The 53,171-nt window shown below is 38.6% G+C and overlaps 2 protein-coding genes across 2 annotated transcripts; both read left to right on the top strand.

Annotated features, from left to right (window-relative positions):
* The first annotated feature begins 1,284 nt into the window (after positions 1-1,284).
* On the top strand, positions 1,285-2,565 carry LOC123311675. Its single transcript, XM_044895743.1, has 2 exons — positions 1,285-1,396; positions 1,487-2,565. The coding sequence occupies exons 1-2, from the start codon at positions 1,285-1,287 to the stop codon at positions 2,563-2,565; spliced, it is 1,191 nt and encodes a 396-aa protein (XP_044751678.1).
* Positions 2,566-24,853: 22,288 nt separating this feature from the next.
* LOC123312379 lies at positions 24,854-27,694 on the top strand. Its single transcript, XM_044896771.1, has 4 exons — positions 24,854-25,084; positions 25,222-25,319; positions 25,369-25,802; positions 27,433-27,694. Exons 1-3 carry the CDS (start codon positions 24,962-24,964, stop codon positions 25,532-25,534), a joined length of 387 nt encoding a protein of 128 aa, XP_044752706.1. The 5' UTR covers positions 24,854-24,961; the 3' UTR covers positions 25,535-25,802; positions 27,433-27,694.
* The last annotated feature ends 25,477 nt before the right edge of the window (positions 27,695-53,171 follow it).

The following is a 53,171-nucleotide window of genomic DNA, read 5'->3' as shown; positions in this document are numbered from 1 at the left end:
TCGTACACTCCCGCACACTCGGACTCCCAAGAGAGATGCAGGCCGTTTGAAGCTAATGCATCACCTCTAGGAACTCAGGCGGTACGGTAAGGGTGGGCTGAGCTAGAGACGGCGGAACGTACCTGACAAGAGTGTAGGATGGGCCGTTTGAAGCTAACATCGTACACCCCTGTACTTTTAGGATACCAGGAGACATGCAGGCCGTTTCAAGCTAATGCATGGCCTCCGGGACCCGGGCGGTACGGTGGAAGGATGACACGGAAGCATGTACGCGCCATTTGAAGCTAGCGTACACACCTACGCATACTGGGAAAGTCCATGGGGTAGTGTAGGCCATTTGAAGCTACTACACAACTCCACGGCGGAAAGAAGGGTATGTGGGAAAATAAATAAACCGGCAAATTAACCAAAAGAGTAATTAAAATAATCATACCTGAGACCTTGCCCATGTGTAACCCTTGAATGTACTTACTATCTGGTATACTTCTCGGACGGTTGATGGAACACTCTGGCTTCATTGACTGACTTTAAGAAATCGCTCGAATTTATACCCGGCACGGCCCTTTTTTATACAATTGTCAAATGCGCAATTAAACAAATTCGGCATACGATATCCCCCCTTGACCTCACGTTGAAGACATCGCGATCCGGGAACACATGGGTCCGCGCGGCCTGAAACCGGTCGACTTAATCAATTCACGTTACGGAAATATGAAAATGAATAATTCGGAAACAAAACTAATTGAAAATTTGCTTTGTTACAAAATTCACAACTCACAAAATTCTGGAACATCGAAGAAGCAGAAAATTCCGAGGAAACAACAAACGACGATACTTTCGTCGAAGAATTTTACTCCAACACCTTTCGACGGGACGAGCACGGTTACACTGTGAAACTTCCATTCAAGAAAAGTAAAACTCAGCTAGGAGAATCGAAGCAGAGGGCACTGGCACGACTATTTCAATTGGAAAACAAGCTGGATAAAGACGAAAAGTTCAGAACTATGTATAAAGAATTCATGCAGGAATACATTGCGCTAGGTCATATGAAAATTGCTAGCTCAAATAATTCAGCGAAGAGGTATTATATTCCACATCAACCTGTATTGAAAGAAGAACGTGATACGACAAAGCTAAGAGTCGTATTCGATGCAAGCGCAAAGACAAGTACCGGACTCAGCCTAAACGACATACTTCACACAGGACCTAAACTACAGCAAGATCTCATAGATATTCTGATAATGGCGAAAACACAAAATAGCCATAACAGCTGACATCGAGAAAATGTATAGGCAGGTGAAATTGGACAGAGAAAACCAGCCATTACACTCTATACTCTGGAGAAACACCAAAGATGAGCCAATTCAAACCTACGAATCAACCACTGTAACCTACGGTACAGCACCAGCAGCTTACCTGGCCATAAGAACAATGAGACAACTAGCTACAGATTAAAAGAAAAACCACCCCCTTGCGGCTGAAATAGTGCTACGGGATTTCTACGTGGACGATCTTCTGAGTGGCGCTGACACCATTGAAGAAGCACGACATATACAAAAGGAAGTAACTGACCTACTCAAAAAGGGAGGATTCAATATAAGAAAGTGGAAATATAACGTACTGACCGAAAGCAAATCCACCGTCACGCTGGACGACAAAAATGGACCAACCAAGACGCTCGGTATAACATGGACTCCCAGAGAAGATAATATTCAGTATCTAATAAAACGAAACTCCGAACATCGGTTAACAAAAAGAAAAATCTTATCAGAAATCGCCACAATCTTCGATCCTCTTGGATTATTATCTCCAGTCATTATACAGGCGAAACTGTTAATGCAAGAAATATGGAAAACCAACACATCTTGGGATGAACCACCACCAGAGCACATCAGGAACACCTGGAAAAACTTCAGAAACGAGCTTCCAAAATTAGAAGAAATTCAAGTTCAACGCTGGATTCACCTACGGCGTGGTCAACCCTTGGAAATACATGGATTCTCAGATGCATCCCTGAAAGCATATGGCGCTGCAGTATACATAAAAACAACAGACACAAATGGGAACACCCACGTAGGACTCCTGGCTTCCAAATCAAAAGTATCACCACTAAAAAATACAAAGACAATCCCGCAGTTAGAACTCTGCGCAGCCCTTCTTCTAGCCAAACTCATCAAACGCTGCGTTACGGCCCTGAATCACAACAATTCAAAAATATTCACATGGTCCGACTCTCAAGTAGTAATATCATGGATAAACGCTGACGCTGGAAAGTGGAAAATGTTCGTCGCAAACAGAGTTCGAGAAATTCCTAACCTGCTAGGTCAAGGTCACTGGTACTACTACCGTTGGAAACAATATCACTTGCATTCAACGATAAACTCCAGCACGATCATCGTAATAATCATTGTCATTGTTTTACTTATTGTTTACTTTTTAAAACATAGGAAACAACAACAAGCACCGGCTGATGCACACGAGAGCAATAGACCAGTTCATCCTGAGGAGATCGAGCTGCAGCCAATATACAATGACTCCAGACTAGGCGGCCAGCTCCAGGGATGACAACCACCAACAAAGACATCAAGACCCCAACCACATCACCATGGCCGCCGGGAATATGTACGAAACGTACAATAAATATCCAAAATCAGATATATCAAAAATTCATAAACTCAATTCAACCAAATATTTCCATTCGAAATTATTTAGATCATCCGCTCTTTCATAATTGTTATTTCCTGTGTAAGTAGGCCAGGTGAGACAAAGGACTGCAGTAGTTTGTTTTAATATCTAACATTCCTTAATCCAACTGCAGCAATTTAGCAAGTAAAGAAAAATGTACTGAATATGCAAAATGTAAGTCGATTTCGATTATGTGGTCTTGACGTCATTGTACAATTTGACTATATATAGTTTGTTAGATTAGGAAATAAACGTTCATTATCAAGTGATCCGCATTATCAATCTCAATCCTCGAGTCCCTAAGTTTTCACCAACCCAGAACTCTTAGAACTTGAGGTACAATTGAGATACCACCCCAACACTTCTAATACTTAAATGCAGAAAGCAACGGCGGACGGTAATTAACGGCAAGCGAGCGTACTTATTCGGCGAATAATTAGAAGTCAATCGTAAGTAGTAACAGTTGGTGAATTAATCGTAAGTGAAGTGGCCTGCGGGGGAACATCTGATTTTATACCCACAGGGGGGTGCGGAAATCAGATGTGCCTGAAAAATCCGCCGTTATATCAGTGAAACAAACAGAAACTTAGGTAAGACGACACGCCGTTATTTTTTTGTTATATAATATTGGAACTTCAGCCTCCCTTTATCCCTTCCTACCCCTAGTTTAAGCTCCACTCCTACTGTTAAAGCATCCCGCTGGCGTGGATACTCAGGGGGTGCGGAGGCACTTTGGAGTAGCAGAAAACCTTCCTTTATCCCTTCCTACTCCGGGATAAGTTCCACCCCTACTGCTAAAGCACCCCGCTGGTGTGGATACTCAGGGGGTGCGGAGGCACTTTGGAGTGGCTAACCCTCTTTCCTTCCCCGTTGTTTCGACGCTCACTTCAGTTGTTATCGAAGAACCCCGCTGGCGTGGATACTCAGGGGGCGAAGAGCGCAACTAGGGGTGAGCTGTTGTAAATCTGTGCCGTCTTTCATCCCCTCACCTGGCTGAAGTCCGATATCTGTCCATCAAGTGTACGTCTCAGGTTCTGGCTGGCGAACAAGTCCGTTAAACCCCGTATAACGTTTGAGATCGGATCCAGTGTTATTCCGTCCGTCTTGCCCCTGTGAATTTCACCGATTTCGAGTCACTGTAAAACTTTTGTAGTAGTGCCATTTGTGTTCCCCTTTTTCGAATCGACCAATAAAAGTTGTATACGTTGATTCTGCCTATCATTGTGCGTCGCTAACACCCTAGACACCAGGGAACCCTGTCTCCGGCTAGTAGCTGCCAGGGTAGGTTTGCTATTCTCCCTTAAAGAATAGCTGGCGCTCGATAACACCGAGGAAAACCCCATTACAAAAATGGCGCAACGAGCAGGGACCGTTCAGAATCTACCAGGAAACAACTGAGGTGAGAGACATTAACCGGACAGTGAGTGAATTCCCGAAACAGTGAGTAAAACCTCAGAACAGTGAGTAACTATTCCTTGAACGGAAAACTGTGAAAAATAAACTTGAACTGTGTTTTATTCCCTGCCTCTCTGTATTGAACTGTTATACTGTGAATTGAATTGGACTATATTTTGAAAATTTTCCTACTGTTGAACCCCGTTGAAAATAATTTGTGATTATTCTTTTTGCTGATTACTGTATTGAGTTGTTGAAAACTGAACTGTTATTCCGCCGTTATATCAGTGAAAATTATTTCCGATTTCTAATTGCATATTTCTGATTTATTGAATTGAACTGTTTTAATTTCACATTGAAGGTGAGTGAACTTCCGGACTTCGAAAAATTGAAAATTTATTGTCGCAATTGGTAAAATTTAATGGGTGTGATTTACCTATCGGTTCAATAGTGAATCACCTATTACCTATTGATAACCTATCTACCTGTTTGCTATTTTCTTTTGACCTGTACTGTTGAAACTTACCGATTATTTCTGATTTTTCTGAAAACTGAAAGTCAATTATTGTGAGTTATTTTCTGGCTATTGAACTTGAAAGACTGTTTGGAATTTAACCTGTGCGTTTTGGTGCTATTCGAATTTCAGGAAATTTTTCGGACTATACGAAGTGACTTGCGATTGTGTGCGGCATTTCTCGAATATTTTCGGACTTTAGTGGGACTGATTGAAATTTTTTTTTTCTTTCGAGTAACGTCGGACTTTTAAAAATTTTTCGAAAATTTCTTTTTGTGATACATAGGGACTTAGATTGTTTTTGGTGCGCCGGGACTTAGACTTTTTTTCTGATACACCGGGACTTAGACTTAATTTTTGTTTGGGGTGCACCGATACCCACTTCGAACTTAAGTGAATAGTTTGGCTAACGATTAACTTACCGGGTTGGACTTAGAACTTAAACAGATTGTGAAAGACATACCGATTGTGAAATATTCGTGCGTTCTGAATCGGACTTAGTTGAATATAATATGTCGAACATGGATGTGAACCGGTTACTCAGTGATGAACTTACATTCGAATTACAACTGAGGGGACAATCGAGACCCGGTACTGTGATGACCAAACGGAGTCTGCTACGACAGGTGCTTCAGTCTAATGAACCTCTACTACCCCCAACATCATTGAATCCCGCCTCCGAGATTGAGATCTGTCAAAATAAACTCACCGATTTGGTAGAATCCCTTCAGAACTTCAATCATAATAATGCGGCTAACGAATTTTCGCGAATTTACACCAGATTAATACACATTCAAGGCAGGCTGAACTTTATTGTCACCGCAGACACAACACAGTTACAATTAATGGAACAAATGAAGGCGACTACAGATAAGGCGTTGGAGACACTGGAGGAGCTGCGTAGGAGGAGTGATCGTGAACAGCCGCAGACATCCAACCGAGGTCAGAGGTCTCCTTTGGATGAGGAGGTGCCCAGTTCACCTCAGATGTCACCGATCCAACCGGAGAGGTTATCAAAGGTTGAGACATCACTTATCGACTTAGGAGATGGTGTCGATCCTCCTGCTGTAGTTTGTGTCTCACGTACCGGTACACCTGTAAGAAATCCAACATTAGAACGGGTCATGAATGAGACAAGGCAGACATGTAGAGCATTACTGCAACAATTACCAGCGATACCTCTCAGACAGTCACTAGACTGTGGGACAACAACACCTGAGGGTCCGACACAAAGTAGATGGGTTAATTCCACACGAAGGGTGTCTTTCCCACACTTACCTGCACCGTGGATAAATTCTGACCGGCCAATTATCACAACACCTGCCAGATCGGAACCGGAGTCTCGATCAACAGTACCAACTGTCCCGGTACACAAATGGAACATCTCCTTTGATGGCACTGGTAGAGTAACCGAATTTCTTGAGGAGGTGGAGAGGCTGGCTGAATCACGTAAAGTATCCCTGGAACAAGTTTTTGAATCAGTGTATGAATTACTACGAAAGGATGCGAGGGATTGGTTCATTCCCCGGAGAGGTACTTTCGAGGACTGGGAGGATTTTAGCAACCAACTGAAAGAAGCATTTCTGCCAGTTAACTACGAGGAGAATCTGTTGGAGGAAATAAAAAGGCGAACACAAGGCCCTGAAGAAAAGTTGCTTCTATATGTTACCCGGATGCAGAACTTATTCCAGAAACTCACCTATGCAAAACCATCCGAGGTGGAGCAGATCCGGCTTATCCGACAGAGGTTGATCCCGCCCTTACAGCAAGCCTTGGCCTTCCAGGAGACCAAGACTTATGATGAACTTCTCCGTAAGGGAAAAGTTTTTGAACTGGTCCAGTGGCAGATGAGCCAGTACACCCGGCCACCCTCCAAACCAGGTTTTGTGGAAGAGCCTCACCTCACGTACAGTCCCCGTCAACTGAACCGATATCAAGCAAGCTTTTCTATGGATACCGGAGAGCAGATTCGCCAAACAGCTGACCACAGGGAATCAGTCCCGCCGACAGCCAACCAGACACGACTTTCTCCGCCGGGGGAAAGCCGTCCAAAGCCACCCAGGTCCAGAGAATCAATAGTCCAGCAACAGGAATCTCACCGTCCGACTTCCGGAGACAGGTCCGAAGGTCAATCCAGACCTTCAACACCGCCACCTCGCTGTCCAGCCGAAAATAGCCCCGCTGACCGGACGGAACCACCTTCAGGGAGGAGACTGTCCTTCCAGACACAATGTTTCCGATGTGGTGGACATGGCCACATGCGTCGAGAATGTCGCAGGCCACCGAAAATCTTCTGTTCTCGATTCCAGAGGGAAAACATTCTCTCACGAGACTGTCCGTGTTCGGGAAACTGAAGGGGAGATTGGAGGCGGAGTCGACCACATCTCCCGGAATCTTGACTCCACTGGCACCGACTACCTCTAATGATAACCGTCCGTTAGTAGAGGTCAGAATAGCCGGCAAACACTTCCGAGCACTGATAGATACCGGAGCCACCAGGAGTTTCTGCAGTCAGGCCGTATCCGATCAGTGTGAAAGTAAAAGAATCACAGGACAAACAATGCACAACAGTTTCGCCGTAATAGCGAACGGACAAACCACCGTCACACCGAAACTGTACACCACCACCGTGCAAATTTCCGATTACACACTGCCTGATTTGAAATTCTTACTGGTACCAAACTTACCGGTTGACATTATTCTGGGGATGGATGTTCTGTCGACTTTCAAGTTTTCCGTAAATCTCAGTACCGCCGAGTGCTTCCTGGAAGGCCGTCTGATCTCGAAACCGATGACTCCCGTCGAAACCACCGCAGAAGTTCACACCGCCGAAGAACACCTGTTGGAGCTGACGGAGTCTCAGAGACAGGAGCTGGAGGCATTTCTGAATAAGAATTAAAGAAGTTTGAAGACCTATATGGTACAACCGACCTGATTGAACATAAGATCAAACTGAAACCGGGCACCGAACCGATCAAACAACGATACCGACCCCTAAACCAGAAAATGCAGGAGATCTTCAATCAGGAAGTAGACCGTATGCTGGCTAAGGGAGTGATTGAACCCTCCAAGTCACCGTGGAGTTCACCGGTAGTATTGGTCAGGAAGAAAGACGGAAAATACCGTTTTTGCATCGACTTCCGTGCCATAAACCAAGTGTCTGTAAAAGATGCATACCCGTTACCATACATTTCTGGGATTCTGGACAAACTGCGTAAGGCCAAATACATCTCCAAACTGGATCTGAAACAAGAATACTGGCAGATACCGTTAGCAAAGGAGAGCCGTCCGATTACTGCCTTCACAGTTCCAGGAAGGGGATTGTTCCAGTTCACCGTCATGCCGTTTGGTCTTCACGCTAGTCCAGCCACATTTCAGAGATTCTTAGACACCGTTATTGGTCCAGAAATGGAACCGGAGGCGTTCGCTTACCTGGACGATATAGTTGTCCTGAAGGAAACTTTCGAGGAGCACCTGGAGAACTTAAGAGAAGTATTCCGGCGGTTGAGAGAAGCCAATCTTCGTCTCAATCCCGAAAAGTGTGACTTTGTGCGAAAATCCCTAAAATACCTAGGACATGTCGTTACTTCCGAAGGAATCCGTACCGACCCGGATAAAGTTTCCTCTATCGTAGCATTCCCAGCGCCGAAAACCATCCGTGAATTGCGCCAGTTTCTGGGAGTTGCTAGCTGGTACCGCCGTTTTATAGAGATTTTTTCCGATGTCGTTTCACCGTTGACTCACCTGTTAAAGAAGAAACCACGTTGGAAGTAGGGTGAGGAACAACAAAAAGCGTTCGACCTCCTGAAACAAAAACTGACCGAATCACCGATACTGGCCTGTCCGGATTTCAATCAACCGTTCGTCCTGCAAACAGACGCCAGTGACGTAGGCCTTGGAGGAGCCCTGACCCAAGTTCTGGATGGAGAGGAAAGGGTGATCGCCTATGTCAGCCGTACCTTGAACACCACCGAAAGAAACTACTCCGTGTCCGAAAAAGAATGTCTCGCCATCGTTTTCTCGATAGAGAAACTGCGACCATACCTGGAAGGATTTCATTTCACCGTTATTTCCGACCACATGAGTCTGAAATGGCTGAATTCCATCAAGTCACCGTCCGGAAGAATTGCTCGATGGGCCGTTTTCCTTCAGCAATTCGACTTTGAAGTCCAATACCGGAAAGGTGCCCTGAACAAAGTCGCCGACAGTCTGTCCCGAAACCCGTTACCGTCTGTAGATTCCGTATGCCTGGCCGACGTCGAAGTTCGCTGCAGTTGGTACAACAAAAAGCTCCAAGAGGTACAAAGAGACCCAGAAGATTTCCCTGACTACGCCGTTGAGGATGGGAAACTGTATCGTCACTTCTGGGACTCTTCCGACTTTACTGAAGTTGGATCCGGACAACCATGGAAGCTCTGTGTACCCACCGAACAACGACTGGAGGTCCTGAAAGAAAATCACGATTCGGAATTAGCTGGTCACCTGGGAATCTCCAAAACCATCTCCCGGCTAGCCCGGAATTATAACTGGCCAGGGATGTTCAGAGATGTCTCAAGATACGTAAGAAACTGCCCATCCTGTCAAAGGTACAAAGTACCACAACAGAAGACGCCTGGAAAAATGCAACCACATAGAATGACTGATGCACCGTTCCAACAGGTCTGTACAGATGTGGTTGGGCCACTCCCCCGTTCCAAGAAGGGAAATTCTCACGTAGTGGTGATGCAGGACCGTTTCACGAAGTGGGTTGAATGCCGTCCGTTGCGGAAAGCCACCGCTAAAACCGTTTATTCAGCCCTATATGAACAGGTTATACTCCGATATGGCTGTCCGAAACTGGTGATATCTGACAACGGGGTACAGTATGACAGTAGACTGTTCAAAAACAGTCTCCGAGAGCTAAACATTGCTCACCGTTTCACCCCTCCGTATACACCCCAGTGCAACGCCGTAGAACGAGCCAATCGTACGTTGAAAACTATGATAGGTCAGTTCTGTGAAGCCGATCACCGTACTTGGGATGAGAAATTAGGTGAACTAACTTTCGCCCTGAATACCGCAAAACAAGAATCTACAGGATTCACACCGGCATTTCTGAACTATGGAAGGGAATTAACAGTTCCAAAGGCAATCTACTCGTCAAACACCCAAGACGAAGACACCGAGGAGACAAACAGAAGCCCAGAAGAAAGTAGAGTAAATCTTACTCACCGTACAGAACAAATCCGTCATCTTCAGGAGGCCTATGAGTTTGTCAATACCAGGTTGTACCGTGCATTTGAGCAGCAAGCTCACCATTACAACCTCCGTCGAAGAGAAGTTCGTTTCCATGTCGGTGATAGAGTTCTGCGCCGTGCTAATCCGTTGTCATCCGCTGTTGATAGCTTTGCAGCCAAGTTGGCTCCGAAGTTCTCTGGTCCGTATACCGTTGTGAAAGTAATTTCACCCGTTGTTTATGACCTGAAAGATGACAGTGGTAAGAAAAGCACCAATATTCATGTGAAGGATTTAAAACCGTTCCATCCGTCTGATCATTAGTAAGTACACTGTATAGCAACCAAAATAGAAATCAACCATACCGTTATATTATAGCATGCACCGTTAATAAATGGGATACATCCGTTCTGTCTGACTCTATTTCACTCCTCTATTACCGTTAAAAATAATACCACCGCAAATAGGTTAGGGGTACTACCGCTGCTTTCACCGAATAAGTGCCCAGGTGAGTGAAATAGAGCCTTATACTTGTATCTCCTTATTAACTGACAAAATGTACATACCTATATTTCCGCGATTCCACCATAACCGATAGATCTAACCTGGTCTGCCAGCGTTGGAAAATTCTGTTCCGTACAGTTTTGTTTGTTCTGTGCAGCTTTTATTGCCACCAAACAGGACCGTCTGACTGTCATCCAGTGGGTAAGTGGTATCCCACAATACCTACAACAGAAAATTCCGTTAATTCACTGGAAAAACCGGAACCGTTAATTCAATTTTTCTGTATTAATTGTGGGACCGATAATAACAAGTGAGATACACCCGTCCTGTCTGTCTCTATTTCACCCCTGTGTCACTGTTAAATACAATAACCGAATAGAAAATAGTATTAGAAGGCTGACACCGCTTACACCGATATTACAAACTGGCCTGAACGGTAAGTGAAATAGAACAGTATATTTATTTATCTTATATTTGTATCTCCTTATTAAAATTACCGACCGTACTTACCGTTTCTTCCGAAATTCCACCGTACACCCTGTTATCCCTCTGCTCCAGGATATCATAACATAACATAACATAACAACAGTCTTTATTTCAGATCAAATTCCAGTTACATAACAAAATATGAAATGAAATAGTGTCAAAAACAATGGTGTTACTTCACAATATCTTCCAAACAATAAGGTTCCCTATGTAATAGAAAATTAAAAAGTTTATTTTTAAATGTTTTGATATCAGTTATGCCCTGTATATCACGTGGTAGGCTGTTATACATTTTTAAGGTCCTATATTCAATTTGTTTTTGTGTGGTTGATAGGTTACATCTGGGTAGATTGTAAGATAAGCCTCTTGTATTGTAACTTTCTTTCAGGTTTTTATGGTTACTATATAGGTGTTGGTTTTTATGCATAAACAGTAAGCATTCTTGCACATAAAGAGCATACAAAGTTAAAATGCCATTTCTTCTGAAGTGCCCCCTGCAGGACTCATTGTATCTCATCCCAAATAGGATCCTGATTGCTTTTTTTTGCAGAACAAATAGAGATGTTATATTCCCAGAGCCATAAAACATGAGTCCATATCGCAATTTAGACTCGATGGTTGCATAGTACACTGTCTTCAGCAATTTAGGATTTATATACTTTGAGATCACTCGGAAAGCATACAATGAACGGCTAAGTTTTTCCCCTAAGTTAGCTATTTGTGATTTCCAGTTCAGCTCTTCATCAATATAAACACCCAAAAACTTGGTGGATTTGGAAATTGTATACTCGTTCTGATTGACATGAACGTTGTTTGGGTTCTCTCTTCCGGCATTAGTGGGTTGGAAAAATATGAAAGTTGTTTTATCATCATTCATTATAAGATTATTTTTGGTTAACCATTCCTTAGCTGAATTCATCACCTCCTGTATGAGATTCTTCAATTCAGTCCATAGTGTCTCAATTATCAAGATGTTCATGTCATCTGCATAGTTCACCCTTGTTATATGGTTTCCTTCTCGCTCCTTCAGACTCAGATCATTTATGTACATGATGAAGAATATGGGTCCTGCTATACTTCCTTGTGGGATTCCTAATTTAATTTGTTGTTTGTCCGATCTTACTGTCTTCTCGTGCACGTTCATTTCAACCAATTGTGATCTTCCATCAAAATAAGACTTTATCCATTCCAATGCTGGTCCTTCTATTCCATACTTCTTCATCCTTGCAATCAAAATCTTACTGTCGAGACAATCATAAGCTTTTGAAAGATCCAGAAATAAACCCATTGCCAAGTTTCTGTCCTCAAATGCCTCAGTGACTCGTTTTACGAAGCTAAATATCGCCGTCTGTGTTGATTTACCTTTGAGGTATCCATGTTGGTTTTTGTCCAAAATCATATTTTCCAAGAGAAATGTCATAAGTTGGCTGCAAAAGGCAAGTTCAAATATCTTGGAGAATGAAGGGAGAATACTGATAGGTCTGTAGTTTGTGTAGTCATTTGCATTTCCTTTTTTATGTATAGGTTTTACAACAGCTATTTTCAGTTTAGATGGAAATACTCCAAACCTCAGCGAATTATTCACTATGAATGTTAATGGATGTATTATTTCATCTATTGTAGCCTTTATTGTATAGTTTGATATTTCATCGATTCCGCATGTGTGTTTATTCTTCAAATTTTTAACTATTTATCTTACATCATTTTCATGTAATGTCTGTATGTAAAGTGACCTGTCTATCTTTAGTGTAGCATTCACCTCAACGTTTTTTGTTAAATCTTTGGTCATATTTGGGGCTATATTAACCAGGTATTCATTAAATTCATTCGCAATTACATTTGGACTCCTATCATCGGATGGAAAAAAATTACTTTTGGCATTGTTCTTCAGGGAATTGATTACTGTCCAGATGGCTTTGTTTTTATTATCAGAATCTTCTATTATTTTTTCAAACTTAGCTTTTTTCTGTTGGATGGGTGCACTATCATACTGCTTTTTAATTTCACTATATTCCTTCTTGAATGCTGAATCTTTCTGACTTAGGAGCAGCAAGATGTCAAGCCTATTCTTTAATTCTTTGATTGTGGGATCAGTTGTCAAATTTTTTAGGTGCTTGGATTCTTTTGTGATCCTAACTAATGGACACGCTCTGTTCAAATTGTTTTGGTACAGTTCTAGAAATGTGTTGAATTGTAAATCAACATCTTCCCTACTGATGTTGTAGACTGGTGTCCAGTCTTGTTCAGCTAGAAATTTTTTGAGTTTTTCTCGATTTTCGTGTGAGAAAATTCGTCTGTGGACGTGTTGCTTTTTGCAATCAGTTCCAAATGTAATTTTTTGTGCAGCATGGTCTGAAACATGATAATGTATGACATTAGTAGAAGCTTGGCAATCAACTTTAGTGTACACGCCATCTAAACATGTTGAAGTTGTTGGGGTTATCCTAGTTGGTTCGAACACATTTTGTTTAATATTGTAAGAATTCAAAAAATTCAGCCAATCACACCTTCTCCTGGATTCTTGCAACATGTCAATATTGAAATCTCCCATCAGAATAATTTGGTTGTCAGTATGGGCAAGTTCTTCAAATATCGGTGTTAGTTGTTTAATCATAAGTTCTGTATTACCATCATTATAAATAGCAATACATACCCATTTTTTTCCATTCTGATGAAATTGCACTGCAGCACATTCAAATTGCCCTTTTATGGAAACTTTGGCTATATCTGCTCTGTCTATAGCATGGAGATTGTCTCTAGTATAGATTGCGACTCCTCCATGTTGTCCTGAAGCCCTACAAAAATTAGCTTTCATGTTAAACCCTCCAATTGTATAACATGCCAATTCTGCTTCACTTTTCCAGTGTTCTGTAAAACAAAATATTTGTATATCAGTATACTAAGTGCTTTTCTCTCATTTTTATGCAACCTACAACTGCTGCTGACTCCAACACCCTCGGAGAAGTGCACCACCGTCACAAGGGGAGCCAACGACGCTGTCTGGTATTCCAAACTACCCTGGTTCGATGATATTGGTAACTGTTAACCACCGTGACATGTGCCCGGAGCCGGCTTTGCGAAGTCTACCCTAAAATGGTTCAGAAATAACACAACGAATGACAAATCGAAATGGTACTCACTTTGAGGATTCCGTCCTGCACTGTTTCCACTGTTTTCCGGCATTTCTTTCACCGATGGAAATGGAAATCGAAATTTGGAACCACCCGGCGAAATTTGACAATTGGACTTTGGAGGTTAGCTGATAGAACACAGAACTTCAACATCGAAAGGCGCCGTCAACGCGGACCATAGAGTGGGATTAACCGAGATAGCATTAGCCGAGTATACGCCACCTGGAGTAGATTAGGTGAACCTGTTTAATGTAAATCCGATCTCAATCGTCTTGCCGTGAATAGTCAAACCGTTAACCGGACTTAGTAGATTTCACCGTGAAAAATTTAATCCCCTATTTCATCGTGGATTCAATTTTTCAACCGGAGCCGGGGGGATGTAACGAGAGGGTAGTTTTCAATCCTAGCCCCTCATTTTAGAATCATTATTTTAGTTTTCATTTTTAAATAATTTTGTTTTGCATTAATTTTCCGAGAAATCTTTTCGAATTTCCAATTCAGGATTCCGACATCGTTCGGAATTGTAAACATACCGTACCGTTTTTATTCAGTTTTTATTTTCTAAAAACGATGTCGCACCGTATAAAACATCCTGAATTGGAAGATAACCGTGTTTTTTTGGTCGCTAGCACAGATAAGTCGAAATTAAAACGTCTTCATCGACGCAAATTTACCGAATTTCGACTGCCGGGCACATCTGATTTCCGCACCCCCCTTGTGGGTGTAAAATCAGATGTTCCCCTGCAGGCCACTTCACTTACGATTAATTCACCAACTGTTACTACTTACGATTGACTTCTAATTATTCGCCGAATTAGTACGCTCGCTTGCCGTTAATTACCGTCCAACGTTGCTTTCTGCATTTAAGTATTAGAAAAGTATTTTTGAGTTTAGAATTTTTTTTTCTCTTTAATTTCATTAGTCCGGGATAGAATTTTTCTTTAGTTTTTTTTATTGTTCACCATATTGGGTGATTGTCCGGAGTGAAGTGGCCAAACAGAAACTTAGGTAAGACGACACGCCGTTATTTTTTTGTTATATAATATTGGAACTTCAGCCTCCCTTTATCCCTTCCTACCCCTAGTTTAAGCTCCACTCCTACTGTTGAAGCACCCCGCTGGCGTGGATACTCAGGGGGTGCGGAGGCACTTAGGAGTGGCAGAAAACCTTCCTTTATCCCTTCCTACCCCGGGATAAGTTCCACCCCTACTGCTAAAGCACCCCGCTGGCGTGGATACTCAGGGGGTGCGGAGGCACTTTGGAGTGGCTAACCCTCTTTCCTTCCCCGTTGTTTCGACGCTCACTTCAGTTGTTATCGAAGAACCCCGCTGGCGTGGATACTCAGGGGGCGAAGAACGCAACTAGGGGTGAGCTGTTGTAAATCTGTGCCGTCTTTCATCCCCTCACCTGGCTGAAGTCCGATATCTGTCCGTCAAGTGTACGTCTCAGGGTCTGGCTGGCGAACAAGTCCGTTAACCCCCGTATAACGTTTGAGATCGGATCCAGTGTTATTCCGTCCGTCTTGCCCCTGTAAATCTCACCGATTTCGAGACACTGTAAAAATTTTATAGTAGTGCCATTTGTGTTCCCCTTTTTACGAATCGACAAATAAAAGTTGTATACGTTGATTCTGCCTATCATTGTGTGTCGCTAACACCCTAGACACCAGGGAACCCTGTCTCCGGCTAGTAGCTGCCAGGGTAGGTTTGCTATTCTCCCTTAAAGAATAGCTGGCGCTCGAGTACACCGAGGAAAACCCCGTTACAAAAATGTAAATGGACCCAAATAACCCCCAATCTATGTACATTTTGTCAGTTAATAAGGAGATACAAGTATAAGGCTCTATTTCACTCACCTGGGCACTTATTCGGTGAAAGCAGCGGTAGTACCCCATTACTAACCTATTTACAGTTATTAATATTATTTTTAACGGTAATAGAGGAGTGAAATAGAGTCAGACAGAACGGATGTATCCCATTTATTATCGGTGATCAGTACAATATAACGGTACGGTTTATTTTGATTACGGTCATTAACGGGACTTTTTGTCGTAGGTTTTAGCCACATAGTGGCACCTCGGACAGGCCTGGGTCGTCTTCTTGGACGTCTTCCGGGGGAGCGGTTCCTTCTTCTGAACTGGAGCGGTCTTCCGGGGAAGCGGTTCCTTCTTCTGAACTGGAGCGGTACGGAGCTTCTTGTTTCCTGGACCGGTAATAACAAGTGAGATACACCCGTCCTGTCTGTCTCTATTTCACCCCTGTGTCACTGTTAAATACCATAACCGAATAGAAAATAGCAATAGAAGGCTTACACCGCTTACACCGATATTACAAACTGGCCTGAACGGTAAGTGAAATAGATCAGTATATGTGTATCTCCTTATTAAATTACCGACCGTACTTACCGTTTCCTCCGAAATTCCACCGTACACCCTGTTATCCCTCTGCTCCAGGATATCAGTATACTAAATGCTTTTCTCTCATTTTTATGCAACCTACAACTGCTGCTGACTCCAACACCCTCGAGAATTGCACCACCGTCACGAGGGGAGCCAACGACGCTGTCTGGTATTCCAAACTACCCTGGTTGGATGATATTGGTGGCTGTTAACCCCCATGGCATGTGCCCGGAGCCGGCTTTGCGAAGTCCACCCTAAAATGGCCCAGAAATAATACAACGAATGACAAATCGAAAGGGTACTCACTTTGAAGATTCCGTCCTGCACTGTTTCCACTATTTTCCGGCATTTCTTTCACCGATGGAAATGGAAATCGAAATTTGGAACCACCCGGCGAGATTTGACAATTGGAGGTAGGCTGATGGACTACAGAACTTCGTCACGTCACCGACACCGACAGCATCATCGAAGCACACCGAGCGGACCATAGAGTGGGAGTAACCGAGATAGCATTAGCCGAGTATACGCCACCTGGAGTAGATTAGGTGAACCTGTTTAATGTAAATCCGATCTCAATCGTCTTGCCGTGAATAGTCAAACCGTTAACCGGACTTAGTAGATTTCACCATGAAAAATTTAATCCCCTATTTCATCGTGGATTCAATTTTTCAACCGAACCCCGGGGGGATGTAACGAGAGGGTAGTTTTTAATCCTACCCCCTCATTTTAGAATAATTATTTTAGTTTTCATTTTAAATAATTTCGTTTTGAATTAATTTTCCGAGAAATATTTTCAATTTCCAATTCAGGATTCCGACATCGTTCGGAATTGTAAACATACCGTACCGTTTCTATTCCCTAAAAACGATGTCGCGCCGTATAAAACATCCTGAATTGGAAGATAACCGAGTTTTTTTTGTTCGCTAGCACAGATAAGTCGAAATTAAGACGTTTTCATCGACGCAAATTTACCGAATTTCGACTGTCGGGCACATCTGATTTCCGCACCCCCCCTGTGGGTATAAAATCAGATGTTCCCCCGCAGGCCACTTCACTTACGATTAATTCACCAACTGTTACTACTTACGATTGACTTCTAATTATTCGCCGAATTAGTACGCTCGCTTGCCGTTAATTACCGTCCGCCGTTGCTTTCTGCATTTAAGTATTAGAAAAGTATTTTTGAGTTCAGAATTTTTTTTCTCTTTAATTTCATTAGTCCGGGATGGAATTTTTCTTTAGTTTTTTTTATTGTTCACCATATTGTGTGATTGTCCGGAGTGAAGTGGCCAAACAGAAACTTAGGTAAGACGACACGCCGTTATTTTTTTGTTATATAATATTGGAACTTCAGCCTCCCTTTATCCCTTCCTATCCCTAGTTTAAGCTCCACTCCTACTGTTAAAGCACCCCGCTGGCGTGGATACTCAGGGGGTGCGGAGGCACTTTGGAGTGGCAGAAAACCTTCCTTTATCCCTTCCTACCCCGGGATAAGTTCCACCCCTACTGCTAAAGCACCCCGCTGGCGTGGATACTCAGGGGGGTGCGGAGGCACTTTGGAGTGGCTAATCCTCTTCTCTTCCCCGTTGTTTCGACGCTCACTTCAGTTGTTATCGAAGAACCCCGCTGGCGTGGATACTCAGGGGGCGAAGAGCGCAACTAGGGGTGAGCTGTTGTAAATCTGTGCCGTCTTTCATCCCCTCACCTGGCTGAAGTCCGATATCTGTCCGTCAAGTGTACGTCTCAGGTTCTGGCTGGCGAACAAGTCCGTTAACCCCCGTATAACGTTTGAGATCGGATCCAGTGTTTTTCCGTCCGTCTTGCCCCTGTAAATCTCACCGATTTCGAGTCACTGTAAAAATTTTATAGTAGTGCCATTTGTGTTCCCCTTTTTACGAATCGACAAATAAAAGTTGTATACGTTGATTCTGCCTATCATTGTGCGTCGCTAACACCCTAGACACCAGGGAACCCTGTCTCCGGCTAGTAGCTGCCAGGGTAGGTTTGCTATTCTCCCTTAAAGAATAGCTGGCGCTCGAGTACACCGAGGAAAACCCCGTTACAGACTAACATGGAAAGAACACGTCATCAAAAAGCGTAAAAAAATAGAAGAAGATCAAAACTGGCAATAGACAACAAATTACTGATATATAAAACCATCATAAAGCCAATTTGGACTTACGGAATTGAGATAAGGGGTTGCACCAGCAAATCAAATATTAAAATAATCCAAAGAAGTCAGTCCAAAATTCTTAGGATGATAGCAGATGCACCATGGTATGTTTCCAATGAGACCCTACACGATGACTTGAACATACCCTACGTGAAGGACGTCATAAAGAATGAAAGCGATAAACACCACGCAAGGCTTGAGGGACATACGAACATCCTGATACACCCACTGACCGAACCTCAGCACAGTAGGGACTCAAACGAAAATGGCCAGCAGACCTGAAAGAGTTTTGGGAAGGAACTGTCAATGGACAGGTCCTCATCACGATAACTGAGAGCAGCCTGCTCTAACGCCAACAAATGAGCTTAAAGAATAGAATATTCTGATTGCTTGTAATATTGATACAATAAAAAAAAATGTTCTGAAAAATTTGGGCAGTAAATCTGTTCTGAATGCGTACCTCATTTATGTCTTTTAACTGTTTCCGTTTCCCAATTGAATACCCTGTTTGATTTTCCAAAGCTCAATATGAAAGAAGATAACAATTTTTGTTATAAATTGATGAGAAGGATGTGAATTCAACCTTGTATGTGCACACAAATCGAAGGAATTATAATCGTCTTCTCAAAGACTCAGATAAAACAGTAGTCGCGCTAAGATATGGCATTGTTTGAATTATGAATGATTTCATCAAATATGTGATTAATATCCCAATTACACCAAAAATTGCTCGACTCATGTTCCAATGTGTTGCTGTTGGAATATGAATGAAATCAACGTTTCTGATTGTAAGTGAAATGTACCCAAACAACACACACACATATTTAAAACATTTTATAGACCATAGCTCATAGACTTTTAGATGATCTATAAAACATCAGAAAGTATCGATGCTTTAACCGAGATTAGACGGAAAAATGTCCGCGAGATTTACGTTGAAAATTATCACTTCTTTAGACGTCTATTCGACGTAATTCTAATTATCTCTATAACAAGTACGATTTCTGATATTCTCGAGATTATCCTGATTTGGTATTTTGTTTGATATATAATAGACGTTTGATGGTGTACTTTATTATTACCATTCGATAACGTTTATATATCATTAGATGTTTGACATTTTTCTTCGATCAACAATCTGATAATATATAGATGATCTGAAAAACATGGACAATCAGGACATCTAAATCATGTTGCATCAAAGATCTTCTTTAGACTTTAGAGCATTGTCTTTATCGTTGAAGAAATCGGATGTCTATTAGAGGAAAGATTATTTATTGAAAAAGATGGTGTTAGTATTCACCTATTTTAGATGATCAGAGATGAACGTTTGTTAGATATTTCTAGAATGACCTTGTATTGTATATACAGTTTTTGTCCTCTAATTGTTGTCAACTTTGGAATTATATTAGGATAATTTAAAAAACGTGATATTAATGACCTCTTAACTAGACATATTTACTTCACAAGATATGTTTCGAAGAAGGGTCCATGTGAAAGAAAATGGACGTTCCATAGATTCATGATCCACATCTTCGAATCATATCTATAAAATCTGACCACTTGAAAATCTATAGATTAGTGATGGGCGAGTTCATATTTATACGGAATGGTTGACAGTTAGTATGGAAGTTGGAAGAGAAAAAACAGGTTCTGATGAATAAATATATTTATAATAAAAAAAAACAAAAATAAATATAATTCAAAAACATAACACAAATTCATAAAATTGGAAAAAACATAATTTAAATAGATGAAATTATTTTCTATTTGTTTTTATTCCTCTCATATTCGTACCGTTGATTGGCTAGTCGTAACCAGTCTTGAATGGCCCGTTTTATGACAGCATCATTTAAGTCTGCTGGCGTTTCACTTTCGAAGAGAACATATACAGCCTCTGGAAGCAACATAAATTACAAATAGCTAAATGTTTTTTGATTGAATATCAATTACAAGTTGAGAAAATATGCAAAAAAATATTCTTTGGAAGAAAAGAAAGCGATGAACCAAAACCTGGAGATACAAATTATAAATCAATAGGATTCAATTTCCGTACTCTTTTGATGCCCTGTAGTATTTTTTAGGAATAAAAAGAGCTGCTCTAATGAACTCCTATGGATGAATTGAAACAGAATTTTCAATTCGAACATCGAAATACGAAAAAACATTAGAATTCTTAAATGATCTAAAAAACATCTGAACATTTCCTCGAAGATTTCAAACTCCGTATATTCAATTATTCGTCAAATTTCAGATTGAATCCTCTTTTGTAAGTACTTATAATAAAAAGGGTTACATTATTCAGCAAGTGTTTTCTGAGTGAAGTGATTCAAAATTCACTTCTGAATCGATGTCTAGAAGATGTCTATCAATAGACTTTTTCAGATAACCCTCTTCACCAAGTGAATTCTACATAGAAATATTATTATTAATTAATAGAAAACGCTGCTGTAATGAACTCCTATGGATTATGGAAAATTTTCAATTCGAACATCGAAATACGAAAAAACATCCGAATTCTCAAATGATCTAAAAAACATCTAAACATTTCCTCGAAGATTTCAAACTCCGTATATTCAATTATTCGTCAATAAATTTCAGATTGAATCCTGTTTTGTTAGTACTTATAATAAGGGTTACATTATTCAGCAAGAGTTTCCTGAGTGAAGTGATTCAAAATTCACTTCTGAATCGATGTCTAGAAGATGTCTATCAATAGACTTTTTCAGATAACCCTTTTCACCAAGTAAATTCTACATAGAAATAGAAAACGCTGCTGTATAATGAACTGCTATGGATTAATTGATACAAAATTTTCAATTCGAACATCGAAATACAAAAAAATATTCGAATTCTTAAATGATCTAAAAAACATCTAAACATTTCCTCGAAGATTTCCAACTCTGTATATTCGATTATTCGTCAAATTTCAGATTGATATTCCTCAGAGGAGCGCCTTTTAGATATGATATATACACTTAATAGTACCTATCTAACAAAATAGTATTGACTTGTCAATGGTTATCTAAAAAATATCATTTAATAGACTTTATTAGACGATTGATCTATGGAAGATTTCTATTTTATATATATATATATATATATATATATATATATATATATATATTTATATTTATTTTATATATGTTATATACCTATATTATATATGTTATTACAAGTAAATAGTATTTTCCTATGTTCAAGCAATTTGATTAATGTGTGAAGGGATTACCTGCTGTAACTACCCTAAGTAGAAATTGCACTCACCTTGTTCAATTATTACAGCACAAATCACTAATCAAAAATCGGACACAATCACTAGCCGACTTGACCTTCTTACAAAGAAGGGTTGTAAACTAACGGAAATGTTGAATGTTCAAGTTCAAATGGCTATGCACTATGAACTTTAACTCTATTGGCCCATGGCCGGTTCGTGGCTTCTTGTGAATTGCGATAAGAGTTCGCCACCAAGCGATCCAACCCGATCGTAGTTCGTGTCTAGCCCTTCTCATCACATATCTCTCGATCGGATACCTTCAACCAAACACCTATTTTCTGCAAACTCGGAAAAATATCCTTTTTCCTCAAGACTCTCAAGAGTATCTGGGGTTAATCAATAGTTTCGTTCGAAAGTTCATATTTAACATATTGAATTTAGGATTTAGGATTGACATTCTTCACCATTATTGTTTTTGAAACGGGTACCAATATTCATACTCGATTTATATTAGGAAAAATTGTCCAATCAGTTTTATCATATGAAAATTTCCACGAATTTCAATATCCTGATACTAGAAGTCTCCTAGAAAAACATTGCCATCAGTAAGAATACGAATACTTACATGTGCTTTTTAACATTGATACTTATAGCGTTTACTATTGGTAAAACTAGTGCTGCACTGGATCACAGAACCTCAAATATGAATAAGGATATCTTTAAATATATGCTCTGATTTTATAACATGCACTCAATAAGCACTAGTTTTACTAATGGAATTTATTATTACAGTGAATTCCATTGAAAGAATTAGCTTCATATTCGTTGGAATGATTCTAGTGACATCAAAATATGCACTAGCACTGCACTAGTTTTACCAATCGAAAACGCTATAAGATGATAAAACACAATATGAATTTGAAAAATACACTAGGAAGATGTTGATTAGTCCAAAATTTTTTGACTTTCTCAGAAATATGGTTTATAAATAATTAATTTCGAAAGTCACTTCAATAGATGACATTGACTTCTTATATCGACATATTTGGGACACTTGGAATCGTTAAGTTTAAAGACGATCGAGCAATGACAAATCTAGAAGAAATTTATTTGTTCACTGTTTTTCGACCATTTTACTTAGATGTTATATATATGTAATCTAGGCGTCTAAACAAAGTCAGATATTGATGTGTCATATCGATATAGTATATGATATCTATTTCCCGTCTGAAAATTAATTTCATCATGATTATAAAATTAAGATATCCAATAAACGTTTTTTCAATATATGGTCTTCTTTGAAGATATTAATCGACATATTTGGTACAATTTGAATTCTAAAGTTCATAGACGATTCAAAATGATATATCTAGAAGATATTCATCTGGTCACTGGTTTTCGACCATTTTAGTTAGATGTTCTCTATATGTAATCTAGATGTCTTAATAAAGTCAGATATCGATGTCTAATATTGGTATGGTATATCATATCTATCAGTTGTCTGCACAGTGATTCTTTCGCGATTAATACAATTAGATATTAGATAAACGTTTTTCATATGTATATTAGGAAACTAATCTATTTTCAGATATCTTACGGACATAAGAATTTTGCCAGGCATAAGACTAGACATCTAAAAGATATTTCAAAAACATCATTCATAGAAAACGTCTTATTTAGATAATCTAATTTTGATCATAATTCAGAGCAAGATCATTTTAGATCCCTTTTGACATAAATGAGATGTCATTTAGACGGAAGTATGTTGTTTGGGTACTCTATTCAATATTTTTTTACTCACCTGAAGTTGAAGCCGGTTCATTGTTTCTGGTAGAAGGTATTGTTGGAGAGCAATCTTTGTCATGAGTTCCATGATTTTCTGTTGTCGATTGTTCCGATACTTCACTAAAAAAAAAAATCGAAAACTGCATTTTCGCAACATTTAAAGCTGCGTTTACATAGCGAAATTTTACTCGCGGAATAATTGCGCGAGGAAATTTCGCCTAGTGTAGACGCCTCCCTCACCGCGAGGAATTGCGGGGTGAGGGCCCTCGCTGCGAGCCGTAGGTCAGTCGGTTTTTGTCCGCGCAACAAAGGATTGCGCGCATCGAATTTCGCACAGTGGAGACGTGGTACCTTCATATCAATACATTATAATATCATTAATACTGATTTTGCCATTCCAAACTGTTATTCAACACAAAATGATATGTCAAATGATTTCGAATATTCTTTGAACGTTGAGATGACCTCCGCGCAATGTTGGGAAGAGACAAGAATGATGCAGTTGGTTGATCAGTTCTCCACGTTCCTTCTATGATTATTCCACGATTGTCAACGTCGATCATGCTGGGGTTTTCAAGTGTTCCAGATGAAGAGCTGCTTCGTAGAAAATTGTGCAGATACATGGTCGTCATTGTCACTTTTGATGCTGTTTCCGGGTCCAATAGCATTGGTTTTCTAAGAACTCTGAAAACGGCACTCAAAATACCGAAAGCATTTTCAACAACTCTACGAGCCCTAGAATGACGGTAGTTGAAAATACGCTCAGGCGAACCACTTGCAGGGTTCCCATCGAATGGTTTCATAGTGTAGTCATTCAAACTGAATGCCTTGTCTCCTATGATCATGTACGGCACATCCACAAAATACGGTATTTGAAGAGGTTTTGGGGAAGGTAAATCCAAAGTTTGGTTCTCTAACTTTCTGTATAGAACTGTATTTTTAAATACTCCACCATCCGATATTCGGCCTTGGCATCCAACGTCAGCAAATATAAATTTATAGTTTGCATCGACTAAGCCAATCAGAAAGATACTGAAAAAATGTTTGTAATTATAGTACTCCGTGCCTGAATTAATGGGAGCTTGAATGGCGATGTGCTTTCCATCAATTGCACCGATAACGTAAGGAAAGTTCCATTTTTTTTCAAATTCGTCAGAAATCTGGAGCCACTCCTCTGCAGAAGACGGCATCTAAAAAAAAAAAAGAGGAATGAACAAAATTTATATATATATATATATATATATATATATATATATATATATATATATATATATATATATATATATATATATATATATATATTTTTTTTTTTTTTTTTTTTTTTTTTTTTTTTTTTTTTTTTTTTTTTTTTTTTCACCTTTCAGGGTTAGGCTGTTTGATGGTGCCGGATCAACTCTGATCAAGACACTTCTCTCAGCAACTTGTTAAGAACCTTCTCACTATTCTGGTGGTCCACAAGATGACCTCCTTTTGTGCCTCTCCGATTAGCTTTTCATCTAGTTCCAGCTTAATGGTGTTTTCGAAAAGATGTGCCTCCACTAATCCGTTTGTGGTTATGACGAGGGGTAGGATTGATGTAGAGGTAAGTCTGTATATTTCTTTTAGTTCGAAAGCCAGATCGTGGTATTTTATCTTTTTTTCATTATAGGCTCGCTCAGCATTGTCATCTGCTGGAATCGTGATGTCTATTATAATTAATTCTTTCTTTTTCTTTTTCAGTATCACAATATCCGGCCGGTTGTGCGCAATGGGTCTGTCAGTGACGAGTGGATGGTCCCAATACAGTTTCATCTCCTCATTTTCCAGTATTTCTTTAGGTAAGTATTCAAAGATTTTCTTTTGATGTTTTATTAACCCATTTTTTAGGGCGATGGCTTGGTGGTATGCCTTTGCCATGGCATTGTGGCGGTCCGTGTATTCCCTTGGAGCGAGGATGGGGCAGGATGACGTGATGTGTTGGATTGTTTCAGTCGCCTGGGAGCATTTGCGGCATTTGTCATTAGGTAAGTTCTTATTCATTATCTGTTTTTGATATGCTTTTGTAGGTATCACCTGATCCTGAATTGCCGCCAGTCTGCCCTCCGTTTCTGGAAACAGGTATCCTGCCTTGAGGTAATTGACAGATCTTACTTTGTCTATTTTGTTCCATTTCAGGGCGGTGGGGTATCTTCCATGGAGAGCTTTGCCGTGCCATATTTCGGATAGTTCTTCGATGCTTTTAGGTTCAATGGGATGGTTGCTTGATGCCAGATTTAATGCTGTGATGTTGTTGTCTTCATCAGATATGGCTTTGAAAAAAGGTGAGTTTTTTGATCTGAAGTATTCTCTCATCTCGCGTACTACTCGGTGGTGTGTGGATTCAATGTTTTGCAGTCCCCTTCCTCCATCTTGTCTGGGCACGTATAATCTGCTCACAGAAGCGTGGGGGTGGTGCATGCCATATTTTGTCAGTGATACTCTTATTTGTGTGTCGATGGCCCTGAGGTCTGTGACGGACCATTTTATTATTCCGAACGAGTAAGATAAGCAAGGAATAGCCCATGTGCTGATAGCTGTAAATGTTGATTTAGCATTTAATTTGCTTTTCAGTATCATTTTCAGCCTTTCCATGAACTTGTTTCTGAAAGTTGTTTTGGCTTCAGTATTCCTTATTTCTAGCCCTTGTTGGATGCCTAGGTATTTATAGGATTCATCTGGCCCTAGTCTTTGAATTCTTAGTTCGTCTTCTACAAGCATCGCTTCTCCAGTTATGAGTTTTCCCCTTTTAATATGCAGCACTGCGCATTTATCAAGTCCCATTTGCATCTTGATTGTTTCTGTGAAAGATTTTACTATCCTTAGTTGCCTTAATAGCTGATCTTCGTTCGCTGCGTAGAGTTTGAGATCGTCAATATACAATTGGTGGTTTATTTTGATGTTGTTTCTTTTTTCTATTAAGTACCCGTATCTCGTTTTGTTGAGTAATTTACTAAGGAAATTTATTGCTAAACAGAACCATAATGTGCTTAACTTATCACCCTGAAACAGTCCCCTCTTGATCTTAATTTCGGCTGTTGTGTAAGTTCCATTGTTGGTGTTGACCCGTAGATTTGTTCTCCATGTTGCCATGAGATGATTTAGTAGATTGATTAAGCACTCCGACACTCCATATAGCCTTAAGGTTTTTAGCAGCCATGTGTGTGGTATCGAGTCGAAGGCCTTTTTGTAGTCAATCCACCCCATGGAGAGATTTCTCAATTTCTTTTTAGCCTGCTTCGTGACGAGTGCATCAACAATAAGCAGTTCCTTGCACCCTCTTGCGTCTCTTCGGCATCCGTTCTGTTCACGGGCTAGTATTTTATTTTTTGCCACATGTTTCCAGATATGGTGTGTTAGTGTTCCGGTAAGTATTTTGTAGATTGCCGGTAGACATGTTATTGGCCTATAGTTCGTAGGGTCTCCGTTTTTTGTTCCCTTAGGGATCATGTGAGTTATTCCAAGTGTGCAGAATTCAGGTATTTGTGACGGGTCCGTTAGCGCCTTCTGGAATAATTTCGATAGTTGTTCATGTGTGGAGTCAAAGTTTTTCCACCAATAATTATGGATTCCATCTGGTCCCGGTGCAGTCCAGTTGTTTGACTTTTTCAATACGGCTTTTATGTCGTCTTCCGTTATGGTGATTTCTTCCATGGCATATTTCTCCGCTTCCGTCTCCGCTTCCCTGATCCAAGAAGCTTCATCATCATGTTCCACTGCGTGACCCCATATTTCCTTCCATGTCGCATGCATGTCTTGCGGTGTCGGAAATTCTTCCTCGGTTGTTGTTGTTCCTTCAAGTTGTCTGTAAAATTGTTTTTGGTTCTTATAAAACAGCTGGTTGTTTTTGTACCGCGTGGATCTTTCATTATACCTCCTGATTCTATTACCTAATGCTTTAACTTTTTGTTTCAGGGTGTCACATAATTTGGTGAGATCTTGTTTGAACCGTTCCCCGATGCTTTTGATGCGGAATTCGGATGCTATGCGTGCGACCTTTTTGGATGTTTTTCTGCTTGGTGAGTTCGTGTTCAGGTAAGTATGAAGCTTTCCAATTTGTTTTCTAATAGTATTTATCTTTTTTTCCAGGCGTTGTTTCCATGGTGGTTCCTTGTCTTCTTTTGGTTTTGGCTGTCTACTGGTGATATGTATTTTATTTTCTTGACAAACTGTAACAGCTCCACCAAATACACAGTCTACCACTTCTTCGAGGGTGGAGTTTCTTTTTAGGGTTGATTTTATTATTTTATTTACCTCCTTTACACTCTCATGGATGTTGCGTGACCCCTTCAGTCTTGGAATTTTTGGTCTATTTTGTGGGGAAATTTTTGTGTAGAGTTGCATATTCTTCTTGAAGAGGTTTTCCAGTTGGGTTGTTTCCTGGTTTTCGATCTCAGGCTGTTCTACTTCCGTATAGTTGGTCTCGTCGGATGGAGGTGGAGCAAAAGGTCTTATGCTTCGTTTTATGGCTTCAAGCTCAACACTTGAAAATTTCTCATGTTCCATAATCCATCTGACTCTATTCGCCAGTAAGTTTGGATATGAGTGTCTCTCTGGGTTTATCTCGTTCCAGGTACTCGTTAGGAGATCTCTGTAGGTTCTTCCGGATGTTGCTTGCAGTTCGATTGCTATGTAGTGGACACGCATTATGAGGGTATTTTCCTCTATCGTCCATCGTGTCCGTCCATCTCGTGTGATAGGAACATCCGCGGAACGGGTTCTAATTCCGTCCAAGCTGATGCTTCTTCGTACACTTCTTACGTTCGAGCTTTGGCTTACGGTGCCATCTCGGGGGGCTGCGCCGCTTGCCCCACAGCTGACCCCATCAGGCTCTACCTCTGGACGGCTCCGAAGAGGGCCAGCCCGCTGCCCTCTACCGCCCTGATTCATACTTCTGGTGACAGGAGCGAGAATTTCTTCAGATCTTCAGGTTGCTATATATATATATATATATATATATATATATATATATATATATATATATATATATATATATATATATATATATATATATATATATAAATATATTCTTTTGAAAAAGAGTGTTACAAACTTTTACAATCTGAAAATAACAATGAAGCGGGTGTAAAGAAATGGAACAAGAGACAGATCGTTCCAGATCTCAGCGTAAGCAGAGGAAAAATGTCAACGGGGTACCATACATATCTTCGTATGATACATGAAAAGAAAAAAAATGATGCTTTATCACGAATTTAGGGATTCTTTCATGGCTAACTCTATGCAATAAGAAATCATTTCTTTTTGATTGCACAATCATTGGTAGATGTTTATAGTACAACATTACTTTTTCATTCCGCCTCATCTGTTCAAATGACTTGAGAATCTCTTCAATGAACAAACTCTTTCAGATTCTCATTATACAAATTCCATAAAATTCAGCTGCTTCCTTCCACTTCTATTGATCTGAGAATTAACCATTTTGAAGGGAATTAATTTGATGAAAGTAATTTTTAGTTTCTAGTATATACTTACGGCCGTTTTCAATAACCTATCCAAGATAAGGGATAGATCGCTATCTCCAGTTTGTCTGCCTATCTATCCTTGTAGTTATCTATCTATGGTTTGCATTTCACAATTATGGTTTGACGTTATCTATCTCAAGGCAAGGATAGATAGGGATCTACTCAGCTCAGACCACAGAACACTAATATAAGACCTCACATTATCAATTCATTTCTAGTGTTTGAGATATTGGAGTGTGTTAGAAACTAGAAAGTGTAAATATTTGAAGATTATGTATAAAAGGTTAATCGTGTGTATGACTACATACCTGTATGCACCGTTTCATTAAACGAGCTTAATTCTTTAATGCCTTTTTTCCCATAGAGATTCTATGCTTAAACGTCGTTCAATGAAAGGTGCATACGGCAATAAATACATCACAATAATTGTTGGTCGAGATTCTGAACCACGCAATACTTGAAAATGAATTCCTCAACCGTAAGTACCTTCAAATAAAAGCGCCGTTGTTATCGATATTCATTTTTCATTAATTTCAAGTTCTGAAGGCAAAGATTTTTTCAGCCTAAATCAAAACCAATGACTAAAGAAAGGCCATGCTATTAATGCTACCAACAATAAATTGAAACAGGAGGGTTGGAGACGATTGACCGAATCCTTCAACTCTTCGGTTTTAATTTTCCCACATTGCGCCCTCAAATATGGATTAATTAAATCCAATAATTTACTCACAGCACCTTTGCTCAGTTGAATTCTACATGTGAACTCGTAATCATTCAAAATAATTATGTAATCAACTCGTGCTTTATGAACTTTTTGTATTATGGTCTCTTCCGATTCACTTTATTCTCATCAACCATCTCTAATAATTCCATGTCGCTGTTGTCGCTACTCAAATAATCCATTTTTCAAAGTTAATAACAATTCAATTGTCAAGAAAACAGCACTGAAATGCACCCTGATAACAATTTCCAATGCTTATCTCTACCCCTTACTGCTCGAAATCGACAGATCGAAAAACTGAACTACCGGAGATAATTTTTACAATCGATGGTTTACTTCAAATTTCTTTGAAACACAGATAGGCGCATATATAATGAAAGTTCCTATCTCTGGTTGTCAATCTGACCTCATTTCAGAGGAAGGGATAGATCGCTGCGGCCAGTAAGAATCGCTATCTGCAGATAGAATATTGAAACGTAAACAAGCACAAAAGGACAGATCGGTCTATCCCTAGTATCTATCTATCCACCGTTTTGATGGATAGATAGGTTATTGAAAACGACCGTAAGTGAATAAAATTTCAAATAATCTGTATGTAGGTTAAGGTCATATTGACCATTAGTGTATGGTAACATTGTATTCAAAATAAATTCTTTTTCACACAAGATGTTTTGGTATTACTAACTAGTTCTATATCCCTTTGAATAGTTGTCATAAAAAAATACTCGAAATCTTTGCATTAAAACATAATTATTTTCCATTCGATATAAAATTATTGCCGACTATCTGAAATATTCAGTGCAAGTAGTTCTGAATCACCCCCTGTCCAGTTCCCCCACCCAAATAATCCAAATTCATATTTATGGCAGTATTTTGGGAATGCGTTTTTGTCGAAATGCTCTATCTCCTGTTTTATTAATCTATGCCTGACACCTATAGCTCATTCAAGGTATCTGTTGATGGGTCAAATTGGGAAAGAGCACAAGATGCGGAAAATTGGCCTGTTGGTTCCTATATTTCCAAGTTTTTTGGGAGAAAAACAATAATGGTACCCACATAACCGTGACACCCAAGATAATAGAGAGTGTTTTGAAAAGAATGAGTTTTTTCCATTTGAACATCCAAGGTGTTTCTGGAAAGGAAGGAGCATTGGAGATTTTTATTAAGAAATGGAGGGATCTCCAAATAGTTAGTCTGTCTGAGCACTGGATGTCTGAGGAGGAGGTAGCGTCTTTTTCATTGGAGGGTTGGACGATTGGACACAACTTCAGTAGAAGAAAAACAAAGAGGGGAGGCTTAATTACTCTGTGTCGCCCATCTGTAAGTCCAGTTTGCTGTGATGTACTGAATGATCTTTCGATTGAAGTTCATTGTGAAATTTCGTCAATTAAATTGGTGGATTGTGACTTGTCAGTGATTTCAATATATAGATCACCAAAAGGTGACGTCCGCAAATTTTTAGATGTTTTTGAAAAAATTTGTGATAATCTTAAAAATCTGACTGAACATGTCGTTATATTAGGCGATTTCAACTTGCGTTTTAATGCCCCTGACATACATTGTAATTCATTTTGTGACTTGTTATCATCAAATGGCTTTGTTCGTTGTGTATACGAGCCCACAAGGGGTCCAAATTGTATAGATAATGTATTTGTGAACTTTTCTGTTGATAATTTTAGTTCGCAGGTTACTGATTTTGAGTTATCTGATCACAGATCTCAGGTGGTCAGTGTGGATGTTGTGACTGCTGTGGGCTCCGGAGGGGATGTATCGAGAAGTTTCCGTCCTTTGACCCAGAGAGGTTTGAACAGTTTTCATAATATTTTGTGTGATGTTTCATGGGACTTTATTAATGATGACAGTGTAGATGCTAATGATCGTTTCAACATATTTAATTCAATTATTACTGATTCGTACTTGGCCTCTTTTCCCTTGAGGCAAATTAAGGCTAAAAAGAGTGACGGAGGTGTAAAGTGGTTTTCTTCAGATTTACATGATATACGTAGTCGTCTGTACTTGTTAAATGATATGTATGAATTTTACCGAACTGATGATCTCCTGTCTGCTCGTAATAAATTAAAGAAAGTTTATAAGAGTAAGATTAGACAGGCGAAAATAAAGGCCAATGATGAACTAATTAAGAACTCAAATAACCCTTCTCGTACAATGTGGAATCTAGTTAAAAGCATAAAAAATTCCTCAAAGGTGGATTGCTGTCCTTCTATCTCTCCTCAGGAATTCAATAATTATTTCTCATCAATTGCAGTTGAAACTACTAAGGGATTAACCCATGGGGTCCATGATCCTGTAAGCTTAGTTTGTGTTGAGGTTGGGAAACCCTTCACTTTCTCTGAAGTATCATTTTGTGATGTAAGAGATACTATAAAATCTTTAAAAAATAGTACTAGTACGGATTTCTATGGATTGTCCTCGGTGTTGATTAAAAGAAACATAAATAGTCTTGTGATACCTTTAACAAAACTCATCAACTTATGTATTGTCAACAATATTTATCCTAGTTGTCTCAAAATTTCGAAAGTTATTCCTTTATTTAAGAAAGGTAATATTAATCTACCACAAAACTATAGACCAATATCCCTTGTGCCAGTCCTTTCAAAAGTTTTTGAGAAAATACTCTGCTCTCAATTAGTGCACTATTTTGAATCCAACAATTTGTTTAGTGGAGCGCAATTTGGATTCAGAAGAGGAAAAGGAACACTGGATGCAATTCTGGCTTTTGTTGATTATACACTGAAATGTTTCGAGGAGGGTGTGTTCGTTGTTCTTAGACTTGGCAAAGGCCTTCGATTGTGTTTCCAGCTCTATTCTGCTCGGAAAACTTGCTGCGTATGGGTGCTCCGAGGCTAGTTGTGCTCTCATAGCTTCTTACCTCTCAGGTAGAACTCAGTCAGTGTTTTTCAATGGTGATTGGTCCGATGAACAAAGGATCTCATTAGGTATTCCGCAGGGGTCAGTTTTGGGACCTGTGTTGTTTTTAATTTTTATAAACGACCTTCCAAACTTCTTGAACATGTTCTCCACCATTCTTTTTGCGGATGACACAACGGTTTCGACGTGCTCGTCTGATTTGGCTTCGGTTCTGGAGGATAGTACCACCGCAAAGTCTAAAGCGTTTGAATGGTTTACTTCGAATGAGCTGGTTGCAAATGAGGAGAAGACTGTTAAGTTGATTTTTTCTCTGAAGAAGACCGACGATGTGGATCTCATAGGATCGACAAGATTTTTGGGTGTGACGGTTGATACTTGCCTCCGGTGGGACGTTCACGCTGATCAGCTGGCTGGAAAATTGTCCAGGAATATATTTCTGCTCAAATCAATGTCTCATAAATTGTCAGGTGAAGTGTTAAGGACAACTTATTTTTCTTTGGTTGAATCTCTACTACGGTATGGAATTCTGGCATGGGGTAACTGCTCCTCTCGAAGCCGCATTTTCGCTCTTCAACGGAGGGCTGTTAGACTCGTTGCTGGTTTGAAGTATAGAGAAGAATGTAGATCCGCATTTATTGCCCTCAAGATCTTGACTTTTCCTAGTCTCTTCATTTTTGAGTCTTTAATATATGCTCATAAAAACAAAAATAACTATATTCGAGTTGGTAGCAGCCATGAATACAGTACTAGAGGTGGAAATCTTTTAAAGCAAAACTTTTGTAGATTAACTTTATCTCAAAAAGGACCTTTTTATATGTCAATTAAATTATATAATAAAATTCCAATTCAGTTTAAGAATATGTCCTTAAATCGCTTCAAAGATGCTATTAAAAATATACTGATTAAGTGTGCATTTTTTGACATTGATGAGTTTTTAATCTGTGATTTTACTCAATACCTCTGAGGGCTTTTGTTTTTACCTGGTTTGTCATGATTGTGTCTGTTGAATTTGTTGTTTATTGTATTTATTTATTTATTGCATTTTTAGTGATTATTGTACTTATTTATAGATTTTATATTTGTCATATTTATTATTACATTGCTGTATGCATACAGCAGATTCTTATATTGACGAGTGCAAACGATAAATCATTGTAAAGCATGAACAAAGATTACTATTACTACTATTACTATAGTTCATGTAAGTTGAATTTTCATGTGAAATATCAGGTCTTAACTCTATAGCACAATCGTAATACATACTGTTTTTACCGTGCTTTCCCTATTCATTAGGTTTGTTCCTCAACTTTACCTTGTATAAGAGTTCTAAGGTGCATAGTAAATTCTCCGAGAATTGAGATTGAAATTCCGATCCTTTGATAATGAACGTTTACTGTATAATATGATTCTTTTCACTTTTTCATGAACGAAAATAATCATAAATTCTTTATAATTGAATTGAATTTGCTCTTTTCATTCCAAATTGTGTACGAACTTCTTGTGATGTACCCAACTAGGGTAGGTTCGGCTAATCGTCTATGGGGTGGAGGGATGACGAATAATGTTCGGCAGACTCATCAAAGGGGTTTATTTCTTAAGACATGTTGAACGGAGCACAGACTATCGAATTGACAACTGTATATTGTAATTCAGTAATGAATGAATACACACACTGAATGAATCTTCCTTAGCCAAATGCTAAATATTATTTATACATTGTTTACGTGTTGTGTTTATAATACATCATGAATTGATAAATATGAATGACAATGGTTATAAACATACAGATACCGATTACGTGTTATCTCAAGAGTAATTCTATCTATCTGAGGCACGTTCTAATAATGATGTAAGGTTTCACAGGCCTTGCCGTCTCACGTATGAAAATATACAGGTTGTTCATACTGATACATACTACACCTTCCCTCTTTGTGAGAAAAAAAATTTTTCTATACAAAAATGAAAATTTTTTTTTTTTTCCATAACTTAATAACTATATATATATAATACATATCACAGTCTCAATGGGTTTCAAATCTACAAAGTTAAATACGTTAATATCCTAATCTAATTCTTAATTCTAATCACTGATTAGTAATTATTACTAGTTATGAGAAATACGGTTTCACTCTGTTCTTGTACACTTCTTTGAGTTTGTTGTTGGCCGTTTTCACAATAATGTTCGGGTTTCGCACTTACACTATTTCGTAGGGACCGTTAAATAAGGGGTCAAGTTTATTGTCAATGTTCTTATTATTCAAGAGCACCTTATCTCCTACTTTATAGTTTATTTCGTTACATTTCCTGTCGAAACTCTCTTTTCTCTTCAATTTTGTCTTTACCAAGTTATCTCTAGCATCTTTCCATGCCGTTTGCAACCTATATTTTAGTTCAAGAGGATAGTTGTCAAAATTGTAGATTGGATCTACTTGGTTTTTTAAATTTTGTGGCAATCTACTAGGTTTTCCGAAAACTAATTCGTACGGAGTATAGCGAGTTGAAGAGTTAACGGTATTGTTATATGAAAAGCACCAATACGGAACCCAATTACTCCAGTTGTTACTTTCCTTAGCTGCGTGCATACGAAGGAAAGCTCCTAAGTGTTTATGCGAATTTTCAAGCGCACCTAGTGTTTCGTGGTGATAAGCTGTTGAATTGAATTGCTTAATTTTGAGCAAATCACACGATTCACTAAATATTCTTGATAAGAATTCAGTGCCTTGGTCTGTAACAACTTCAGAAGGTATACCATATCTTAAAACAAAGTTTTGAATAAAAGATTTCGAAACTGTTTCTGCTTCTTTGTTTGGTAGTGGGTAACACTCTACAAATTTGATTAAGTCGCATTGAATTGTGAGTATATATTTGTTATTTTCGATATCTATAGGTAATGGACCTACGAGATCTAGAAAAATTTTCTGAAAGGCAGACGAAGCTGTGGTAGTGATTGTCAAAGGTTCTTTTTTAGGTAAAGAATGTTTATGACGTTGACAATCATCACACTTCTTTACAAATTTTTCAACATCAGATCTTAAGCCATTCCAGAAATACTCTCTTTTGATATTGTTGAACATGCGTTCGATACCTGCATGTCCACCGGTTGGAAGCATGTGAAAATCGTTCAAAATTATTTGCCTTAATTCTCTGTCTTCGATTCGCGTTACATCTCTTATTATATTAATCTTTAAGGATGTTCCTAGAATTTCATTCTTATAATTTGTCAACATATTCAAAAATTTTTTATTACTAGCTAGCTTTATGAGGTACAATTCTAATATATTATTTTCTGCGCATAAGTTTTCCAGTTTCCTCAACGATGTACCTAAGTCGTACGCTGATCGGATATCCTGGTTAATGAAAATAATTTGTGAATTCACATTATATATTAAATTCTCATTGTAATCCTCTAAATGTTGATTTTTCAAATTATGAAATTCTTTTTCTGAAATTGGTCTTAACTCAACACTTTTTGTTGGACGTTTTAAAACTTCGACAACAACAGGGTGATCAATCCTTTTGCCATCGGAGGCATTCGTCTCATGTTGTTTAGAACCTACTTCATTTTTAGTTCGAGATCTCTTCATGACGCATATATTTCCAACTATACCGTTCGTCATTTCATTGAGTTCTGCTGAATCTATTTTAATACGCGATAAGGCATCTGCTGTTACATTTTCTGAACCTTTTACATAATGAACCGTGAAGTCATATTCTTCTAAAATCAAACGGAATTTGGTTAATCGACTAGATGGATTGGTCATACTGAACAAATAAATCAGTGGTCCGTGATCTGTTAAGATTTTAAATTTCCGTCCATACAAATAAGGTCTGAAATGTTTGACTGACCAAACTATTGCTAAGAGCTCTTTTTCAATTGTACAATAGTTCTTTTCTGCTGGATTCAAACTTCGTGAAGCAAAGGCTATTGGATGGTCATTAGAATTTGATAAAACTGAACCTAATGCAAATCCACTAGCATCCGTTCTTAGAATGAATTCGTTATTCTCTGAAAAATCTGGATATTGTAGAATAGGTGCTGTCCGAAGGACTTGCCTTAAGGTTTGAAATGATTTTTCGCAATCTTCCGTCCATTGAAAAATTTTTCCTTTGCGTGATAAGTTGTTCAAAGGTTGAGCGATTGCTGCAAAATTTTGAATGAATTTCTTATAATAATTAGCCAATGCAACAAAACGTTTTACTTCCTCAGAGCTTGTAGGTACAGGATATCGTGAAATAGCATCGATTTTTTCTGGATCTGGCGAAATGCCCTTGTCCGAAATGATATGACCTAGATACAACATTTCCTTCTTCAAGAATTCACATTTACTAGGATTCAATTTCAAATTAACCTCCCTCAGTCGTTGTAATACTTTCACTAAATTTTGATTATGGTTTTGTAACGAATGTCCAAAGACATTCATCCAATTAAATAAAACATGAATCGTAATTTAAACCTGACATAGCTATTGTCATAAGTCTTGAAAATGAGCTAGGGCTTGTTTTTAAACCCATTCCTAGTCTTTTCATTTGATATTGACCTCTTTCAGTTGTGAACGCGGTGTAGGGTCGGCTTTGGGGATGTAGTTCCAGCTGATAATATCCTTGCGCTAAATCTAGATGAGAAAAGTAAGTTGCTCCTGACAAGGAATCTAGTATTTCAGTAATGTTTGGTAATGGAAATTTATCACCTTTAATTTGCTTGTTCAGGAATCTATAATCTAATACTACTCGAAATTTCTTAACTCCATTGTGATCTGGTTTCTTTGGTACTATTAGTAACGGTGAGAATTTATATTCTAACTGCACTAGTTCATTGAGAAATTTATCGACTCTATCGGCCCGTTCCCTACGTTCTCGCGGCTCCTTTCTGATATTTTCGAGGAATTTTTGAGACACCCCACTTAACTCGGCAAATAGTTCATCAAATTCCATGGACAATTAGACATATCAAGGAAAAAATTCTTACGGTATATTTTTCCTTTACACTAAATCCTGGTGGCTTCTCCTGACCTCGAGTTGTACCTTCTTTTCAATCGCCTTCTTGACTCTCCAATATAAATATAGGATGACTCCAATACATACTAGAATGAAAGCGATTATCCCTAAGATTTCCGGTATAGAGGGGGTCTTGGACTCAATCGATGACGCGGCTGCACTATTTCCAGTTTGGGCAATTATAACCTCCTCTTGTTTGGATTGTCCCGATCCCATCTTGGCTTGGCTACGAATACTCAGTCAAAACCATATGGACCTCTAACCGCATACGACTGGCAGGATCGCCATGTGATGTACCCAACTAGGGTAGGTTCGGCTAATCGTCTATGCGGTGGAGGGATGACGAATAATGTTCGGCAGACTCATCAAAGGGGTTTATTTCTTAAGACATGTTGAACGGAGCACAGACTATCGAATTGACAACTGTATGATGTAATTCAGTAATGAATGAATACACACACTGAATGAATCTTCCTTAGCCAAATGCTATATATTATTTATACATTGTTTACGTGTTGTGTATATAATACATCATGAATTGATAAATATGAATGACAATGGTTATAAACATACAGATACCGATTACGTGTTATCTCAAGAGTAATTCTATCTATCTGAGGCACGTTCTAATAATGATGTAAGGTTTCACAGGCCTTGCCGTCTCACGTATGAAAATATACAGGTTTTTCATACTGATACATATTACATTCTGAATAAGTTTTGGCATGAATCAAAGTGACAGAGACTAACTCGAATTCATGTTATCCATTGACATATAATAGATTAATCTATGTCCATTGATATATTTTTGGACAGATTTGGAACGAAAAAAATCATATTGGTTGATATAGTTCATGTAAGTTGAATTTTCATGTGGAATACCAGGTCTTAACTCTATAGCACAATCGTAATACATACTGTTTTTACCGTGCTTTCCCTATTCATTAGGTTTGTTCCTCAACTTTACCTTGTATAAGAGTTCTAAGGTACATAGTAAATTCTCCGAGAATTGAGATTGAAATGCCGATCCTTTGATAATGAACGTTCACTGTATAATGTTTTCTAATAAATATAATCTATAAATATACAATCTATGACTCTAAGAAGTGATAGCTTGAGAATGGTGGTTACAAAATGCAATTTACGACACGAGCCTCGGCACTCGTATGAATTGCTATAAACTTAACCCTAAGCAAACGACAACTTTACCAAATTATAATAAAATAATTGGTTTTTTGCTGTTACATATCATGGCTAATCTATGCTAGCCTAACGTAACCTAACCCAAACTAACCTAAAATAAACAAACAATTATGAGAATGAAGAATTGAATTAAAATGAATAAAAGTATCTAATTTCATTTAAATCTTCCAACGTGTGATAATGACGGTGCCAAAGAAATCTGACGTTAATTTTCCTGAAAAATAATTCTGTCATCTAATATTTTTCATTCTATGCATACAAGTGACAAACATAAAATTAGAGTGTAATGAACATTACCCAGAATACTCTTAAGATTGAAACTTCAAGGTGGCGTAACTTTTGAACAAATGGTTTCCTAATGTTGATGCCACATTTATTGAACTCGCCTCGTCAAATTTCATAAGATAGGACTCCTCCTGAAGTCAAAGCAGCAAATAGAATACACTTAACATTGGAACTTCAAAATGGCGTAACTTTTGAACCAATGGTTTTCTAACGTTGAAACAACTTTTATTGAACTCGTCTCGTCAAAATACATAAGATAGGACCCGTCCTGTACAAAAAATCGACTTCCGCTAAAGTGTAGTCGAGCCCAGAGCTTGAATGAATATAGAGATTCACCCGTGAGTTGTATTCCTAGTATTTCTTGCCATTCCTTAGATCTGAAAGTTTAATAATATTAGCATATTGCAAAAAGATTTCATTCATAGATCGACCATGCTCATAATGACTTTTTTTACATATCATTCTATAAGATTTACGGAAGACATTATTAGTTCTTTGGTTTAAGAAACACAGGAACCTTAGCAATAATTACATATTAACTCACCTTGCTAGATTATGGGGAAAATTATGCAATTTTTGAACATTTGTCTCATCACCACCACAAAGTAAACAAGCTTTCATGTCAAATTGTCAAATGACGCATGTGACAACTACGAAATGTATTTGCCAACTATGAAATAATTCTCGACTTGTCGAATCTTGTCGACCAATAGATGGCAAGCGTCCCTATTGGTGAAGCAAAGCGTCAGTTCTAGTTTTCAGTCTACTATTGAACTACTACCCAACACAAATAGAATACAAATCGCGAATAGTTGGATGGAAATATTTCCAAACAGCACAGATATAATAACAACAACAAGACAAGGATTCCTGATCAAATATGACAAATACAAAGGAGAATTTGTGGAACACCTTAAAAAAGAAGGACTTGTATTAGAATATTCAGAAACAATGGAAAACAGAGCAAATACCCCAATCAAGAAATTGTCTGAATCGTACTCTGCCGTCATTTCACATGTGGAGATAGAAATTCAAGAACAAGAAATTGAAACACTTTTGAGGAACTTGGAAATTAAATTCAGATACTGCAAAAGAATCATTTCAAAAAAAAACAAATCAGCCCTCACTGTTTATCAGAATCATAACAGGAGATATTGCTTCATATGAAAGACTGATTAACGAAGGGGTCTTCTACAAATGCAGGCACTACATGGTTAAGCCCAGTTATCCACCAGATCCGATTCCCATACCGTGTTCAAAATGTTCACAATTCACACAGAAATCTGAGGACTGTAAGGAACCAATAAAATGCCATAAATGTGGGGGAAACCATAGGAACAATCAATGTGAAACAAACCTACCTCAAAAATGTATTGCATGCAACTCAACCGAACATGTTCCATGGTCAACAAAATGTCCAAAACGGCCGCTCAAACCTATCGAAGGAATACCGAATGAGAAAATACGCTCAATAAATAAAAAAGAAGTGGAAGAAACTAAAACTGTTACAAGTAGAATTCACCAAAGCATCACAATACACGATTACATAATTGAAACATACATAAGCAAAATTAATAACCCCAAAAATTCAGACAGACAAATACTCATTCAAAAACTACAGGAAAGATTCATAGAGACCTATAGAATAAATACAATCCCAACCTTCATAGGAAACCGAATATATATTTTAATGTTTGATATGGATAAAGAGGATAGAACAATCGATACAGAACCTCCGGAGGGGACTCGACTACATCAAATTGTTAATGATTAAAGCAGTCTACTGCAATAAAAACAGTATAAAAACAAAAAAGAACTAATACGTCACTTTATAGAAAACAACAATATAGACTGTGCAATGTTCGTAGAAACCAAGACAGGAGAAAACAACTACTTTCACTATCGGGATTGAAGGACAATATTCAGACATGGTAGCATTTTGAATGAAACTACCAGAGGAGGAGCATTAGTAATGGCTGAAAAAAAGGTTCAAATCGGAAAAAGTAACCCACCTTACCTCAATAACCCATGGAACGACGTATTACACTACACTATTCCATTCAAAGACCAGAGGATGCATATATTTCTGGCTTACATCCACCACTCCAGTCAACTAATTGAGGAGAACCTATTCGTTAAAGCATCCCAGTACAAATTCTGTATAATCATAGGAGACTTCAATGTGAATGCTCGAAGAAAAAAACAGCTGAATAGATTTATCAGAAATTCGGACTTTACCATTCTAGAAACCCCACCAACATATCTGATGAAAAATAATCCAGACTCCACACCCGATATTCTATTGTGCACTAGAAACATAAAACATAATATCCAAGGAATAAAACTTACACCTGACCTAGGCTCGAATCATCTGGCGATTGAATTTACAATAGACACCAATAGAAGTCCACTGAAATACTATGAAGAAACAACACTTATATTTGACAGGTGCAACATTGAGGAAGTAAACAAGCGAATGTTCGATGAAATAAACCTTGAAGCAGAAATTACGTCAGCATACATCACTACATTTCACAACTCTCTATCAAGAATAATAAAAAACCAGACTCCAATTTTGAAGAAAAAATATTATAGCCAAACTCTGCCACCATTCATACTGAAGCTAATCAGAATAAAAAAATAGCTTTTTCGCGAGTACCAAATCAACAAGGATCCAGGCTTGAAAACAAAACTGAATAATTTCAACAAGGAAATACACAAGCTAATAAGCGAGTACAGATCCCATAAATATCTGGAAGCATGTAGGGAAATAGAAGATCAGAATGGACGAACATACTGGAGAAAAATCAAGAAGCTATCCAAATACACAACTCATAATCTAATGAACCCAATACAAGACACGGGAAAAACCTTGATAGACGACAGAGAAATCACAGACGCCTTTGCGAAACATTTCCAAAATATCTACAGAAAAAATAATAACAAAAAATTTGAGGAAAACCACAAAAGCCAGGTAGAACGGTGGTACCAAAACAGCATGCCCTGCACAGGATCAGAAGAAAACATAGAACAAATAACAGAAGAGGAATACTACCAAGCCTTAAATTATGGAAAAAACACAGCCCCAGGATACGACAATATACCCAGAAAAATAATGAGAAAACTAGATCCCACAATACACAACACGATAAGGAAAATATACAACTATTGTACTAAAAACTCTTATTTTCCCGGTGAATGGAAGAAGGGTATCCTAATTGCAATTCCAAAGACCAAGACCGACCATACCATGATTGAAAACTACAGACCCATCACGCTACTATCAGTGTTGGCCAAAACTTTTGAAAAAATTTTAGCTGAAAGAATCAGGACTAAAATAGGACAAGCCATACCACCCTATCAGTTTGGATTCAAGAGAAAACACTCAACCAATCATCCCTTAATCATCCTTACATCCAACATACAGTGCAACAAGAAAATGGGAAGAAAAACAGCCGCCCTCCTTATGGACATACAAAAAGCCTTCGACAGCGTCTGGCACGTGGGATTATTATATAAATTATCCAAGCTACAATGCCCAAACTATCTGCTCAAAATGGTTGAACAAAATCTAAACCAGAGAACAATTCAAGTGCGAGTAAAAAACGAAACCTCTGAGCCATTCACACCACAACAAGGCGTCCCTCAAGAATCACCTCTATCTCCAATCCTATACAATCTATATTGCTATGACATATACGACAATGGAAGCCCAGGAGAACATCACATAGACAAGCAAGCATATATGTTACAATTCGCAGACGATACAGCACTAATAACCCATTATAACACAGCAAAGCAATGTATCGAAAAACTCCAACAACTTACAGACGTGACAGTTGCATGGATGCGACGCTGGAGAATAAGTCCAAACCCATCAAAATCAAAGCTGATAATATTCAACCATCAAATCAGGACCCACTCCCCATATATAGAAGTAGACAACAACATAATACGTCCCACAAATTACTGCAGATACCTAGGAATTCTCATAGACAATAAGCTTAGCTTCAAGGCACACATAAAATCCCAAAAGACAGCAGCAATCACTAAAGCCGGACACTTCAGTTCGCTCTCATACAAAAATTTGGGCATCAATGTGAACGGCTAGTACGATATATAAAATGATATGCAGGCCCCTTCTAGAGTATGGACATACAATCTTTCAGAACACTTCTGAAATTAATCTCAAAAATCTCGAAGTGGCGGGAAGAACTTGCTTGAGAAAAATTACTAAGATCAGACACCCTAACAATCCGTTACACAATCCACCAAATCAACTTTTGTATGAAGCAACAGAAATATGTAGAGCCTATATTGTCAAGATTGCGGGAACAGAGCAAAAAATTCATCAAGGGGATTACTAATAAGACTATAATAACACCACTAGTGCACCAATATGACACAGAGAGCCCACCAAAGGCCAAACTACCAGCACTACCAATTTATGAACATCTATTATCATTGGAATAACTTTTTTTTTTCTTATACAATGGATACAATTAATAAATTATAAATGTAATTGGCAGGAAGACTTCGGTCGATAGCCATTTGATGATTTGTTATTATCAATAAAGTTAATTTCTCTCTCTCTCCCTATCTCTCTCTCTCTCTCGCCAATAAAGCATTTATTTCTGAGAAATAAAGATTCATTACGCCATATTCGAATAAAGCCCATATTACGTATTTAAATATGCATTATAGTTAATAAATTGTTTTCTCAGGGAGACTGTTTGAAAGTGCTTCTCTCATTTCTCCCGAATCGAAAATTACCTATCCGAGAACAAAAATTCCCAAGTTCTTACTACAAATTTAACACTGCTAATCACGGAATTACAAGATTAAAATTGAGAAAAATGATGAGATATTTAAAGTGTGTACACAAAATGAGTTGAAGGAAATTTGTCAGTGAATATCGCGCAAAATAAGTATAAATCTCGTAGAGGTTCCAAAAATTGTTACGAATAGGAGTGAAAAACAGGATTTAATTGAAACATTCCACGAAAATTCCCTTTTGGGAGGACATAGTGGTCAAAAGAGATTATTGAAAAAACTCCGATTGAAGTATAGGTGGAAAGGTATATCACGTGATGTAGCGAATTTTATTGAGTCTTGCGCGTTGTGTCAGTGTAACAAGAAAAAGGTGAAACACGTAGAGCCTATGATCATAACTCCAACTCTTCATTCCCCATTTGACATTCCCGCTATCGATACAATTGGTCCGTTTCTAAGATCGAATGAAGGTAACACTTATGCAGTTACTATTCAGTGCGAATTATCCAAGTATATAGTAATTGGTCCCATTCCAAATAAAGAAGCTCGAACTGTAGCAAAAGCCATTTTCGAAAATTTCATTCTGATATACGGAAATATGAAAGAAATTCGTACAGATTCAGGTACTGATTATAGAAATAAAATTTTTGAAGAACTGACCAAATTACTAAATATTCAAAGTTAAACTTCAACCCCATTCCACAGTCAAACAATTGGCGCCTGCGAAAAAAATCATCGAGTCCTCAATGAATATATAAGAATGTATATCAATAAATTCAAAACAGATTGGGATGAGTGGATTAAATATTATTGTTTTTGTTATAACACGACACCAATTTCATATCACAATTACGTTCCGTACGAACTCGTTTTCAGTAAGAAGCCTGATCTATTTAAACGAATTCTATTGACCCAGTTTATAACATTGATTCATATTATCAAGAGGTCAGATACAGACTTCAAATTGCTTATGACAAATGTAAAAAACTAATACAAAAATACAAAAAATTAAACATAAACGAAAAATAGATTACGATAAAAAGGCATGTCAAATTGATTTAAAAGAAAAGTTGATCTGATTATGATTACTAATGAAAATGGATCGAAATTAGATCCTTGGTACAATGGCCCTTTCAAAGTGGTAAGCACAGATAAGGTAAATTGTACCATAGAAAACGGAAAAGGACAATTGCTTACTTTGCATAAAAATCGAGTGCAATGTTTCTACAAGTGAAGTGACTAAATCAAAGAATTCGATTTTGCAAGTGAGAGTTTATATTAATTAATAGTTAAATAATAAACTGTGATAGGTTAGTGTTATCTCCTTCATCTTACTACCCCTTGAACGTCTCTACAGATCTATCAAAGTGTAATTACCTGTCTCCGGGACATTTTCTTGTTGGGACGCAGCTTTTGGCCGCTCCTGAATACGGTTGTGAAGGCAGCAACGGTTTCCAGCAACGGTTTTTTCATATTCGCTTTTACTATACAGGATGTAAAAATACCCGTTGTTCGGGGTGTGTGTTGTGCATCGAAAACTACCCCCACCAACCCCCCGAAATTGAACTATCTTGATACACAGTTTTTCTATGGAAATGGGTTGTTACCAACATACTGAACACGATCTGTAGGGTTGAAAAATTTGTGCATCAAAAACTACCCCTCCTCCAAACCTCTGAAGTTGAACTAACTTAATACAGTATAAAGTGTAAAAAATACCCGTTGCCCGGAGTTTTTTGATGGAAATGGGTTGTTGCTAACATACTGAACACGATCGATAGGGCGAAATAATTTGTGCATCAGAAACTACACCTCCTCCAACCCTCGTATGTTGAACTAACTTGATACAGTAAATAGTGTTGAAAAAAAAAACGTTGCTCCGGGTTTTTTGATGGAAATGGGTTGTTACCATCATACTGAACACGACCTATAGGATGAAATAATTTGTGCATCAAAAACTAACCCTCCTCCAACCCTCTGATGTTCAACTATCTTGTGCAGTAACAAGTGTGAAAAAACAACCTTTGCTCGGTGTTTTTTGATGGGAATGGGTTGTTACCAACATACTGAACACGATCTATAGGGTGAAATAATTTGTGCATCAAAAACTACCCCTCCTCCAAATATCTGAAGTTGAACTACCTTGATGCAGTAAAAGGTGTGAAAAAAAACCGTTGCTAGGGGTTTTTTGATGCAAATGAGTTGTTACCTTTATACTAAACACGACCTATAGGATGAAATAATTTGTGCATCAAAAACTACCCCTCCTCCAACCCTCTGATGTTGAACTATCTTGTGCAGTAAGAAGTGGGAAAAAAATGGTGCTCGGAGTTTTTTGATAGAAATGGGTTGCTACCAACATACTGAACACGATCTATAGGGTGAAATAATTTGTGCATCAAAAACTACCCCTCCTCCAACCCTCTGATGTTGAACTACCTTGATGCAGTAAAAGATGTGAAAAAAAAAACCGTTGCTAGGGGTTTTTTGATGGAAATGAGTTGTTACCGTTATACTAAACACGACCTACAGGATGAAATAATTTGTGCATCAAAAACTACCCCTCCTCCAACCGTCTGATGTTGAACTATCTTGTGCAGTAAAAAGTGGGAAAAAAAACCGTTGCTCGGAGTTTTTTGATAGAAATGGGTCGCTACCAACATACTGAACACGATCTATAGGTGAAATAATTTGTGCATCAACTTCAGCGGTTTGGAGGAGGGGTAGTTTTTGATGCACAAATTATTCCACCCTATAGATCGTGTTCAGTATGTTGGTAGCGACCCATTTCTATCAAAAAACTCCGAGCAACGGTTTTTTTTTCCCAACCAACCAATTTCCATCAAAAAAACACCAAGCAACGGGTATTTTTTACACTTTATACTGTATTAAGTTAGTTCAACTTCAGAGGTTTGGAGGAGGGGTAGTTTTTGATGCACAAATTTTTTAACCCTATAGATCGTGTTCAGTATGTTGGTAACAACCCCCATTCACATCAAAAAACACCGAGCAAAGGTTGTTTTTCCACACTTTTTACTGTATCAAGATACTTCAACATCAGAGGGTTGGAGGAGGGGTAGTTTTTGATGCACAAATTATTTCACCCTATAGATCGTTTTCAGTATGTTAGTAACAACCCATTTCCATCAAAGAACACCGAGCAACGGTTGTTTTTTCACACTTTTTACTGTATCAAGATACTTCAACATCAAAGGGTTGAAGGGGGTAGTTTTTATTGGATTTATAGGGGTTTTCTTATATGACTTTGTCTAAGCAGAGAAACACAGTTTGAATAACTTCTAATAGCTTTTATTCAACGTCTAAAACTTCTAACTTCTAAGCCTCTAAAACTGCTCTCAGACTCGGACTCTCGATAATAAGGGGCGATTGCTAGGTTAGCCATCGGTACATCAATTCGACCCATAGACAGTCGATACTTCTACTTCTTTTTCTTCTGAAGGATCTAAAGTTACTCTAAGGGAGCTTCTAGGCCGCTCTAATATGTGTCCGGATGAAGTAATACTCTAACACTCCCTCCCTTCATCGGACTGTGTTAGGCGCTGGTCTCCCTCACCCGCTGCCCGCTACCGACGACGTGCAGCTGACGTCATACGGGAACGCTGGCGGTCGCTGACAACGGGCGCATGGTCTCTCTGAAATACCTTTCGCATTCTACATGCGCGCTGAAACACTAGGTTACTATGTATAAGAGTGTGTTTCAAGATTAATGTAGAATTCGAGTAGAATTACTTACTCGTTTGATTTTTGGGGAAGAAGACGATGAACTATTGGCTTTGTCAACAAAGAGGCAAAAAACGGATACAATGTTCCAGAACAGGAAAAAGAAAGGCACTTTTTACGGTTTGGATATCTGTATTAAGTGCAATGATACAAAATTTAATGAATTTTCTCGACTTTCCCAAGAACAATTCGCAAGAATATTAAGTTTAATTGAACATGAAATCACAAAACCTCCAACCATTAGATGCCCACAGCCTATTTCACCCTCTAAAAAACATTATGCTTGAGTACATTACTTTTATAGTCACTATGTGAGGCATGTATAGTGCAAGATAACATTCTATTAACTGAATCAGCATTTCGTACTTTTTCTTATTAAAAGAACTCATTTTTCCCTCTGACGTCCACCCGTCACTATGCTATTGAATCAATCCAACCGTCGCGTGCGACGTGTGATCTTCGCCAGCCGCGGCTGAACGTCGCACGCGACGTTTCAGGGAGACCGTGCCCGTAGTTTTAAGAATATAGCATTCACACGTTGACAGCGGCGGGTCCGCGTACGTCGTCCGTCGCGGGCAGCGGGTGTTTGGGGAGACCAGCGCCTTAAAAATTGAGCGAAGCCCCCCTCCGACCTCTCTCTAGTCGACGCTCCTGACCAGCTCCGGTGGCCACGTATGGTACCCCGATTCAGTGGTGCGCTGGTTGAACGACGCAGCGGCCCCACTTTCCGTGTTTTTCCGAAGTGAAAAACTACACAATTACACATTTTCAAAAGACTCTCTTTGTTAGCTCTGCTATCCTTGTGATTTTATAACACCTCATTTTTACGTTCACCTCTTCTAATTCTCAACTTTCTAGTCTTCTCGCACAATCCTGGTGCTAAATTGTTCATCTCATAAGGTAAAGTACTCTCAGACTGCTCAAAATTATAAATTACACCATTTTCATGACAATTTCATTCTAAAGAAATTAGTCCACGTGCAAGAGATTCAGAATCTAGAAATAGATTCCGAATCCTTGCTAGCACTGCTCAATTGAAATGTCCACTCAATTCAAATCGAACCATTGTCGTCTCAGACCTATATATTTTATTATATTCCATAATTTATATAGATTTTCAGACTTCTCTAGATCTTCTCACATGAAAATGGGTATGTAGCACCAGGATTGAAACTTCTCAAGTCCATCTCTATAAAAATGATTGCTGATTCATTGTCTACTCATAATATTCTTCATTATTAGAATCAGTTTAATCATTTTTATGACAACTCTTCTGATCACCTCGAAGTACATTTGACTAATTACTGTTTATTTATTTATTTATTTATTTATTTATTTATTTCACATAGGAATACATACAGGCATTCGCCCAGAAACAGTATTCACATATATACAAACTGTTTCAAACAAAAGGCAATTCCTAAATTATACATGCACAAAATAACAAGAACCTACCATCTAAGGCAAATCCAACATAAAATACCAACCCGAAAAAAATGAACAAAACAGGCTTACATTAAATCATAAAATTATCTATCTGAGGCCTCAAGGTTGGTCCTGACAGTTTTCTTCAACCTTACTAATGGATCTTGAAAAATATCGACGTTCATGCAAAGGGCATTACATGTCGTCATAACTCTATGGAGTGGGGAGTTTTGCGCCGAATTAGTGTTTCTGACGGTGCCATAGAAAGCACCGAAAGATCTCAAACCTACATTTGGAACGCTGAGAGATATAAAGCTGAAAATTTCAGATGCCCAAAACTGTCCTCTAATGATCTTACACGCGAATAACACATCCGTAAGTTGTCTGCGATTGGACAAACTCATCATGTTAAATCTGCGTCGAATAGTCGTGTAATTGTGATCAACAATAATCAATTTATTTCTGTAAGCTAAATATCTCAAGAACCTATTCTGAACACTTTCCAAGCGTTGTACGTAGCATTTATACCTTGGGTTCCACACAGTTGACGCAAAATTCAACTTACTGTGGACAAAGGAATAATAAAGAGTCAGTAGTGTTTCATTTTTTTTGAATTGGACACTATTACGGATAATGAAACCCAGCATTTTGTTGGCATTATTCACAATTTTCTCTATATGCAGGTCGAAAATGAACCTTGAATCTAAAATAATGCCCAAGTCCGAAACATTGTCGACCGCTTTGATAGGTCTAACCATTTATGGAGTAATCAAAATGCAGAATATTAGTATTTCTAGTAAACGATATTTTACAACACTTCTCAAAGTTGAGAAACAGAGAATTCTCTTCACAATACGCTTGGAGTCGCATAAAATCCTGCTGCAGCTTCAAGCAATCACTCCACATTTTCACTGGTCTGAAAAACTTCAAATCATCAGCATATAGAAGAAATTTGGAGTATCGAAAACATGTCCCGATGTTGTTAATATAAATTAGGAATAACAGAGGGCCCAAATGAGTGCCCTGAGGTATACCCGAGGTATTCTTGAATGTTCTCGACCTATAGCCATTAATAGAAACATACTGGGAGCGATTCAAAATGTACGACTCAACCCATCTTAGGAGACTACCACAAATACCCACCTCAACTGTTGTTGAGTTTCAGATGAAAGAATCCTCATATTCTCCAGGGTGGACCCTGGATATAGCTGTTTTCTTCAGAACAGGATGTGAACACCTCAACTTTAGTTAAGCGATCAATGATATGCTCGATACACCTCGACCTAGGCTCCACCCTGGAAAGTCTGCTCGAATACTCATGTCTACTCATTTGGTATGGTCTACTCTCTTCACCTATTCAATGGTTACCAGTTCTTTCAAACATTTTACCGCCCCATATTCGTAGACAGACTGCGGTTATGAATTCCTGGAAAAAATTCCAATCCTATCCAGACTCGTTCCCAATTCTATCCTATATTCCCGAAAATACCATTCCAAGACTGAAGTCGCGTAAACCTTTATGGTCCAACTCTTTTCTTAATTCGTGTTGAAGTAAGAACTGCTGGCCAAAGTTGATTTGGGACCAGTCCACTTCTATAAAGCAACCTGCTGACAACTAATATTATGTTCGGCCTAATGCGCAAGCGCAACTAAGTTAGGTACACGTGCTATTAATGGTGCAGAAGCCAGTTCTGTCGGGAATGCGAATAGATAAAGGCTACTCTCACTATTAATAGTTTTCAAGCGACCATCGGCCATTTTGTATTATTCACCAGTGTGTTAAATAGATCTTTAACACGTTGAGCGCCACAGCGGTCCATAGGGACCGCTGATAGTTTCACTTGTGGGACCACGGCGGTCCGTAGGGACCGCTGTTTTGGAATTTACGACTCCTTTTTAGTAGTATTTTTTTTCGAATTTTTATTCGAAAAAAATTGAACAGGTGTTGTTATGGATATAATAGGGAGATTGGACTCGACAAATTTCACCTGTACCGCATCTGCTGTGCGTTTCTATTTTTCTGGGGACCAGAGCGGTCCCGTGGGACCGCACATCAATATTCTTGATATCAGGCGATATTGCACTTTTAGGGAAAATCTGATCAAAGGGATTATCTATATGATATAAGAGCAAAACAAAATATCGTCACAAAAAATTTGGCCCCACAAGAAAATATATTGATATTTCGATGGCGCTCAACGTGTTAAATAAACTTTGTTAAAAACCGTTTCATCAGTTTTAAGAGTATCCACCCTCACATGGTAGCAGCGCTTGTGTGTATGTGCGTGCGTATTAATTAACAAACAGAAGACTAGAAGACCACGTGTTAAACAGAAGACTAGAAGACCACGTGTTAAACAGAAAACTAGACGACCACGTGTTCAACAACAAGCATGTTCAATCAAGAAGAGATGATAGAGATGGACCAATCCGATGCAAGCGAAAGGTCAACGATGGGAGTACCAGAAAATATTTTTGCAATGCTCACGAACACCAATTTCGTGAAGATGTTGGCAGAGCAAATAAACAACTTGAATCCTCCGGCAACCTCATCAGGAAGCACAATAACGGAACCATCTGTGGAAAAGGTCAATATACCCACCTTCATAATACCTCAATTTGAGAACAGCGACAAGCTGAGGGGTCATTCCAATTTCCGCTCATGGAAACAAAGAGTCGAGCGTGACATTAGGGCCCTAGGAAGATCCCAATTTTTACTGCACAACATGGGTGGACCAGAGTGTAACATGAGCTTAGAAGAGAAAAACATGTACAACGCTCAAGTCCTACAATACTTGGAAGCATCGTTGCAGCACGCTCCCAGAGCTGTAATAGAAAACGAAGAAACGGCAGCTGAAGCCTTCAAGAAACTTATCCAAATGTTCGGCAAAAATGATGTTCAAAAAATGGTGGAAGTTTTGGACAATTTTGGAAAAATCACATTTTACCCGAAGATGAACCCGGTGAACTTCGTATCACAATTCGAAAAAGGAGTTCAAGAATTCAAGGAACTGGGCTTTCCGTTGGACCCGAAGATCATCGTGGGATATTTTCTACACAAAATCAAGGATGCTAATGGTTTCTTGGCGTTTTTCACCACAATGGCTACACTACCAGAGGAAACGAGGACGTACGAGTTCGTAAAGAATGCCTTTCTGGAGGTGGCGAATAGCCAATATTTCAAGGAAGCAGAAAACAGTATGTATAAGAATGAATCAAATGATAGTTTGGATATTTGTTCCGAGTGTTTTGGTATTACGGGTGAGAATCTCAATACTGAGATCAATGAAGTGTATACTGTATGCTCTTTTTGTATTGACGATCCCATTGGAGAATGTACTTTTGCTAATCCTAATTCAGTTTCAGTGCTCTGCATCAAATGTGGTAAGAGAGATGATAATAATTGTTGTGATTTTTGTTTAGAGAATAGGTCTGATCGAACAAACGGGATGGTTCCAAGAAAGAGAAATATCCAGCAAAGAGGTCTCCTTATTTTAAAGAGAAAAGGACAGAAAAGAGTCCTTACACACTGGATCAGTTGGAGAAAATAAAGAAAATGACACCAGCTGAAAAGCGCGATGCAAGTTGCAGAAAATGTGGTTTGATGTTCCACAAGTCAAACACATGTGTGAACACAGAGAGATTCTGCTTTTATTGCCATAAGAAGGGACACGAAAAGAAGGACTGTAGGAAACTGAAAGATCAAAAATCTAGTAAGTCATTGTTCGATTTGAATAATTTCAGTATGTTTGCAACATTTCTAGTTGATTCTGGTGCATCTCACCATGTAGTGAATGTACAGAATATTTTGTTGAACTATCAGGCTTATAAAGAGCCGATATCTGTTGTTTTGGCATCGGAAACTGAAAGCACTATGTCAATGGGTCAGGGAACACTTCCATTACTAGTACAGTTTGGAAAAAGTTCGCACATTGTACATCTAGCTAATGTTCAGTATGTCCCCGAAGTAAGGGATAATATTCTCAGTGTCCGTGCATTTAATATTCAGTTTGGGACAAGTCTTGTGCTAAATGCAAATAATGGATTTATTTTATCTAGAAAATTGAGAAGAAAGATCTCCCTGCTCTCTGTATCAGATGGCGTTTATCGAATCTCAGCAAGAGTCAATCCTGGTGATA

This window comes from Coccinella septempunctata, chromosome 4, assembly GCF_907165205.1.
Source record: "Coccinella septempunctata chromosome 4, icCocSept1.1, whole genome shotgun sequence".
In the NCBI taxonomy this organism is placed as follows: Eukaryota; Metazoa; Arthropoda; class Insecta; order Coleoptera; family Coccinellidae; genus Coccinella; species Coccinella septempunctata.
This window is presented reverse-complemented; position numbering and strand designations above follow the sequence as displayed.

Bases quoted from the DNA above. Each gene is read 5' to 3' on its own strand.
- LOC123311675 (XM_044895743.1), top strand. From the start codon at position 1,285: ATGTATAGGCAGGTGAAATTGGACAGAGAAAACCAGCCATTACACTCT. The intron at 1,397-1,486 runs GTACAGCACCAG...CGGCTGAAATAG, and splicing joins ATCAACCACTGTAACCTACG to TGCTACGGGATTTCTACGTG.
- LOC123312379 (XM_044896771.1), top strand. From the start codon at position 24,962: ATGACCTCCTTTTGTGCCTCTCCGATTAGCTTTTCATCTAGTTCCAGC. The intron at 25,085-25,221 runs GTAAGTCTGTAT...TTTCTTTTTCAG, and splicing joins GGGGTAGGATTGATGTAGAG to TATCACAATATCCGGCCGGT. The intron at 25,320-25,368 runs GTAAGTATTCAA...CCCATTTTTTAG, and splicing joins ATTTTCCAGTATTTCTTTAG to GGCGATGGCTTGGTGGTATG.